Below are 60,948 nucleotides of genomic sequence, written 5' to 3'. Positions count from 1 at the left end.
TTTGTAAATGGGTGAAAACTCTGCCGCTACCGCTGCTGTTGCTGCCCTTACCTCTGCCTGCACTTGTTTAAGTCAATTTCTTTTACCAATTCGTTTGTTATTTGTGTAATGGTGTTTAATCCACCTTGTTTATGACAAATCACTCACACACACCCGTACGCGTAGTATACCATATAAATATGTTTGTAGAGAACAGTAAAAGGAGGTGGAATTAAAACACACAATTCTACATACATGCATATGTACAGTTGTTTGTACATACATACATATACAAACACACATCAGGCAATAGCACGTACAAGTAGTTAGAGCTCTTCCCTCCCCCTCCGCCAATCATTATATTCACCTTATAGGTAAAGCCGCAAATGGAAAATGTTAAAGAAAAAGTAACACAAAAAAAAAAAATAGTTAAAGAAATACATTTTATATGGAAAACAGGTTTTCTCTCCATAATTAAACTTTGACTTTGGTGGTGGTTTGCATTGAAGTTGCTGTTGTTGTTTTTGTTGTTGGGTAATTAAACCTTTAGTAGGTTGCACAACTACAACTCCAGCTCCATAGATCTACATATCTATCTTTCTCTCGCTCTTTCTATCTATCTATGTATGTATGTTTGTCTGTTTGTGTGGGGGAGGGGTGCGTACTCAGTCCCACACTCATTAATTGAGTGATGAACTCACTTTGTTATTAACGAAGAAGATCGCCTCATATATAAAAACATAATTAACACAGGCTCAAAGCGAGAGCGAGTTAGGCGACAGAGACGGAAAGAGAGTGCAGGCTTCGAAGAGAGAGTTATGCATTTAAAAGAAAACCTACCCCATGTACAAGTGTTGCTTGCTTATACCACCACCCCCCAAAAACCCCTGCCACCCACCCACCATTAATATGATGACTCTCCAGATACACATACTCTCCAACTTCTACTCTCTATTTTTCTCGCTTGTTTTTTTTTCTCTCTGTGTTTCTTCTTTTCTTTTCTCTGGCAATGATGCGTGAGTGTGGCGGGCGGCATTTGTTTTGTTGTTGCTTTTATTAGTGTTGTTATATTTCGTTTCTCATATACACTCTCCCGTTCATTCGTTCAAGTTTTAAGCTTCGTTTTAATAAAAATATTACGTAATACATAGATAGAAACTACACATAATTTTAGTATCTGTGTGAGTGTCGGTGTATGTTTTTTTTTTGTAAATAATTGTGTATGTGTGTGTGTATGTGTGTTACGTGTATGTAAATGAGATTTATATTGTTTGTTTTAACAATTGTGGTGGGTTTTTGTTGTTGCTGTCGCAAAAATTAGTACAAATGAAATCAGCAACAGTGACAAGGGAGGGGGAGGGGAGGAATTGAATAGGTAGGCCGACTATATGATAACGCATAATGTGTGCGGAAAGGGGGCGTGGGGAGGAGATTGGAGGAGGCGGTGGCGACTATATGAGAACTTTTTCGAGTGCAGATTGCGGAAATGTAGAACAGCAGAAGCACAAGAGCACAATTGTGGAGAGTAAAAGGAAATGTTAGAAAAGGGAATGACCTGTATCTGTTCCACACACACACACACACACACACACATACACACACACTTACACAGACAGAAAGAGAATGGCGCAATGTTGGGGCTTTATAAAGGTCAAAGGACATTTAAGCAAACACGCACACATACATTCCTTTATATGGAGGTACATATGTATGTGTGTTGGCATATTGATATAGATACCGTTTTTCTTAATTGAATTTCGCTTTTAAATTTACTACAAATTTAAACTAGGTTTTAACTTTATTAAATTTTGGCACTGGCTGATTCTTAAAAGGCAAAACTGAGAAATTTTTATACAAAAACTAAAACTAAAACTCGATATCCAAAACTGTTTTCCCCTCCAAAAATTCAAACCCAGCTGAATTTTTGTCCCTCATTTAGATGAAGAGGAAACAATATTCATATATCGTTCTAGATATAGAAAGTTTTCTTAAATCCAAAGTGAAAGTACACGTTATTCAATTTAGGATGTAAGATTTACGATCAGGTCTAGTACCTTTCAAACGTATCTTTTAGAAGAATTCGAGAGTATAAATATTTGGGAAAATTCTATAAATAAATACAGCAAATTAGTCCATTCTTGGAAAATTGTGCATTCTTTTTCTGTTTTGAAAGAGTTTTCTATGACAATGATATATATGTAGGTGTGTGTGTATATATATATGTATATATATATATATATATATATATATATATATATATAAATATAATTATGAAAGTATCTTTATACTTAAGACCTTAAAATGTTGTTGTATTATATAATCTGATAAATGAAATGCTCTTGCTTATCACTCAGTCAAGTGTGTGAAATCATCAATAAAACCCCATGTATATCTATATATGTATGTATGTACTTATATATAAAGTATATAGTATATCAATGTTTTTTTTTTGTGTGTGTGTGTGTGAATGTGAATATGTGTTTCAGATGAATTTTTGTGAATTGAATTTCCTGCAATTTCATGGTGTGCGATTTAAATCAGTGTATGGAATACTATTTTGGGGCTTGGGGCGTGATGTAATAGCGTTAACTAGGTCCCTCCCCAACCACCATTCCTCTTCTCTCACACACACAGACAGACAGACAGACAATGACCAAAAAGCAATTGCGATCGGACTTGAGGTTGACCCAGGCGACCCTGCAGAATGACGCCATTTAAGAACATACATACATATGTACATATATATGTGCTCTATATATATGTATGTACATATATAATAGGAATGACTAAATGAATCATCGTCATTCACCCAATCTTTCATTCATTCATTTAGTTAACTAATTTTTCCAACCCCAATATTCATTTGCTTTCACTTGATATTCTAATAATGTGTTGTGTTTTTGTTTTTTGTCATTTTCTTTCTAGTAATAATTCATTGAGGGAAAACACTTTCGGTTTGGATACAATAATAACAACAACAATATTAACATAGAAAGACGAAAAAAAAATATTATTCGAAATATTTGATTTTTGACAATTTTTTTTATGAATTTGTGAAAACTGGACGACGACGACGAAGAAGAAGTGGAAATTTTTGACATAATAACGTAACCAAAATAAAAGAATTATGACGACGGACATTTCAATTGTTCGATGGGATCCTAGTCAGGGTCCTGGCAACGAATATATCGATGAATACGAATACGATGGCGGCAATTCAAGTTCCCGCCTCTTTGAACGATCCCGCATCAAGGCATTGGCCGAGGAGCGTGAGAGTGTCCAGAAGAAGACATTCACCAAATGGGTTAATTCGCATCTTTGTCGTGTAAATTGCCGTATTGCCGATCTTTATATTGATATGCGTGATGGCAAGCATTTGATAAAGCTATTGGAGGTTCTATCCGGTGAAAGATTACCCAAACCGACAAAGGGTAAAATGCGTATCCATTGCCTGGAGAATGTGGACAAGGCATTGCAATTTTTACGTGAACAACGTGTTCATTTGGAGAATATTGGCTCCCATGATATTGTCGATGGCAATGCATCGCTTAATCTGGGTCTCATTTGGACCATCATTTTGCGTTTCCAGGTGAGTTTTCAGCCCTTTCCTCTCTCTCTTCATTCATTTCAGTATGTGTGTGTGTGTAAGAATCAATCAAATCAAATTCATTGTTTCAATATAGATTCAAGATATTACCATCGAGGAAGTGGACAATAAGGAAACCAAATCGGCCAAGGATGCCCTATTGCTTTGGTGCCAGATGAAAACAGCCGGCTATCATAACGTGAATGTACGCAATTTCACAACATCGTGGCGTGATGGCCTCGCCTTTAATGCCATTATCCACAAACACCGTCCAGATTTAGTGCAATTTGAGAAGCTATCGAAAACGAATGCCATACACAATCTGAACAATGCCTTTGATGTGGCTGAAGATAAATTGGGTTTGGCCAAATTGCTTGACGCCGAGGATGTCTGTGTCGATCATCCGGATGAGAAATCGATTATCACCTATGTGGTCACATACTATCATTACTTTAGCAAACTAAAGCAGGAAACAGTCCAGGGTAAACGTATTGGCAAAGTGGTTGGCATTGCCATGGAGAATGATAAGATGATCCATGACTATGAGCATTTTACAAGCGACCTACTGAAATGGATTGAGACTACAATTCAATCGTTGGGCGAACGTGAATTTGAGAATTCACTTGCCGGTGTCCAAGGGCAATTGGCGCAATTCTCCAATTATCGTACAATCGAGAAGCCACCAAAATTCGTTGAGAAGGGCAATCTGGAGGTATTGTTGTTCACCCTGCAATCGAAGATGCGGGCCAACAATCAGAAGCCATACACACCCAAAGAGGGTAAAATGATATCGGACATTAACAAGGCCTGGGAGCGTCTGGAGAAAGCCGAACACGAGAGAGAGTTGGCCCTGCGCGAAGAGTTGATACGCCAGGAGAAGCTCGAGCAATTGGCTGCACGTTTCGATCGCAAGGCATCGATGCGTGAGACCTGGTTGTCGGAGAATCAACGTCTCGTTAGCCAGGATAATTTCGGTTTCGATCTGGCGGCCGTTGAGGCGGCAGCCAAGAAGCATGAAGCCATCGAAACTGATATCTTTGCCTACGAGGAGCGTGTCCAGGCCGTTGTGGCCGTTTGCGATGAGCTCGAATCGGAACGCTATCACGATGTGAAGCGTATCCTTTTGCGCAAGGATAATGTGATGCGCCTGTGGACCTATTTGCTGGAGCTTCTGCGTGCTCGTCGCATGCGTTTGGAGATCTCGTTGCAGTTGCAACAAAACTTCCAGGAAATGCTCTACATTCTGGACAACATGGAGGAGATCAAGCAGCTCCTAATGACAGATGACTATGGCAAGCATTTGATGGGTGTAGAGGATCTCCTGCAGAAGCATTCTCTTGTCGAGGCCGACATCAATATTCTGGGCGAGCGGGTCAAGGTTGTTGTCCAAAACTCGCAGAAGTTCCTCAGCGACGATCCCGAATCGTATAAGCCTTGCGATCCCGAGATTATTGTCAGTCGGGTTCAGCAATTGGAAGATGCCTACGCGGAGCTGGTGCGTCTTGCTGTCGAGCGTCGCAGCCGTCTGGAGGAGAGCCGTAAACTCTGGCAATTCTATTGGGACACCGCCGACGAAGAGAACTGGATTAAGGAGAAGGAGCAGATTGTCTCCACCGATGAAATCGGTCACGATTTGACCACAGTTAATCTTCTGTTGAGCAAGCACAAGGCTCTGGAATCGGAGATCACCTCACACGATCCACAATTGCAGAATGTTGCCAAGGTGGGAGCCGAGCTCATTACCGAGGGACACTTTGGTGCCGATCGCATCAAGGATCGCTTGAAGGAGATTCTATCAAAGTGGGATCATCTGTTGGATCTCACCAAGTATCGTCGCCAACGTCTGGAGAATGCTGTCGAGTATTTCCAATTGTTTGCCGATGCCGACGATGTGGATAACTGGATGCTCGATACTCTGCGTATTGTTTCCAGCGAGGATGTCGGTCGCGATGAGGCCAATGTACAGTCGCTGCTTAAGAAGCACAAGGATGTGGCCGATGAGTTGAAGAACTATGCCGAGGTGATCGATGCCCTTCACAAGCAGGCCGAAACCCTCAAACTCAATGAGGCGGAGAAGGCTAATGTGGACAAGCGATTGGAAGACATCGATAGTCGTTACAAGGAGCTAACCGAACTGGCCAAGTTGCGTAAGCAGCGTCTCCTCGATGCCCTCAGTCTGTATAAGCTGATGTCTGAGGCTGATGGCGTGGAGCAATGGATTAAGGAGAAGACCAAAATGTTGGACACCATGGTGCCGGGTAAGGACATCGAGGATGTTGAGATTATGAAGCATCGCTTCGAGGGCTTCGACAAAGAGATGAATGCGAATGCCTCGCGTGTGGCTGTGGTTAATCAATTGGCCCGCCAGCTCCTCCATGTCGAGCATCCCAATTCCGATGAGATTCTCGAACGTCAGAATCACCTTAACCAGGAGTGGTCAACGCTGCGCGAGAAGGCCGAAGCCAAGATGGATGACCTCAAGTCGGCCCATGGCGTTCAGACCTTCTACATTGAATGCCGCGAAACTATCTCGTGGATTGAGGACAAGAAGCGCATTCTCACCGAGACAGACAGCCTGGAGATGGATCTAACTGGTGTCATGACCCTGCAGCGTCGTCTCAGTGGCATGGATCGCGATTTAGCTGCCATTCAGGCCAAATTGTCCAGCTTGGGACGCGAGGCCGATAGCATTGAGGCTGAACATCCCGAGGAGGCGGCTCTCATTCGTGAACGTATTGCACAGATTGAGCTCATTTGGGAGCAATTGACCCAGATGCTGAAGGAGCGTGATTCCAAATTGGAGGAGGCTGGTGATTTGCATCGCTTCTTGCGCGATCTGGATCACTTCCAGACCTGGTTGACCAAGACCCAAACAGATGTGGCTTCCGAGGATACGCCCACATCGCTGCCAGAGGCCGAGAAGCTGCTCAATCAGCATCAATCCATACGCGAGGAGATCGACAACTATACCGAGGACTACAAGAACATGATGGAATACGGCGAACGTTTGACATCCGAGGGTAGCACCTCAGATGATCCACAATATATGTTCTTGCGCGAGCGTCTCAATGCCCTTAAGGACGGTTGGGAGGAGCTCCATCAGATGTGGGAGAATCGTCAGGTGTTGCTGTCCCAGAGCTTGGATCAGCAGCTCTTCAATCGCGATGCCCGCCAGACAGAGGTGCTGCTTAGCCAGCAGGAACATTTCCTCAGCAAGGATGATACGCCCGTTAATCTGGAGCAGGCCGAGAATCAATTGAAACGTCACGAGGCCTTCCTTACCACCATGGAGGCGAATGATGATAAGATTAATACCCTGCTGCAGGTTGCCGATACTTTGGTCGAGAAGGATCATTTCGATGCCGATAAGATTGGCAAGCGGGCCGAGAATATCACCGGGCGGCGTGATGACAATCGTCAGCGCGCTTTGGATCAGCACGAGAAGCTGAAGAACCAGGTGAAGTTGCACGAATTCTTGCAGGATCTGGAGGAACTCGCCGAATGGGTGCAGGAGAAATATGTCACTTCGCAGGATGAGACATACAGGAGCGCCAAGACAATTCACTCCAAGTGGACCCGTCACCAGGCCTTTGAGGCTGAAATTGCCGCCAATAAGGAGCGTTTGTTTGAGGCTGAGAAATCCGCCCAGGAGCTGTCCAAGGAGAAGCCCGAATTCAAGGATGTTATCGAGCCCAAACTGAAGGAGTTGGCCAAACAATTTGATGACCTGGAAGTCCATACCAAGGAGAAGGGCGCCATGCTGTTCGATGCTAATCGCGAGGTTCTCGTCCAACAGACATGCGATGACATTGACTCGTACATTACGGATCTGGAGAAGCAGATCGTGAGCGGCGATACGGCCAATGATCTGACCTCGGTCAACATTCTGATGCAGAAACAACAAGTCATTCAGACCCAGATGGCGGTAAAGGCCCGCCAAGTGGAGGAGATAGACAAGCAGACCGAATATCTACAGAAGACCGTGCCCGAGGAGAAGATCGAACCGATTGTGGTGAAGAAGACAGCCGTGCTGGAGCGTTTCGAGAAGATCAAGGCTCCGCTGCTGGAGCGCCAGAAGGCGCTCGAAAAGAAGAAGGAAGCCTTCCAGTTCTGTCGCGATGTCGAGGATGAGAAGCTGTGGATCGATGAGAAGCTGCCCGTGGCTAATTCCAATGACTATGGCAACTCGCTGTTCAATGTTCATGTCCTGAAGAAGAAGAACCAGTCCCTGGCCACAGAGATCGATAACCATGAGCCGCGCATCAATGCCATTTGCAATAATGGCCGCAAATTGATCGATGAGGGTCACGAGGACGCCAAGAAATTCGAAGCATTGATTAGTGATCTAACCCAGAAATGGCAGGAACTCAAGGATGCCATTGAGAACCGTAAGAAGCATCTATTGGAGTCCGAGAAGGTGCAACAGTATTTCTTCGATGCCCAGGAGGCCGAATCGTGGATGAGCGAACAGGAGTTGTACATGATGGTCGAGGATCGCGGCAAGGATGAGATTAGTGCCCAGAATCTGATGAAGAAGCACGAGAATCTAGAGCAATCCGTTGAGGACTATGCCAATACCATACGCCAACTGGGCGAGGTGGCCCGGCAATTCAGTGGCGATGACGTTTCTAGCGGTGATGCTGTCGCCGTCAAGCAATCCCAGTTGGACAAACTCTATGCTGGCTTGAAGGATTTGGCTGGCGAGCGTCGGGCACGCCTCAACGAGGCCCTCCAATTGTTCATGCTGAGCCGCGAGGTAGATGATCTCGAGCAATGGATAACCGATCGCGAGGTGGTTGCCGGTTCTCAGGAATTGGGACAAGATTTCGATCATGTTACATTGTTGTCGGAGCGATTCAATGAATTTGCCCGCGACACCGAGGCGGTGGGTGGCGAGCGTGTGGCCAAGGTTAATGGCATTGCCGATAATCTCATTTTGGCCGGACACTCGGATTCCGCAACAATTGCCGAATGGAAGGACAATCTGAATGAATCGTGGCAGGATCTGCTCGAATTGATTGAAACACGCACCCAAATGTTGGCCGCATCGCGGGAATTGCACAAATTCTTCCACGACTGCAAGGATGTGCTGGGCCGCATCCTGGAGAAGCAGCACGGCGTGTCCGATGAGCTGGGCCGCGATGCTGGCTCCGTTTCAACACTGCAGCGCAAACACTACAATTTCCTGCAGGATTTGACCACCCTGTACTCGCAGGTGCAACAAATTCAAGAGGAGTCGGCCAAACTCCAAGACGCCTATGCCGGCGACAAGGCCAAGGAGATAACCAATCGCGAACAGGAAGTCCTCCATGCCTGGGATAATCTGCAGGCGATGTGCGATGCCCGCAAACAGAAACTGGCCGATACCGGCGATCTCTTCCGCTTCTTTAACATGGTGCGCATTCTCATGATCTGGATGGAGGATCTGGTGCGTCAAATGAACACATCCGAGAAGCCACGCGATGTCTCCGGTGTCGAATTATTGATGAACAATCACCAGAGCCTGAAGGCAGAGATCGATACACGTGAGGATAACTTCGGTGCCTGCATATCTCTGGGCAAGGAGCTGCTCACACGTAATCATTATGCCTCTGCGGATATTAAGGATCGCCTGCTCCAGCTAAGCAATAGTCGCAATGCCCTGCTCCGACGCTGGGAAGAGCGCTGGGAGAATCTACAGCTGAGTAAGTAAAAACTAAACCGCGTTACCAAATGTGGAAGTGACTAATGTTGTCTAATCTATTGTCCTTTTGCAGTCCTGGAGGTCTATCAATTCGCCCGAGATGCTGCCGTTGCCGAAGCTTGGCTGATTGCCCAAGAACCTTATCTGTTATCTTCGGAATTGGGACACACGATCGATGAAGTTGAGAATCTGATAAAGAAACACGAGGCATTCGAAAAATCTGCAGCCGCCCAAGAGGAGCGCTTCAGTGCCCTTGAGCGTTTGACAACGGTAAGTGGTTACTCCCCTCTGCCTCCCCTATGAATTGATTCAAATTTCTCTTCTCTCTCTTAGTTTGAGCTTAAGGAAATGAAGAGGCGACAGGAGCTGGCGGAAGAGGCTGAAAGACAACGCATCAAGGAGGAGCAAGAAGCTAAGGCTGCATCAGAGGCGGCGGAACAGGCCAAACGTGAGGCTGAGAGACGAGATGATGTCGATGTGGGCATTTCCCATGATGATGCAGGTATGACCAAAAAAAAAAGAAACAAAAAAACAAAACAATTCCTATAACTCCCCTAACTCCTCCTAACCTGCATTTCCACACCCCCCCAAAAAACACCCACCCCCCCATCCACCATATGTGATCAAGTCCAGTCCAATTGATAATCAAATTTCAATCTGAACGTTTCTATGTCCATTCACATTCTTCATGCTTACTAAAAACAAACAAAAAAACCAAAACAAAACAAAAAATAAAACCAAATCAAAATCAAAATTCTTCGTCGGATTAACCAACTAACCCAACTCACAAAATGAAGCTGCCAAAGACATGGCTGTCGAATTAGAGCGCGTTGTCGAGACTCAAACAGGTATAACAAGATGTTCATAATATTAAACACATAAACTAAATGTAATCAATAGTTGGTAGTAGTTATTAGAAGATTAATGTAAACAATTTCTCAGTGAAAATTAACTAATTTTTCCCCTGTGTGTGTGTGTGTGTGTGTGTCTGGTATTTTAGAGCGAGGCGCCACACCAGGTGCTGCTGGTGAGGGTCAAGAGGGCTATGTGACACGAAAACATGAATGGGATTCCACCACCAAGAAGGCCTCCAACAGATCTTGGGACAAGGTAAGTAAAAACCTACATAAAGTAAAAGTTAATTACTCAACTTAAATGTTAAATATCTTTACTTCTTAGGTTTACATGGCTGCCAAAAGTGGACGCATTTCATTCTTTAAAGATCAGAAGGGTTACAAGAGTAATCCCGAATTGACCTTCCGCAGCGAGCCCAGCTATGATCTGCAAGGAGCTGCCATCGAAATTGCCAGTGATTATACCAAGAAGAAGCATGTGCTGAGAGTAAAGTAAGTAAAACAAAAAAAAGCAAACTTCATTTCCCACATCTTACTTTAACTCTTCATTTCTCTTTAGGCTCGCCAATGGTGCTGAGTTCTTGCTGCAGGCCCACGATGACACTGAGATGTCCCAATGGGTTTCATCCCTGAAAGCCCAAAGCGATTCAGCGGCTGTGGCAGCCAGCAGATCCCAGACTCTGCCAGCCACTTCACAGAAGGATGAACCAAAGCGCCGATCATTCTTTACTTTGAAGAAAAAGTAAAAAACTTCAACCATAAGAGGGTTAAATAATAAAATGAAAAAAGAGAGCAGCTAATTAAAAACAAAAAACTGAGAGAGGATAACAAACAACAACAACAACAAAAAACAAATACAAAAGAAAACAAAAATAAAAAAAATCTATATATATTTTTTTTCATATATTTAAAAGAAAACAAAAAAAAACAAAAAAAAACCAAACAAATCTTATTTCGTAAAACAAAAAACTTGCAAGAGAAACGAGCAAAACGTAAACAATTATTATGCTTATTAAATTTGCACGATAAACAAAATACTGCTATTATTGATTAAAAAAAAAACGTATGTATCTTATTTATTTAAAACAAATACAAAGTAATATAAAGATAGAACAAAAAATACAACTACAAAAATATACAAAAAAAAAAAAAACAAAAAAACAAAGAAAAACAAAAATCCCAAACAATTTGAGGAAGCAAACTCGTGTATGCATTTCAATGTATTCGATAAATAAACGAAATATTCCTTTAAAGTACACCAAAAAAAACAAAACATATATAAATATATATATACATATATACATATATACATATATATCTTTGTATATATGAACAATTAACCGATTTCTTTATCGGGCCAAGCCTAGAGGTGTTTAAGCATCAAGTCAGCATCAATATTTTTAGGTCGTTTATCTTACAATTTTCTTAAATTTTCAAAGGGTTTTGATTTGCTTCACTTCACTTGAATCTTTTTTTGCCTTTTATTCCTTGAAGAGGCAGAAATCTTGGTGTTTTTTTTAGGTAAAAAGTTAGTTTATATTTTGGACATAATTTTCAGATGGCTCACATTTAATATAAATATACGATATTGCTTAGCTTTCTTACAATATTGGTGAATATATTGAAATTGCTATTACAAGCCTTAATCCGAATCCTTAGTTTAGGCCCGTTTCCGAGATTTAGCTTATCTTCTCGTTTCCGATTCGGAATATTTTTGGATTTGAGACCTGTTTTGGCTTCCGATTCCGAGTCACCTTATTTGGTTTCAAATCGTTTGATTTTGAGTCGGTGGAATGATAAGTATTTGCAAATTTTCTTATAAATTCAATTTCAATATGAAATATAAATTTCAATTTCCATATAATTTGCAAAATGTTAAGAACAGTTCTAATTATTAATGGATTATTTCGTTTCAATCATTAATTTACAATAATTATTCTTAGCAGGCCACCCAAAATGATCTTAATCCTTTGATGATGTTGGTTTTTAATCGAAATGGATTGAGTGTAAAATATATTTTAAAAATTGTGTAACAATTAAGTGCATTTGTCAGGACTAGACTTTACTTGAATGAATTATCCGCGATTATCAGGGACAATCGAGACCAAAGCCATCACGGGAAATCGAAAAACCCGGTAAACCGAGAGGAAAATTTCCACGTATGTATTTCGTACTTCAAATTTATCTATACATATCTATAAATCACGCACACCGTTTCATTATTTAAGAAAAAATGTTCGTTTGAAATCACGGATATTCGGTACAAACTCAACTTCATCCCGGATAATAGGGGTGTCCGGGTAATGGGAGCCCGGAAAATCGGGGTTCAACTGTAGTTTAAAAAACTTTTACAAATGAAACGTGAGTTATTTTTGTCAGGATTTGCACTTAGAAAGGAATTTATTCCTTAATAGTTATAAGCTGATATAAGAGGCAAATCAAAAATGTTTCAAACTTAACTTCGAAAACGATTGACATTTCACCTGGAACAACAAGTTGGAAGACGGAGAGCAATTGCTCTCGATTTACTTTTGAAATTGATTCAGAAATGGGAGCAGGCTTGTATTATATTAAAATTTTTGAATATGAAATAAATGAACGAAAAAACCCTTAACAATTACTTTGCTCATCCATCTTATCTTGAAAATCACTCCCAATCAGTTTATCCCTATTTTTTTTACTATCTCTTCGGCTCTAAAGGCTTTCTTCTCTTGGAATTCTCGATCATATGGTCGCCTCCCTTTCTGAAACTCAAAAGTAATTTAACAATCATCTGTTTTTTGTTTTTGTAATTGTTCCAAAACCTTGTTGATCATTCAATTTATTAATTATTCATTGATTTAGTGTTTTTCCCCCCTAATAAAGTAACAAAATGCTGGCTAAGTGCTTTTAGTCTTTGTAGAAGGATTTAGCAACATATTGCAGACTCCATTATAAGGATATTCGATGAACACAGTGAATAATATAGCCAAAAGATAAATAATTAACGAATGGGCCGCAACTAAAAGGATCTGCAAGAAGAGAGAGAGAGAGTGAGGAAAACTTCATGAAATTTAAAATTATTAATTACCAATGTAATATTATCCGGCTCCAGGGTTTGACTCTGCAGATAAAAACAACTTATAATTACAGTGGGATTAAGCAAATAGATGGCATATGTCACTCGGCTGGTTTTCTGTACCCAATCGGTTCTAAACAAGTTAAGAACCCATTGCCAGTATTTGGCCAAATCCTCTTTGGAATTGCTCAACATAATCTCAGCAGCTATTGCGGCTATTACCAAGCGTAGTAGGAAAATTGCCAAAATTACGAGGCCTATCGATGGCAAATCCCCGTATTGAAAACGCGCTACCAGGAGAAGACAAACGCCAGCTAGGGCCAGCTTTTGCCAGAGTTGACCGAAGACATAGTGAAAGGGTGACATGGGCAGCTTCTTGGCATCCCAATAGCCATAGACAACACCCACCGCGTAGGTGTAGAAACGTGTCATCGGGCTGACATAGAATATATCGCCTTTCACATAGAAGCTCTCAAAATGTGGTGTAGCATGCCGCAATATCCACAAGGAGAAGAGTACATTTCCCGCAAATAGGCAGCCAACAGTGGTGCGTATCAATTTGGGATGTCGTGTGTGGATAAAGAGTAAAGTCAGAGCCACCAAATAGATTTGCATGTCACATGCCAGCGACCAGGTCCAATTGCAGCACATGTCTTTGTGCCAAAATAGATTCTGTATGAACAAGACATTGCGCCACCAGAATTTCGAGCATAGCTCATCCACTGGCTCAACCAGATGATAGATCGACACTTGTCGCAAATATGAAAAGATCATGGCTGATGTCAACAGGACAACAAATTCCAATGGAACCAAACGTAGGTAACGATGCAAAACTTGACGCAAATACCGCACGATATTTCCACTTAGATGATCTTCGGCTATTGTTTGTTGCTTCTTTGTATTGCTCAGGAAATTCGACACAGTTAGAAAGCCACTAAAAAAAAAGAAGATATATGAAATCAATCTGTTGGGATAATGCTTTCAATAACTTACCTAATGACAAAGAAGATTTCCATCACAAAGGGCCAATAACTGTTTCTTATTAACATGCTGGCCACCTTCTCCATCATCATATAGGACGAGTCGGCGGCGAAAAATTTATACCAAACCACATGGAAAGCGAGCAGTAGAAAAGCACAAGTCACACGAATACCATTGATGGCACTATTCTCCTTATCCGGTTCTGGATCCTTGAAGAGACGTTGCCAATTCGTTCTAACGTTAAAGCATCCTAGGAAACGGTATTTCGCACCGAAACTTGTGTTACCCAATAATGTCAGCAGGACATTGAGAGACAAACACAATAGAAAGAGTTTCCATAAGGCACTTTGAAAGAAACTCGAACCTAATTCAGGTCTCTTGGTGTACACCAATTTGGGTTTCATTTGCCAACGCTGCCAGATTTCGCCATGGGCGAAAGAATTGTTAAGCAGCTTCTCCACTTCCTCAGTCTGGCAAGTTTGGGGCAAACAGAGACCTACATGCAACATGGGTATATCTATCATGTCGGTCCTCAGTTGCCATGGAGAATTCGCTTCTATATAGGCCATCTGATACTTAAACTCAAATGGGGCAGTCTCTCTTAAAAGTTCAGGTTGATGATCCGTGAAATCCTTGAGAATGGGCTCATTCACAGCTCGACAAGTGGCCGCATTGCCCAGAAAATGACTTTGACCCAACATGAAATTTGACAGATCTCCAGGCGAGGCATCAAGGGCTGAAAGAATATCAAAAATGATTAAAAAAAAACTAAAGAAACGAAGGAGTCCAACTCACCCTTTAGAGCCCATGATTGTTGTTGGTCAGCAGCCTTAATAAGTTCGATTAGCTGCTCCTCACATGGCGTTAATGGCACCGTTAGATTGCTCCTATCTCTAGGAATCTCAGCCATTAGTTCGTCCATTAGGGTACAGGAACAGGAACCCAATGTCGCCAATAGGAACAAAATCTGTTGGAAATTCATCTTCATTTTCTGTGCGATCACTTTGAGGTGTGTGAGAAAACTGTTTCGACAACAGTTTAACTACACAAAGTGAAATCTTTAAGTTCTAGTTGATCCCCCCCAAAAAAATATCAACTTAAATAATTGTTACTAAGTATAAGTATTCGTACACTAAAATTGACTAACCATATGGACAATGCAATTGGATTACACAGATTCATTCATAAACATAATTATATGTATGTGTAGAAACAGTCATAGATTGAGATATAGTTTAATCAATTTAAGCATTTTAAATTTCATAGAAATTCATTTACCTAATTATGTCTGTTGTTACACTTAAAGTGTATACAAACTTCGTCTTGGACTCATTTTATTTTTTTGTTGTGATGAGAATGAGTCTCATTACTTTTACTACCAAGCTTAATCCGTGCCAAATGTGATTTAACAACTTTTCGCGTTTCCCAAATTAACCAATAAATGAAAACTATATGCATGTAAGTCTCTACTGAACTTTGGATTCCTTTAAGCGTTAATTAAATCTATTGCAAATGATTTAAGTATGAAAAGGTCAAAATGTTCATCCGTCAACATATTCTACATATTTTGAATTTCACTCATTGAACGTCTACAAATTTGTTGTCTCTATTTACTTCTGTTGGACCAAGGCATGATTTAGCGATGTGGTAGATCTAATTTATAATTTTGGATATCGAAATCCAACTTGGATATCGAAATTAAATTTTTGTTGAATTGCCCCTCCGCGGGTCGTTACTGGATCAAGAATGTACATATGTGCTTTACGGGTTGGTAAAGGCTTTCTTCTGTCTCTTCTTTAGTAAGATTTTGTGCGACTTTAATGTACCATTCCATACTCTGGGTGCATGGTATTCAAAACGTCGAAAAATTGGCAGTATTACAGATTAGCAAAATTTCAGGTTTTTTTCTTTTTGATAATTTTACTTATTTACCTTCTTTATTAAGGAATTTCTAACCAATTTTAAAAACTTATTTCTAAGTTTCAAGGCATATCAAACAGTTGGAAACTAAAAAAAAGAATCAATTTCCAAAAGGTTTTTGAAAAATTTATAATGTCAGGCTACAACGCTAACAGCCTAAACCCATCTGCCTAAAAGTATGCAATACATATTTCTTGCCTAACTAATATGAGTGAAAAACTCACAAGGTGCTTTTACATTCTTTCCTTTATTGTGGCCAATATGATTAAAAAAAAGGCACCAAGAAATGGTTTATACTAACTGAGAAGGTTTAGCCAGTGGCGAATTTATGTTTATAACTTTCAGGAGAGAAATTTTTGGGGGAAAAGCGGAGCAGCTTAAGAGGTTAAATATCATTTTTGTGGAAGGATATTTCCCTCATTTCCTCTCCCGTAGTTTCTTGCAAAAAAAGGAATCCTGTTTGTATGGCTCCTTTGGCCTAATCTCCCCTAAGTTCCCACCTGTTAATTAGTTGCTCTTTTTTACTTGATTTTCTTGTCTTCATTCACTGAATTTGGCACTTTATTATTACTTTTTTAATTGGAATTTGTTTATTAATCAAAAATTGTACAATCGTATAAGTATTTATGTATTTATATATAGTAAGTATATATTAAAAAATTAATATTAGTTATTAAGTTTAGTTAGTTTATCCATTTAACTTGATATCTATACAACAAGAGTTAAGATTATTACTCACAAAAAAAAAAATAATAATAATACAAAGCATAAAGTTAAAAAATAAAACGAGGGGGCAAAAAAATAGTATTGCATTACTTCAGAAATAATCGGAAGGATGGTGGATAGGATTAAATGTGGGTGGATTCAATTGAATTTTAAGGGTTTTACGGCATCCATTTGGAAGACATATCCATTCCGTTTGGCCTTTCATTTTTATTTGCTGCTTGTCAAATGAAATTAAAGCCGGGCCCGAGAGCAAAACAAAAAAACAAAATGGTAGAAGAAACAATAAAAAGCAAAAGTAGTAGAAGACCAAGACGAGAAGACGAAGAATCACTTGCGATTACGCAACTCAATAATAGTGGCTCCCGAGCCACGACGCAAATGTTGATGATGTGGAAGATGTTGCTGCTGCTGCTGGTGCTGGTGCTGGGAATGCTGTAAATGATGCTGTACATGCGGATGATGATGATGATGTTGTTGTTGCTGATGATGATGATGATGGACTACTGGCTCATCAGCATAGATAAGCCGTTTGGAATCCACTTCACTGCTGCGTCGCACAATGCTGGCCGTATCCTTGTTCAGTTCCACGGTTGGTGCTGCAGAACGGGAATCAAGCGAATACTTCGGCTGTAATGGATATTTAGTGGGTGGACCAGGAGCAGGCGATCTGCCATACTGTTGATGATGTTGATCCTCCTCATGGCCATGCAAGACGCGATACAGATCCGGTGCTTGTTGATGCAACCCCCTTAAATACAATTGCTTTTTGCTCTCTGTTTCATGCGGATGATGATAGCTCAGCGAGAGATCATCCTGTTCATCATCGTTGCCAGATATTTTGGTCAAATCCTTTTGACTGCGACTAATCAGATTGACAATCGATGGACTCTTCAGGCCACTCTTCAACGAGTTATCCTTGCCGCTGGAAAATAGATGCGGCTGCGACTTGTAGGCCGACGATTGGGCCAGACCCGGTGCTGGTTCGGGTCTACTACTACCACCACTGATCTGATAGCCATTACTTGGATAATTGTTCCGCGTTAGCTTCTCAATGTAAATGGGACTAGGATCATTGCCGCCATTCATGCCATGGACATTGAAGCTTTTGCTACGATTCAAGACCTTGGCATAAGTGCGTGCTGGTTTGGCCGGACCCGGTGGTATAGATGGCACAACCCCCGATCCGATTGAGCGTGGTCCTGTCTGTATTGAGACTGGACCTGCAGCCGAACCCGGATTACCTGACGACTGGACATAGTTGGTAGTGTTCATCCCATTCATTACTCTATTAGTTGGTGGTGCTGCAAGCGGTTGCTTACGCTGTTCGTGCAACTTACGTGGCAAGGTCTGAGCTGAGCGATAGTCCTGATGCAGGTTGAGATTGGGCGTGGAGCCACTGAAACGTTGGCCATGCTTCTGATAGCGTCCAAGCGTATGGCTGCTGGTCACGGGCGGCGGTGGCGGCGGAGCAGGTCCTCGCGATGTCTCGTAATAGTCATCGTCACGTTGTTCTCCATGCTCCCGGTTCTGGTCGTAGCGTTGACGGGGACGACGCTCATAGATATTCTCTTTGCCGTACAATGAACTAGAATACGGATCTTCGCCCAGATAATAACGTTGACGTGGACTCAACTGCAATTGCGGATCAGCTGATTCGGCTCTCTTGAAATTAAGACGACCCGAACTTTGAGATTCTGGCTTAAGTGGCTGACGCTCAACTCTATCTGCCCGCTCCCTTTCCCCGCGACGCCGTTGATTGTCACTTGTCGAGTCTTCAGAGTCATTGCTACTGTGGTGTCGGGTCCCACCACCACCGATATGGCCATCAATGACATTATATTGCTGATATGTGGTCATTCCGTTGCCGTCGACGCCAATCGGATTGCCTGCTGTTCCTGGACTAGGCGATTGTTCGCGGGACTTATTCGAAGCGGATTTCATGCGAAATTTCCTCTCGGCACTGGCTGAACGTATTTTGCTGACCAGTTTGCGCAGTGAGTTGCCAATCACCTGACCCATGCGACTGGGCTTACTGCCACTCAGGGCCGACAGATTTGAGGTGGAGGCGGATGTGGTACCATTTCCAGGACGTAGAGTACCTGTGCTGGAGACTGGCGGATAACTTGAGGTTGGAGCAAATCGAGTTCGCTGCTGCTGCTTGCGACTAAGCGTCATGGTAGAGCTGGGTGGCATTTCCCTTGAGGAAGATGGCGGTGGCGGAGGTCGTGTCATCAGATAATCCACCTGTGGCGAAGATGAACGACTGCGGCTACGTGGTGGCGGCGAATAATCCGGCGGTGGCTCCAATTGACTTACTGAAGAAGAGGGCACCAGGCCACTTGCACTCCTCGAGGGCGCATGAGCGTGGATAAGATTGGAGCTTTGCTCGCCCAATTTCTTTTCGATGGCACGTCGACGCTGTGGAACTGTAGGTCTATTATTGCTGCCATTAACCGAGTACTCCATGGCAGCGGGACCAGCGGAAGATGGCGCAGGTGGCGGGGGTGAGGGCTCGTAGCTCTTACCTCTAAGGCCATTCGTTGAATTACTTCCAACCCCATTGATTGAGGGCTGTCCATTACCATTCATGTGAGTGTTATTGCTATTGACGATATTCTGACGATAGGCCGACCTCTTGTACGAAGCTTCTTCACTCTGATTTGAGCGCAGTTGGTTCGGTCCCGGACCGGGTCCTGGTATGGCCTCTAGGTCATCGAGAGCATCGCGTGAACCACGCATTGATCGTGCCAGAAACTGTGAGGAGAGACTCTGCCGCTTCTGCTGCAGAATATCCTCACGGCTGACATAACTGTCCTTGGCCAGGACTTCGTGATTGTTGTTCACCGATCCGCCTACAGGTTTTATCGAGCCAGAACTACCCGGGCCACCACTTGGCTTGGTGTTCTTGTTGCTGTTCTTGAGGCCATTGCGACGGACTGTCTCCTGGAGGTCCTCACGAAAGGCTTGTGACGAGAAGTGATTGGCTGTCGATGCTCCGATCTCCTTGCGGTCCGACCAATTCGATATACCCTGAAAATACTTGGAACGCCCCGCTGGTGTTCCAGCTCCTGCTGCACCCCCCGAGGACGGAGCTTTGCGCTCCAATGTGGCAGCTGTGGTCAGGGGGGTAACTCTTTCACGTTCTCGCTCCCGATCTCTCTCTCTTTCAGCACTACGTGGCAAGGTCTGAGGATGATGATGATGATGATGATGTGGCTGCTGTTGATTGGCGGACACATAATTGGGTTGACTTTGCGATTTGATGGTCACATTGAAATAGCTCTTCTTTGTTGGCTCCACATCGGCTTCGGCGTCGACATCGTCACGGGAATCATTCGATGCAGTGGACTCACTACCAAAATGGGATTCTAACCATTTCATGGTCTCACCCTTGCGTGTCTCTTCCTCGCGATCAAAGTCCAGGGGTCTCTTGGTTAAGGCATCTTTTCGATCGGCCAGCAGGGCCACCTCTAAAAAATGCAAAACAAAAGGGATTAGATCAAAATGGAGTGTGTATGTGTGTGTGTGTGTGGACTAACCCTTCTGCTGTTGTTGTTGAGAGCGTCGCAGTTTGCGCATCCGTGCCGACAGGCTATCCCAATCACCAGGCCGCTCCAGATCACCACCGTCCTTTTCCATTTGCGTTGTCTCGGCAGCGTAACGCATTTCGGTGGATACCAGCTTGCCGTTGGCTACCACATCCACATGCTGCTCGTCACGCTGTTTGAAATAACGTTGATTCGATGCCGTTGTTGTCACCTGTTCACCCAACAATGCATTCCCCTTATCGGCTTCCTCCTCTGGCAGTTCGTCGTCAACAATGAGCTCGTGTTCGGTTGTCTGTTTACTTTCGGTTACCAATGTCCCATCCTCTTGGGCCAGACAACGTTTCTGTGTGTCCTCCGAATCGATGGTTTTTCGCGATTTACTTCGATTGGCTATCACCTTTGGGCCCAGTGGTACCAAAGCCCGTTGGCTCTCCGGTGAACAGAGTGCGGCCTCTAGATCTTCAACACCGTCGCGTACAGCGTTCACGTAGGTCTGCAATAGAAGAAGTTAGATTTGGTAATTGTACTCTGACTTCCCTAAAGAAGATAATGAAATGGTGCTGAAGCGGGTGGGGCATGGGGGGCTCTTGCATCACAGAGTTTTGATGCAATGACTGCACTTTGTTTGCTATCCCGTTTCTACTCCCTTTTACTCTCCTAGCACTATTCGTATTCAGAGCAAGACCAGTAACCACACACTCACACTCACTCACACACACACACACACACATGAATTCAAAATTCCAGTTACTTGAAGGGGAACGTCATTGAGTTAACGGTAACAGAATGCAAAAAGGAAAAGAAGAGAGACAACAAAAAAAAAAAAACGAAACACTAAAGAAGAATAGACATCTCAAGGTCGCATTGCAGTTGCGCAGGCATAAGCATGCCTGGCTGACCACTCGACAACGAAAGAAACGACTCATCTTCTCCTGAAGATTTTGAGCTGCAAACAAAACAAAACAAAACACGTCCACAATTTACGTCTACGTCTACGTCGACTTCGGCATCGCTGTCAACATTGCCGACGCGTAGTCATCATCATCTTAGTCGCTGCTGCTGCTGTTGTCGACCTTGTTTAACGGTATCGCGCGTAGAAAGTGTTTTTTTTTCTTCTTTTTGTTGTTGCTGTTGCTTGAAACTTGAATGCCGAGAGCAACAACAACAATAACAATGTTGATAACCCCCATCCCATGCCATCCCATCCCATCTATCCCCCCATACACACACACACACACACTTTGTCTCTAAGTTTATCACTTTTTTTGTTGGCTCTCCTCTAGGCAATTGGCAAAAGATTTGTTGATCATTTTCATTGAACGATCCAATCTGATCGATGGACATGAATTCGTTAACGATATTTACATATGTATGTATGTATGTGTGATGCCGATTTCTGTTTTCTGTCTTTAGTCTCTGCTGATTAATCACTGGATCCAACGGCAACGGCGGGGCATATTCGAGTTGGCGCCATATGAAGATCAATGATTAATATTGTGATGACGTTGACGATGACGCAGAGTTGAAGGTTTTTATAATGAGTTGACAATGAGCAAGAGAGAGAAGGGCGAGAAAGACTTGAGAGAAGAGAATTGACATTGGTCAAAATATTATTTGGTTTGCCATCACTTTGATCATATGAAGAAGAATTTGATAGACCATAGGGCATTATGGCCCTGTAACGTCTCATTGATGGTGAGGTCACCAGTCACCAATTTACCAATATATATAACGAATACGCAGGGTGTAACAGCTAGATAATAAATATTTGGATAATCATTCTGGTTTGTAAAAACATCCGAAAATCCATAATATTTACCATAATAAACCATTTTATTCTACGACATCATTTAAATTTGTAATTTTTTAACGCCGAGTAGGGATCACTTTTGAAACGTATACGCAGTGTGTGACAGCTAGATAATATGTAAATATTTGGGCAAAGTTGACCATTTAAGATTGGGTGAAGATAAAAAAACTATGCTTAATTTTTTAACTTTTTCTCAGCTTGATAGCAAATTTTTTTGGTCATTGTTTAAACGTATACGCAGTGTGTGCCGTCTAGATAATCTGTAACCATTTAGGCAAAAGATAGGAGAATGAAAATTCATTAAAAATGCATATAAACCATAAACCATGCTAAACCGATTGATCCTAAGTTATCATATAGTTCTACAATTTTTCACGGTTTTCACAACACTTTTGATGGGTCTTTGTTAACAAAAATCCAAATTTAATCCCACCAAGTTTCTGTTTGGTAAGAGAAAAAAAAGTAATAATATAATAACTAGTAGAGAATAAAATGAAAGGCAACTAGTTAGTTTGACTGTTTGAGCCCAAAGTTTAGAAGTTACTTTCATAACATTAATTTTAATTTGATATAAAAAGTTGTATAATGAACAACAAAACAAAAATATATAAACAAACATAATTTAGAAAAAAAAAAACAAAAGAACAATTAAAATTTGTTATAAACTCAATAGAAGTTTTATGCTCTTTGTTATTAGCCAAAGCAACCGTCATAAGTCCAACTGATTTATTGACTAAACTAAAACGGATACCTTTTTAGGTAATTAAACACTCTCTAACTGCAATTCTAATTTGTGTATAGTCTAAAATGCTTTCGCCGTGACCTTTAACAAATGTGGAAGGAAAAAAAAGGGTACCAAAATGTTGATGAAAGAGAGAAAAGCAAAGAGAAAAATAAAAATCAAATCAACATTTTGATGTCATGTTTTGATTTATCTGCTCGCATGATTCGCTTATTGCCCCCTTGCCTTGGTAGCACACAGACACTTACACATATTCAAACATATGTATGTATGTATGCATGTCTACTTATGTATATGAAATACCAAAGTGAAGTATGTGTGTAGGTACTTTTCGTGTAGGTACTTCTCCACTGGCCTGGCCAACAGCCAACAGCCAAACAGCCAGCCAACATGGCCAACGGACATCGCTTGGTAAATCGCATTCAAGTATTCAAATGTTGCCTACTGTTGGCTTGGCTGCTTGGCATGCCAAGTGGCCAAAAACAGAAAAACCAAAATAAAAAGAAACCATAATAAAATCGCAAACAAAAAGAGAAATGAGCGAATGTTGCTGTCCAACAGCAACAGCAACAACAACAACAACAACAACATCAACAGCAGCAGCGGGTGGTTAGGTGGTGGTGGTGGTGGTGCTGGTGGTTAGGATCGCATCGGTTTGGATCGAGTCGTCGGTTAGTGGTTAAGGGGTTTTTCTGGTGTACCAGTTTGCCTTGGTTTAGCTCTCTAGCCAAATCTCGATCGATTATGATTATAATTATAATTTGGTAAAAGGGAACGCCAACGCCATCAGAAAATTGAGATGAGATTGCAATGAGATGAGATGACGAATGGAGTTGCTATCTCTGAGGGTATGGAGATTTGTCTTTTTTCCTTTTTTCTTTCTTGTGGGGAGGTAGACAACTCATACAACCAACGCCCCGTTGTGAGTCCAGATCTTGTTGGTGGTTTGGTTTTTAGTCATTTTCATTTTTTTGCTTCCTTCTTTCATATTGGTTTCCGTTGCGTGGAGCCAACATTGGGGGCCCAGTTAGACTCCAAGTAACTGATTGGCATTTGCTGATTAGACTTAAGCATGTGGCTTTATTTAAACCATGTGGGCACCTCAGCCCATACTTCTCTATCTCTACCTGTACCTAGACAACGACGACAAAGACTCTAAACAAGTTTCCCACTCACACACACACACACACACATAGAAAGACGCTTACATATGCAGTAGGCAAAAGCGAGAAGTACCAAAATTTAAATTCGAATTCCAAACACTTTTTTTTGTTGTCTTCTGGTCGTTCTCTTGTCTTTCTACAAGTAAGAAAAAAACAACAAAATTTTCTTCGAATGTGGCATAGACAAAATTAATGTGCCCCTTAGCCTAACCTTACTTCACCTCATCTTAACTTGGTTCACCTCACTTTATATTTTACCTCCCCCCGGTAGGTAAGCACTTCTTTCTTTACGAATGTGTGTGTGTGTCTCAGTGTGTGTGTTTAGCTAGGTTCATGGACCTGCCTCAGACACGCCTAGAATCCAAAACCAAGGAGCAAGTCAGGCAGCAGCTCAAGCAGCAGCAGCAACAGGCAGCAAAAGCAGCAGTTGGCTATTGATTAAACTGGGCTCAGAACAGGTCTTTGGGGGCCAGCAGCTGCCTATATACAACAACCACAAAGACAGACAGTAGGTACATTAACTGGGAGAGTGCCCTCTCTCTGTCTCTCTCTTTCTCTCTACATCTCTCTCTCTCTCTCTCTCTCTCTCTCTCTTCCTATATGTGTGGGTAATCTGTGTATGTATGCTTTGTTAACCCTAAAGGAATTAAAAATTTGCCCATAACTTTTAATTAAGAAAAAAACTATAATCTTAAATCTTTTGATCTCAAAACCTAATAACTACAAGGAAATTTTTTATAAAGTTTATAAAATCTGAACAGACATAGATGGTTGAAAAAAATTAGAAAAATAAATAAATTATATTTACACTCACTTGCTAGGAATCACGACGATATAAAGCTGAAGGAACTTGGCCAATTTTCAAATCTTTCAAATAATTTCAAAGACCGTTTACACCGAATACCGAAAAAAGTGTGCGAACCACAGAGAATGAAACTAAATCACAGCTTAAAGCGCGAAATCGAATTAACACACGAACAAAAATTAAAGATAGACAAAAAGAAAAAAAAAACGGAACGAACGAATGAACCAAGTTAAGAAACACACAGAAAAGCAGCCAATAAATCAAGGCTTTTCCTATCCATAATCATATCGTAAGTACATATATATGTATATTTGTATGTATTGTATATACGATAACCGTGATTCGATTACGATTGGTTTTTATTTTATTTTTAAATATGTGTGTTTTTTCTTTTTGCCAATGATTATGCGATAATAACAATAATAACAACAACAACAGCAACAACAAGAAGAACAACTCCAACAACAGCTACAACAATATCGGCAGCAATAGTTATAACAACAACAACAACAAGAAGTAGCAGCAGCAGCAGCAGCGGCAAACGGCAAAAGCGGCACTAGCGAACGAACGAAACGGTAACGCGTATGCAAAAAACAAAAAAAAAAAAAATTAAATAGGAAAAAATTAAAAACAACAACAACGGCGGCAGCAGCAACCGAACGAAATAACTAAACCAACAACAACAACAACAAACGAAACGCAAAGTCTGTGAGAAACGAATTGAGTTTGTAGTTGTCTTCTCGGCGCTCGCTCAGCGGCGACTGATCTTGGCTTCAGCTTGGGATGGATGCAGCCAGAGCCAAGTCAGAGCTCCAATAACTTTCGAATGAGCTTAAAAAAGACACAGTAACAACAACAACAACAACAACAATTATATGGTGGTCTTTTGTTGTTGCTGCTGCTGCTGCTGCTGTTGTGCGTCCAGTGGCGGCGGGTTGGTGCTGCTGCTGCTGCTTTTCACGCCGAATTGATTTTCAGTTATTTATAACAATTTATTTCTCACTAACAAAACTCCTTTCTCATATTACATATTACTTTGGTTAAAAAGATGGCCATGGTTAAGTATCCCCCCTCACCATTAGCCCCTCTGGTTCATGAAGCATTCATTTTGTTTTAGCATGAACCGGCCCTGTGTTTGGTTGGTCTCTCTCTTGCAACCGGTCCGGCTTGGTCTTAAGTCTTTCTTGTATTGTGTGTGGTGGGCGCTCTTCTCGCTCTTCTGCTTTTTCTTTAGAGGATAGTCCACAGCGAGAGGAGAGAGAAGAGCCAAAGCAAAGTGTTAAGAATTACTTTTGGAGAGATAGGGACATACAATGTAAATGTGTATGTATGTATGTATGGGTGTGTGTGTGTGTGTAAGCAAGGGCGCCATCAGGATTTTATCAAGTAAGAGAAGAGAAGCTGCTTAACTGCATTAAGTATACATATAAATGTATGTATGCAAAGCATGGAATTAGCATGATGTGGTGGAAGGGGCGATTGTTAGTGATGACAATTCGTCCCCCTTGCTACACCCTTGTGTCTGTGCATGTAGATGATACTTGTTTATCCTCTAACACTTCACCTCAGATAACTTCGCACACTTTGATATTAAAGATTTCAATGGAATATTCTCATTAAGGACCATCACTTACCTCATCGGTAAAGTCACCCAAATGCTTAACATCCTCGGTTTCATGATAGTCCTTGATTTCCTCATGCGAAATAACACGTTTATCATCCACCTGACGCACTAGACCATCGACAGGTCGTGGTACCATGCGTTTAACCAATTTACCCAAGCCACCAGCAGCAGGACCACCAGCAGGACCAACAGGACCACTGGGCGGACCAAAAGTCTCTTGCAATTGGGCCAACTGTTGCTCATTAACGGCGCCAGCCTCTAAAGCCGCAACATCAATAAGCTGAGCATTCCCATTTAAATCATCGGGCAGACCCAAATCACGTTTCTAAAAGCAAATCACAAAAAAAAAAAAAAAAACAACACCTTAGAATTTGAATTGAAAGTGAAGAAGATTTCGTATAATTTACCTCTGTTGTTTCCGTCTCCTGTTTATCAGTGTCCTCGGTTGTATTTGTCGACACTATGGGACCCGAATCCTCAATGACCTTGCCATCTTGTAGCTTCACTTGTCGCTTTACTCGTGTCTCAATCTGTCTTGTTGTTGTAAGCTCTGTTTTTCGTTTCGTGATCCATTCCTCTGCAAAAGAAAAAACAAATTTAAACATGACTTAAAAGCTCATTCGAAAGCACATATAACTTTTAAGCCTCGCCTAAAAGTTGACTATAAAAAAAAACAATAGTTTACCAAACTCGTTGAAAATGACTTGACTTCAATTCAGTACAAACTCATTAAGCTATGCAGTCATACGAAATTGAAAGTGAATCGAATGGAAAAGGATATATATATATATATATACAAGTGGATATATCACTCACAACCACAAAGATTCCTTTTATTTTACTTTGCCGTTAAGTTATTTGAACTTTTCTCACTTGGCCAGAGATAAGATCTCTTGGGCAAAACACTCATTTGCATGCAGTTTCAGTACAAAAATGGAAAAAGAAGCAGGAAAAAGATATAAGAAACGAACCGCTTCAGCGATCGCCCAATTACGTAACTAAAGTCCAACTTGGTCTTAGTCTCTCTCCTAATCTAACTGTATGCAGTTGTTGTCTGTGTGTGTGTGTGTGTTTGTTGGGCAACCTGCAAGCACACGGACATCCGACAACTGGCTAAGCGTTTTGCAGAGATTTTCTTTTTGCAGCAGCAGCAGCAGCAGCTCTAACTGTATGAAAAACGAACCAGACCAGACTTCACTCTAGTCTCTGAGATAGATACAGCCATGGAGTCTGACTCTAAGTCTGGGTGCTTTAACTCCGACTGCACTAAAATCGCTGGACCATTAAAGGTCGCTTACATAATCTATCTGCATTAGCAGTTCGCGATACGAGAGACGCAGACGTAGACGTCGCCGTCGCCGTCATCGTCATCGTCTGGCATCCGACGCCACTTTGCTCTACCTACAAATATTGAGGCTGCAGTAGCAACAATCGTCCATTGGGCAGTTTGCAATTGAACTAAACTACTACTAGCTACAGTACTACCTCAAGTTAATCAACAAAAGTGACTACAAGAAATCTAAGGGAATCAATGCAATTACTTTATTATTAAACGAAAGTAACTTAAGATTAAAAACAAACTTCGAAGGGAACTTTCATGGGATCTTTTTTCGTATCATATTCTCAGGGAAAGTAATGAATAAAGAAGGAATCTTTGTCTCTTAAAACGGAGGACTGCCGATATCTAGAACCGATTTTTTTCCTCAAAATCTAAGCCCAGATCGATATCTGTGTGAAAAACAATTTGTTATTCATTGAAAAGTAAGGGAAGTATCTTTAAAATGTCTAGATCTATTTGCCTTTGATCAGATCATTCTATATACATACGTATATACCTAATAAGCCCTTTATTTACATAAATAAATTAAGATAAAACTTGCCATCAATAGTTTTTTCGAGAAAAGAGAACTTCCATCTACAAGTTGCTGCACTGTAGCCCTAAAGAAAGCTTCCCTCCTCCCCTGCACCATAACGAAACATTGATCTATTGTTGTACATGTGAGTAGTATTAGCCTGGCCAAGAGACTGACAGACTGTTTATCATTTGTGCAATATTTATGTATATATGTATGTATCTATCTATCTGTATGTACATATATCCGCATTGTTGCAATGGCAATTGCCCAGATCACTCAAGCACTTCATAAATAACAACAATAATAGCGGCAGTAATAATTAAATAAACAAACAACGGCACAAGACGCAGAGGCAAAGATCGATATGGAAATGGAAATGAAGATGGAGAGGATCAATGCAGATCGGTTGCAAATTTAAGCATTCTCGTTGTATATAGTTATACTCTAGACGAAAGGTATAGCCCCATTTTAGTTATAAGGCTTGTCCCTGAAGAAGAATTTCTATCTATAAGAAAATCTTAGCTTAATTTTCATAAACCTTAAAGACCCAGTTAAACTTGGTAATTCTGCGAAATTGACGACATTTATGAGAACTACATATGTATATGTACACCCAAAAAAGTAGTTGTGAAAAGTGCATTAGCTTTAGCATTCTTAGCAGTACCAGATTAACACACAGCGCGGTGACTTAAGTAATCAGTAAACTAAGTTATTACTTAATATACAGATTACAGACAGAAATCAATCCATCTGTTTTCTTTATCGACTGTATTTTTGTCAATTTCCAACCGATTATAAATCAAACCAAAATAAAGTATATTTTAAAAGGTCAAAAAATTTACTTAATTACAGATCCTTAAAAGTTTTAAGAATTTTTAAGCATTTTTCAACATAAATTTTAAGTCAATCTGCCTATTTTCCTCAACTTAAATTTGGTCAATTTCTAATCGATTTAAAAATGTTATATATCAATTAAATCGAAATTTAGTATATTTTAAAATTGCATCGATAATTGCATAAAATTTCTGTCGATCCGACTTTTGAAAACAACACTTATGATTTTTTGCGAAATTTTAGAAAAAAATTTAGTTATAAAGTTTTTAAAGCAGATTAGAACACACGATTCTAACTTTCAAATGGAAACATGAATTTGTCAAATACTCAAAAAAATAGGCTAAATTAGGTAATCATGAAATTTAGGCTTAAATATTTTTTTTGTCTCGCTGGAAAAGTTAAATTGATTGTTTTCAATTTGAAATTGAAAGCATTAAAAAGAGAGATATATCACTTTCGAAAATCGGTTAAAATTTGGCAGTTTCGCAAAGGTGTGAGTTTTTAAGAGTTTTTTTCAGAATTTTTCAAATGAAATTTTTTTTTAGTTTTCCCTATTTTCCCCAGACTGCAATTTAGGTAAATGAATGAACAATGAGTGAACCTTTCAGTAACAGTTCATAATCATTTTACAGCGTTTTTTAAAAAGCTGAAATCGTAGGTCCCTTAAACCGCGAGATTCGTAGCATTAGCTGATCCTACAAATATGCTATATGTCTAATCCGACACTAATTCTTAGAAATGGCTTAAAAATTTTATTCATATCAGGGAATTTGTTTCAAATATTTAAGATTTTATTGAATAAAACTTTAAGTAATCAAAATATTTAGCAGGCAAAACGATTTCACTGATTTTTTAACCCTTAAAAAACTGTTTGAAAAAAGAACACTTGCGTTAAAATTTTCAAAATTCTTTTTGAACTAAAAAGCTGTCTATGATTAAAACATAAAGTCGTCAAGTCCATATGAAATCCCTTCTTTTCATTAATGAAATTAAAAACTTGAAACTTTTTAAAGGGTATAGAGACGAGATCTTCTTAACTAGGCCCTATGATGATGGTGTGTGTGTGTATGTGTGTGTGTCTTTGCTGTTGTTGTTTTGAACTCGGTTTGGTTTTCATTTTCATTTTTCATTGTTTGCTTCGATCGATTGCACATTGGCCTGGTCTGAGGTGACTTGACTTGGCTTGTTTCGGGTCTGGCTTGTCTTGTTGTCTTGGCCCTGCTTAGATGATGTTAATGGTAATTTATGTACGAGCCACGCCCACCACCATCAGCATTGCCACTTGAATGTTCGATTTACTCAATCGATATGCAAAGAGATTGCATTACATCACACACACACACAACACACACACAAATAAGCTAATTGTGGCATCAATTATGGCCATGTTAACAGATTCTGTCAACTTTGCATTGCACTTGTTGCCGACATTTCCTTTCTGGCCAGAGGGAGAGCGGGAAGGTCCAAAAGGATAGAAAAGTTGTGGGGCGTTTTTTATTGTAAGTGGCAAAAAACAAAACAAAAAAAAAAAATGGAAAAATAAAAAAACACTTTTGCAAATCTCTCGTCGTTGTCTCGAGGCTCTGGAAGTTGATTTTTAATGATTTGCTAACGTGGGAAATTTTTGAGCTTGAAACATTTTCTCAGTTCCCTCCACCCATCATCATATTTTTCGTGTTTTGTTATTTTGTTTTTTTTTCTCTCCCTCTATGCATTTGCATTTTGTTTGCCTCTCTCCCCCGCCCCTCGCCTTGTGCTTTTGAATGAATGCCTTGTAGCTGCTTGTTATTTCTAATTTTTTTCTTTTTTTTTTTGTTTTTGTTATTTTTTACACTTATTTCTTTTGTAAGTACATTTTTGTAGCTGCAGCATTTGGGGGGCAGCTTTATGCCATGTTAATCACATAATTAAATCAAAAACTTTCTATGATTTCCTACTCCAACTACACATATACTAGAGAGGTTTTTCTTTTTTCAATTGGCGGGAAAGTCTACAAGGAATTTTCATATGATGAATTGTGTAAAAGAAAAGAAATATATTTTCAAAAGCAATTTGCAAGTAATTCATATTCATAACATATAACGAAAACCACAGTCAACCATCCCAACCTATTCCCATTCCCATTCCCATTCCACATCATATCCATACAATTCCATTCACTTTCCCCCAATTTCAGGAAGAATCCTCACATTCCATTCGAGTGACAAATCCATGCCAATTGTCCATATAACAATTGATAATTGAGCATATTGAGTAGGTAATGCAATTATGCAACCATTTAATGATTTTTCTATGAGCAATCGAACGTGGCAGCAATGACGACCTCTCGAGATGCTAATATGTATCTAGAAAGAGGTCTCCAAAACCTGTTCTATTGTTGTCACTACACGTGAGAAAATGAAACAAATGCAATGTGCTGATACTCCGTATTATACTGAAACTGCTTAGTAGAATTGAAATTCAATAACACGAAATACTCGTTGATTTTTGCAAAGGTCTCAATTGGAAACAGAGAACTCTGAATCGTATTTATAAGTTTTTAGATCTTTACACTTTCATAGTGAGCTCTTTTGAACGAGTAGCTCTCGTTGCAATACTTGCTTTTTATTGGGCAAGGAAATGCTTGACAAGACTCATTCTTAACCGTGCAGCGAGTAGCAGTCGTTACAACTCGTTCAATATTTGGCAGCTCTCGTTACAACTCGTTGGATCTTTAGCAAGCAACTCTGAAAAATTCTTGCATCTTTGGCAAGTAAACAATTTCAAGTCGAAAACTAACTGACTAACGAGTAGCACTCGTTGCAATCTTTGCAGTTTTTGGGGAACTCGTTCAATGTTTGGCAGGTTTCGTTACAACTCGTTGGATCTTTAGCAAGGAACTCTGCAAAATTCTTGCATCTTTGGCAAGTAAACAATTCCAAGTCGAAAACTCTAACTGACTAACGAGTAGCACTCGCAGCAACAAGCTCTCGTTGGCAAGGGAACATTTAACGAATTGGAGTTAACTTCTTTTGGTAGATTTTCTCTCAGTGTCTGTCTCTATGATTTCATTGTTGCAATCTTTGAATCTATCTAATTGTCGGCAAACTAATAGCCAAAGACAGGTTCTCTGATCTCACTTCTGTCTATATTTTTACACTTTGACTATATTATTAGCCCCTAAAAGTTCTATAGATTATTAATAGCATATGAAAATGATTATATTACCAACAACAATTAAAAAAAACAACATTTAATAAAGTAATGGAAAATGAAAATGAAAATTAAAGATACAAACTACATTCTAGCTTAATACTCAATAATCTACTTTTTCTATAAACCTCACCTGAGCTTGGCAAACTAATCGAGGTCAAGTTAGAATCAAGAAGAATAACTAAAATAACAGTTTCATCTATCTTTCTTGAATTGCCAACCAAGTGTATACACCCATGGAGAAATTACTAGGTATGAGGCCTAGGATTTGGAACTCTTAAGTTTTAGGATCAGAAAATTGGGTTTGACTTGCTTTAAACACTTTTGACTTAAACTTCCTAAGCCCTTTTTGAAAAGGCTATAAAAGGGATTTTGAGGATTAGGGCCCACTTAGGCATCAGTTGATAATGGATCACTCACCTTCTTTGGTAATAGCTTCTGTATCGCAATTGGTTGATGTTGCCTCGTTGCTCTCCTCATCATCTTTGGGCTCGAATTCGACCTGCGAAGTATCAATGTCGTAGAAATTAACGCGGGTCACGTGACGCACATAGTCAGTGGTGGTGGTGTTGGTGGTGTTGGTGGTATTGATATTGTTATTATTAGTATTATTATAATTGGCGGGTGGCAGTGGCAGAGATTGTGTATAGATGCGAAAGATGCGCGGAGATGGAGCGGCAGCAAAGGTTGTTGCATGAATGCGAGGTGGCTTGGGAACAGCGTTCGCTGTTGTTGTTGTTGTTGCTCCAGCTGGTGGTGCTGGTCCTGTGGCAGATGCTCGTGGCGGCAGTGCTGTATAATAGCTATGACTATGACTAGGTCGTCCGGATTGGGTATGGTTATATTGTTGTTGTTGTCGTTGTCGTTGGTATTGCAATTGTTGTTGTCGTAGATAACTGGCCGGAATGGCCGTATCACCCGTGGAAGCCGAAGAGGACACATTACTGTTGACGGAGGAGGAGGAAGAGCAGCCATGTTCTTGTTGTTGTTGTTGTAAATTGGTGATTGAATCTAATGCTGAATCTGTTTCTGGTGCTGGTTGGTGGTGTGATAGTTGTTGTTGTTGTTGTTGGATGTGACTGCTGATGCTGCTGCGGCTGCTGCATGTGCATGGCGACAGTAGGAGGATCACCACCATTCGATCATCTGGCTATCGGCGGCGTCGACTACATCTGCCTCTGTTTCTGCCTCTGCCTCTGCGTCTGCCCCTGCCTCTGCCACACGCCCAGTTTCAGCTCCTTTGGCTTCAGTCTAATTAGTTGATTTGATTTTTTTGCACTTTCACTGCAACGAATCGGATAATGCATTTCCAAGCGACACGCGATCAACCAAACGATCTCGTACTCAACTCCACCAAGGGGCATTCCCTTGGATATGGTAATTTTTCGAACAAAAAACAAAAAAAACAAAAAACTTTTATTTCAAGCGCGCGCTTTTATATAAAATTTTGCATTTCAAGTCTTGTTTCGGGAAACCGTTTGCTGAGACAAAACTACAAACAAAAAAATTGTGGGTGAGATGAAGAACCAAAACCCCTTGAAGCGTACGAAATAACAGTTTCTCCTTCTCCAGCCAAAAAGAAAACCCTCTCGACTAGCCCAGTTTTTCAATTGAGTGAACGAGTGGTAGTAACCCCATTAAATGTGGAAATTGGCCCATAAATGTATGACGATTCTCTAGAATTATGCCCTAAGCCCCTTCGCACTTGGCCATTACTTTATATGGATTACACAATTTGGTCCGAACACAAAACAAAAAAGGCAAATGCACTTCTCGAACAAAAAAAAACGCTAAAAGGGCAACGTGCATAGTTCAAGGCATACCTCATTATCATCATCATCATCATCGTCATCTTGGCTCAGTGAAATGGAAAACAAACTGAAAACTGCCGCCAAGTCAAAATGCGGCCAAAGGTCAGCAGTTTAGGCAAACGACCAAACCACCAAGCAAACAAACAAACAACAAAAACCTAAAAAAAACCCCAAAAAAATAATAATAAGGTTTCCCTATTTTTCTTTCGTTTTTGTTTCTATTTCTGTTTGCATGTTTGGCCTGTGACCAAAAAGAAAACTTAGTTACATATAACAACAACAACAACAACAGCCTCAAAAATGGGTGTAAAGTTGTTCCTTTTGTTTTTTTTTTTTGGGAAAGTGAAATAACTTGAATTAAATCCAAACCAAATGAAAAACCCTTCAAACACGCAACTGGGAAAATTGTAAATCCAAACCAAATGAAAAACCCTTCAAACAGGCAACTGGGAAAATTGTAAATCCAAACCAAATGAAAAACCCTTCAAACAGGCAACTGGGAAAATTGTAAATTTTACTTTTCCCTATTTTTAGGACTTTCCCCTTATAGTTTTTGGAACTTTTGAATATCATCTTAAAGGATTGTGGAGTTCTACAAGTATTTGGCCATAAATATATTTTTATCTAACACAAAATGAGGAATATTTCCAGGAAAAACGATATTTTATTTCTGAAGCTCTCCAAATTTGAATAAGTCCAGAGCGATTTGCCCTTCAAAATTTTGAGCTAGATTCACCACTGTTAGAATATGATTTGTTTTGAAATCAAAGCTTATTATATCTCATGGATCTCCTTTTTTATCCATGTCCAGTTTATATTTATTTAGATGAAATTCCTATATCTTCTGGTTCAAATGGGAATAAACTAAATTAAATACTGATAACAATTTGTACCTAAATGAAGTAACTAAATCAACTTTTATATGTACATACATAATATCTAAATACTATTCTTTAAATATGATTGATTGAGTCGGAATTACAATAGAAATGGAGAAGTTGGAGTTGTAAGTTCTTTCCTCTCTATCTTCTCTCTCTTTCTCTCTCTCTCGCTCTGTCTCTACATTTCTCTCTCCTATAAAGTCTTATCCGTATGACTATATACTCAAATGTTACCGGAACACCAAATAGATGGATCTCCACACTAATTTGTGGTTGTTTTCTTCTTCTTTTTTTTTTTAAAACGATTCTTGAATTGATAATGTTTTTAATTGTTGTTGTTGTTGTTGTAATTGTATAATAAATTTTTCAAACTGTCGCCATTGTTACTGTTGTTGTTGTTGTTGTTGCTATTTGCCGGTTTGTTTTTTGTTATTTTTTTTGCCGGCTGTGGTTGATCGATTTGGTTGTTCAATTTGTACGCTAAACTCGGATTCAGACTGAAAACTCACAGACTTGGTCACTGACAATTGGAAATGACGTCAGCGACGATGTATTGACCATTGGACATAATCATTAATTGTGTGTGAGTTGTTGTTGCTGCTGTTGTCGTTGCAGCAATTTGGCCATTTTTGTAATTGTTTCCGGTTTAATTATTTAAACATGGCTAAAATGGCTAATGATCGTTTGATATGATGGTCATCATCATCATCATCGGCCAAATGGAAATGCTATGTAAGTGGGGACATATTTATGTCTGTATGTATTGATTCAAGTCAATGAAGAAGCAGCAGGAGAAGGAGATGCAGAAGAAGAAGCAACATACTACTTACTACCAATTATGGCATATATGCAAAAATATTCCATAAAATGAATTATGGTGAAAGGCAAACAAGAGAGACATTGGTGAGGTGGTTAAGTCTACTGACTGGGAGGGGGCTGGGGCTGGGGCTGGGGCTGAGAGACTGTCATGAGTCATCCACCCTATTGAACAAAATCTTATTCTCAATCAAATTGGCAAACTTTGACAATTCCCAGAAAGCAAAAAAAAAAAAAAACTAAATAAACAACATCCAAAAGCAACTCCAAAAAAAAAAAAACAAAATAAATACAATTGCATTGCCTTTTACTTGACCCAAAAGTAGCAACAACAGCAACCAGAAGGCGTTTAAATTTAACGACGGGGGCCGTGCCCACAAGTCACGCACTTGGTCAACGACGACGACGACGACGACGGCGGCGACTACGAGACATATACGTATCTATATAATCCCCTCCTGATTCATGACAACCGCCCTCTCTCACCCAACCACGTCTCTCTGCACCTTACCCTTTTAGCCAACTCGCAACACGTTAACTCGACGAGATACTGACGGTTGTTGTTGTTGTTGTTGGAGCTAATTCACGCCTTTTGGCCATACAAAGACATTGAATTGTTGCTACGACCAAAAAACTTAAGTTTTTCTTTCAATTTGTGGAAAAACTATTTTTGCTCGTTCATAGTGGGAAAAGAGGGGCACGAAGTGTGGGGGCAAAATCAATATACAACCAGAATTTTAAATAGCCCAACTTTTGCTATGTCTGCTGGCCACTTTAAGTTGGGCCTAACTCGATTAATTAGCAGGAATCAACAAATGACAATAACTTGAAAAGTTGAAGCAATACTGAAAAGTTAGTTCCATTGGGTATAATGGAAAGGTTTGTGCTTGGACAAAGTAGTTTTTCACATACATATATCGAATAGAGTTTTGGTTCAAAATGTAATGCCATGTTTCGCTTTTTGGAATCTTTTTATACCATACACCCATGAGGTGAAATGATATATTAAAGTTGCCAAAATGTATGTGACAGGCAGAAGGAAGCTTTTCCGACCCCATAAAGTATATATATTCTTGATCAGGATCAACAGCCGAGTCGATCTAGCCATGTCCGTCTGTCCCTCCGTCCATCCGGAGACTGTAAAAGCTAGAGCCACCTAATTTGGTATGTAGACTCGTGTAGTATGTAGAGTGATCAAGTTTATTTCAAATTTTTGAAACGCCCTTTTCGCCGCCGTAATTTAAAAAAAGCGTTTATCTCAAAAACTATTCTATCTAAAGACACAATATTTGGTATGTATATTTGCTTAGTAAATGCGCTCATTTTGTTTGGGTAAAGATTTTACAACGACCCTTTCCGCCCCCGTAATTTTAAAAAACTCGATTAACTCCCGTAATTGTCTACCTTGCGCATTCAAATTTGGCACACTTAAATATAATACTGATATCCAACAAAATACCAAATTTGATCAAAATCGGGAAAAAAGTAGTCGAGTTATGCATATAAATGTTTTTCCATAAGGCCAGAGTTGGCCGTTTTCTGGTGGGGGCGCTAGGGTGCTCGTATGCTTGAGTGAGCGAGATACTAAGCTATGATGGAAAAAAAAAGGCATTTGTTTAAAAAATTTGAAATATTTGCTTTACTGGTGTATGGTATACCCAAGTCGCCGAGACGACTTACTTACTTCATTTCGTTTGCAATCTGTCTTAGACTATAACCAAATCGATAAATAAGTATTTTTTAACTGAATGGTTCAAACTATTTTCATTTATCTATTTGGCAAGTCAAGGGAGAAAGACGATCAGTCTATAAAAAATTCCTTTATGTGTTTCGATGGACATAGGAATCAAATATGAATGGTAATGTTAATGAAGGTATATTCCCATTGTATGTTGTATAGCTAGGCGCTAGATGGCGCTAAGTTGTTGGATTTGACACTTGCTTTGTATATATACATATATAGAAGCCTACTTCATTCATCTTTTTACCCATTTAGGGGATATTACAAACTTAGATGTTTGTAATGCAGAAAAGGATCAACATCAAAAGCCGAGGATATTTTTGGAAGAAATTAAAGGCTTTGCAAGAGCATATACAAATTCGGCGTAGGCAAAGTTGGCTACCTAAATTCGTATTATTTTTCATTTTAGGAAAAATCTTTTTAACAATATATGTTTATGGTAAACGTGAACGTGTGTGTGTGTGTGTATGTGTACCCTTGTGTGTTTGTATGGCAGACCATCATGGGAATGTATATAAGTTGGATAATAAGTAGATTAACCTGCCAATTGCCCAAGTTTATCGATCGTTTTCTTCATCCACACGTCTGAGTCACCATGCACAATTTACACTCAATTGTTTACATATTCACAGAAAATTGATATCAAATTTTAAGAATCTAAGTAGGCCTTGACTTCAATTTGGGCATGCCCATAACCATATACCTAACCAGCACGATATCGAGCATTCAAAACTTCATAGAAATTCGTATAGAGAATATAAAAAATACGTAGCTTATTGTATTCTTTACAACAAAATTTATTCAACTTTCTACAGTTTTTAATTGTATAGAAAATTATTGTATGATTCGTGGCAGTCACTCGAAAAATCTGCGAATGGGTTACAAAGAGAAGGAGAAGCTCGAGTCGGCTAGCACTCAACAAATAGCCCCACCAAAATGCACGGTGCCCAAAGCCAAGATCAGTTCGATAAAAGATGATTTGCACGAGCCGGATAACCTGACTACTGCAGAGAAGGTTGTCTTATTGAAGGCCAAGGCGCAAAAGGCACGTGAAGAGTTGAAAAGGAAGGAAGCAACTCGTGACTATTATATCCGTAAGCTGAAGTACGTTGAGCAGCTATGCAATTTATTTGAATCGCCATCGCAGCAGCGCCAATTAATCGATGCTGTGACCAAAACTCTTGCCGAAATTGTCATGGCTGCCAACCGCGACGAAGAGCAATAACTACAATTTGTAGTGCCATCCATTCACTTTATATGGATGCAAAAAGTAAAAAAAAAAAATTATATATTTCTGTTAATCGTTAAAGCAATGAACATTACAAAAACCCTTTACTACTTTGGTGGTAAGGGACCAAAAACACTTTTTTTATTGAATTGGAGAGATATCCTTTAAATGGCACATCGGCCTGACCTTTTGGTATACCTCACAGCAGTTCGTGACAAAAGGTAAACCAATTTCCATAGTTACATATTTTCCGAGCTTGAGTTTTTATGAAATTTTACAGATTTATATGAGTCTATATCATAAATCGCCGTGCCCACTTAGATCACTTTACGTTGAATAAGTTGATAGATGTTTTTATACCATACACCCATAGGGTGAAATGGTATATTAAAGTCGCCAAAATGTATGTAACAGGCAGAAGGAAGCATCTCCGACCCCACAAAGTATATATATTCTTGATCAGGATCAACAACCGAGTCGATCTAGCCATGTCTGTCTGTCCGTCCGTCCGTCCGTCTGTCCGTCTGTCCGTATGAACACCTAGATCTCGGAGACTGTAAGAGCTAGAGCCACCAAATTTGGTATGTAGACTCGTGTAGTATGTAAAGTGATCAAGTGTATTTCAAATTTTTGCCACGCCCTTTTCGCCCCCGTAATTTAAAAAAATCGTTTATCTCAAAAAGTATTCTAGCTAGAGACACAATATTTGGTATGTATATTTGCTTAGTAAATGCGCTCATTTTGTTTGGGTAAAGATTTTACAACGACCCTTTCCGCCCCCGTAATTTGAAAAAACTCGATTAACTCCCGTAATTGTCTACCTTGTGCATTCAAATTTGATACTAATATCCAGCAAAATACCAAATTTGATTAAAATCGGACAAAAAATAGTCGAGTTATGCATATAAATGTTTTTCCATAAGGCCAGAGTTGGCCGTTTTCTGGCGGGGGCGCTAGGGTGCTCGTATGCTTGAGTGAGCGAGATACTTGAAATATTTGCTTTACTGGTGTATGGTATACCCAAGTCGGCGAGACGCCTTACTTACTTCATTATACCTACATATATATAGGATTAAAACTAAAGCATGCAAAAATTCAGTTTTTTTAGATAAGAGAAACTGTTGCAAAGTATATTTTGACTTAATTCGATTCTGACTAAAAATATTATTGTAATTTCAGAATGTAGCCCATTGGAACTTCTTTTTCGCTTTCCTCATTGATGTTTCATATCCCAATTTAATAATTGTCCTAGTAAGGATAGATTTTAAATAAAGAATTCAAACCAAAAAATGTTATCTATTCATTCTAACATACAGTAGCGGCCACAAATCTATGACGTTTAGGTTTATTGGACTTTAATTCTGATTTGGTCGATTGCCAAGTTGCTCATTGAAGTAATTTGTTGGTTATTATATTCAAATGACAAACTAAAAACGTGGACATCTCAAAAACACAACAAAAAATCCTTAGATTTCGACTGGGCAAATATTGAAAATGTTTTTGCCTAAAGTTTTTAATATATGTAAGTTTAAAGTCTTGGAAGTTTAAAGAAGTTATAGAAATGGTAAAACTAATCATAGTTAGTTGGAAGAAAGAAGTTGTAGATCTAGCAAAACTATTCTTAGTTGGTTAAACAGTTTATTTTAATTGTATAAATAAATAAAATAAAATAAAATAAAATATTAATACTAAAGTACTTTTAAAATAAAACGTGTGCCTTCTTCAATGAAATAATTTTCATCAAAATTAAATAATAGTAAATTTAGTTTATTTACTTTTAAATTAAAGTAAATTTTCATGATAATATTATCCGCTAGTTTCCTCTGATCCTAAAGACAGCTCTTTTTTATATAGCTTTTGTTAAGCATGTCGTAAAATATGTGACATGGGAAAACTTTTACACTTTATTTAATTATTTAGAGTCACTTTCTATTCCATTTAAATTTCCCATATTTCTACTCTTTTTACTTTAACTTTCTTTCGCATAGGAAGAAGCAATCAACAAACAGAAGAAAAAAAAACTAAAAGAGGAAGTTGATCGACAAATCAATTAACTTTACTAGAATCTGTAACAACAAGTTTTTATATGTGCGATCAAAGATAAGAGAACGTCAAGTGATTTGGGCAGATGAGAAATAAATAAAGAAAAATTTGGGTCATCAAAGTTTATTATAAAATTTTAATTAAGGCATTTTAAACATTTTCAAATGTATCAAATGGGAATTAGAATTTGAGCAAATATTTCTTTACAAATATTTTCAAATTCAAATAATTATTTAAATAATTATTTTTATTATAACACAAAATTTTTACTTTTTTTAGCTTTCTTTGAATTTTGAAGGAATTGAAATCTTTAAAAAGTTTTTTAATTGGCTATAAAAGATTTTAAGGCCTAATACTTATGGCATTGGATGAAAATCTGGCTTTTTGGAATAAAAATTGATTAGTTTTAGTGGTAAAATCTCCATTTTCTGGAGTGGGAAAATGTCCTTGTTTTCCTCCCTAACGATTCGCCACTTGGTCAATGAAATTCTAGAGTTCCTTAGCCTTGTTTGCTGATCATAGACCTGGTAACTTGGTTGTTCCATAAATTTATATTATCCTTTTGGCTTGATTTGTTTGCGGTTAGAGTTATTAGTATATGTAAATATTCTTATTGTTAAACTAAAGCCAAAAAAAAAGGTTCCCTACGACCTCCAAGCTTCTCTCTTTAAGGATCTCTTATAGTTGACATGAACCCTGAAACATAAGTTCAAAGAACTCTCCAACTTTTGAAAAATAGCCTGATATTATATAGAATTTGTCGAATTTTCTTTGTAGTGAGAAAAACTTTAATACAGACATTTCATATTTTTTGTTTGCTGATTAATATTTTTTGTACTTATTTGAAGAATTTTCAGCCCACAGGGTTCAATTTCTGAGCAATTCTTCATGGATTGAATGAATATTTCAACTATCTTGAGGGTCTTTTTCTTCGTTTTTATATTTGGGTTCGAGATGTTGGTTATGGTCAGCATAAAGATAACTTTTTTGTTACCATTATAACAATGAGTGCAACAACAACAGCAACAAAAAGGCAACAGCAGCAATATGAAGCTAAACAACAAAATAAACAACTCAAAAAAGCAAAACTCTTTTTCATTTTTTTTTTTTGCCACACATATAGAAACAGCAACGACAACAACAGCCAGTGCCTTTGTAGTGGGTGCTGCCACCTAACCCCACTTCTCTCCTTCTCATTCCCCTCCCTCCACCCACCAAGCACCACCAGCACCACTTGCCTTCAGTGCACCGGCTGGCAGCGTGTCCACTTTGTATGTGCAGTCTATGATTTGTTATATGAATGTATTTCTTTTTTTTCTCATGGCTTTTGGATTTGGATTTTTGTATTTTTTTTTTTATTTTGCTATTGGTGGGAAAATATTTAATTCGGTGGTGGAGGAGAAGCAGAAGAAGAAGCAAGAGTGCACTGAGAGAAATATCACTTTTTGTTTTGGTATATGCTCAATTGATCCTTGAGATTTGTTTACATTTTTACTTTATTAGTTTAGTAATTGTATTTTATCCACAATTTCCTAACAATAGACTTAAGTAAAAATCGACTAAGAACAAGTAAAAATTGATATACTTAGCTTTAGGCGGGTTAATGAAACATTGTGTCTGAGTAGAAAATGAAACAAAAGTGGAAAAGAATTGATATGACGGGGCTCTTTATAAGTCAATATAAGGAATTCCCCATTAGGTTCCTTTACAAAAACTAATAAGGTATTTGACGAAAAGAAACGAAATTTGTGGGTCCCTCCTTTTAGATTCGTCATATAGAGGTTTTACAGTATTGCCAAATAAAGCTTTATCTTAATTTTACTAAACCTACGTTAAAATAAAATTGAGATCATTTGTTCTCTTATTCACAGTCATCGCTAATGACTCTAGAACTGTAATGTCTTACCAAAGCGCTACGTTAAGGCTAAAACTAGTTGCGAATTATAGCTCACTTAGCTATGAAAAACGAGAAATAGCTTACCAACTTACAATTTACTGTATGCTTTCATTTATTTGACGATTTTTACAACATTAAGATCCAGATATTGTGAAGGTTTAGCTTAGATTCTCTAGAGATAAGCAGAGAATTAAACCGTTTATTTATTTGGTGATTGAAAATAAGCCTTCTTGCAACATTAATCACCTATGTATCTAACGAGAAAGTGAGATACTGAGGTTCAACTTAGATTCCCCATTGATAATTCAAGATTTAAACCTTTACTTCGATCTTTTCTTGAATGCAAAAGTTTTTTAAATTACTCATTTGACTTCTTGATGCATTGCCAGTGACTGATCTCTGACTAACCTCTGAAAGTTGAATTCCCTCATCCTCAAAAAAGGCGTTTCCCTTTGAATGTTTTTGACTCGTATAATAAGTAGTTTAGTTGGTAGAGCAAAAAGATATTGAAGCCGATTTTCTATGCCAAAATGATCGTTTTATTTCCCATAATACAAAAAGGGTTAAGGTAAAAGTATCTGTATACAGTGCAGGCCACAAATCCAGAATCCATTTATCATTCTACTATAGCAAAGAGGTTTTTTAGTGATTACGAAAAAGATGACACTTGAAAATTGTTTTCCAATTGCTATTGTGGAAAGTGTAAGTGGCCTAATTGTTAAAAACGGGTCAAAAAAATGGTTTATTTTATACTTTCCCAAACAGAACAATATTTTAGAATATCTGAATAATAGTTTATAATTTCACCGAATCCTTCATTCATCACACATTCAGGGCAAAAAGGATTGACGTTCTCTGCACTTTAGTATGGACATTTTCAAGCTATTTGCACTTTTTTTTTCTCACTGTGTATATTTCAGGTCAAAAAGGAGTTTGAGTGATGTATGTATTTTAGGGTTGTGGCGGGGGGGTAATTGATATTTTCAAAGTTTGATTCGAAATCCTATATTCATGTTGGCAATTTAAAATATTAATATTACGTCATACAAAATAGCATAACTTTCAAACCAACAGCAACAACAACAAAAACAAGCAAATGTCAAGACAACAACAAAACGTTAAGCTAATGATTAATTTTTTTGCACGTACAAAAGACACTTGAAGCTAGAGCAAATGTTGCACATGCAACAACAAAAACAGACCTACATACACACACATACACACACACACACACACACAATATGGTAACTGTGTGCGTGTTCTCGTTGTCACACAATTTAGACAATCAACATTTGCAAACAACAAAATGCAATAGTTTAAATAATATTTAATTAAGCGCCACCGCAACAACAACAAAAACTAAGCACACACTAAAAAAATAAAAAAAAAAAAAAAAAAAAAATAAAAATAAATTTAACTGGAGAAGAAGAAGAAGTTGAAGTCGAGAGGGTTGGGAGGGAAAAACAGGAAAACAACAACAACAACGAAAAAATAGAAAAACAATTAAAGCGAACTACCGACGATCGCGGACTCGGGCTCAAGCGGCGTGGTCGATGGCGCGACGACGACTGACTGCGACGTTTGGCGGTATTCCGAGCTGAAGCTTCAAGCTGCTGCTGGCTGGCTTTGGCTGACGCCGCTGCACCGTTAGATTGTTACACCTGAAGTTTATATATTCGGTCCCCCCCATCAATCCACCGCCAGCAGCAGCAGCACCACCACTAAGCCCTCCCCCCTTCACCATTTGTTATACATTGTACATACGAACATACATACATGTTCGTTCACGTAGTAGTTGAGTGTTGAATGAATGGTTATGGGTTGATGATGTGTATGAGGTGAGGAAGGGGTTGGTTATACATGAGGATGATAAGGGGCTGGAATGTGTGTACTTACCAGTTCGTTTTGCTCGTCTTTGGCACCAGCTTTTGATTTGGATTTGATTGTTGCTTTGCTTAAAGCCATGACCGGCCTCTCCTCCTGGGCCTCCTACAAGGCTGTGCTGCACTTTACTTTTATTAATTTTTCTTATTAATGAGTTATTGTTTGTTTTTTTTTTTTCGTTTTCTTGAGTTATTTTTGTTTCTGTTACTTTAATTGTTGCTGCAAAAATTTCAAAAATTATTTTCATAATTTTTCCACATTGATCCTAGGTTACAAATAGAAATCTGTTGCCTACTTTTTGGCTGGGCAAGCCAAAAGCTTACACAGGTGGCGCCAGCGTGCTTTGTAACGGCCTTTTCGTTTTAGATATGTATGCAAACTCGCCTTGTTATTCACATTTAATTTACGATCACTTTTCGCAAAGTTATGGAATTTTCAAGTTTATTGAGTTTTTTTCCAAACTGACTCCTACAATGCACATATAATTAAGAAAGATTAAAAGCTGTTAGCTAATAAAAGCTGTTATTAAGAATGTAAAGATTACGATATTTTTACATCACAAAAAAAAAAATTTTTTTTGAAATTTGATCCAACTCTAAGAATGCAGCAAATTCTCTACAGAGACTTCGAGGACGAGAACATAAATTCAATAAATTGAGTTATTTATTTACTTTAAGACTTGATCTCAAAGGACATCCAAATTTTACCACATTCCTTAACTAAATTGAGTTAAAAAAAGGAAAACACACAGAAATTAAAACATTTCAGATGATGTAAAGTTAGATTTATCTAACAAACAGACTGAAAATATTTCCCTATGAAATGAACAGCTTCATTCAAAACTAATTTGCAAATCGATGGGTTATAAATTTCCTCCAAATGATTTGTCTTTTACTTGAAATTTAACGACAAGGATTAATATGGCATTCAATAATATTTGTCCAAACACACATAAACAACTTTTATTTCAATGATCTAAGCCATGACAAGTTTTAGAACTGGATGATCTAGAATTTCGTATATACTATATAGGAAATTATTGCAACTGTGAGTGTAGAATATTATAATGTTGGATGTCATTTGTTAAGTTAAGAATCTTTCGATCTCTCTCTCTCTCTCTCTCTCTCTGTGAACTGGATCTATTAAGATACTAATTACTCTTTGGCTTTGACTCTTTTTTTTTTTTGTCTTTGAAGCACTTTGCTTGATGGTTAGTTGCTCGATACCGTACTAACTGCCCACTCGAAAATATTTTCACAATACACATTTGGTCAAAATGAGTTTACGTTACGTTTTTGGTTGCTTTTTAAAAACCTGATGGCCAAGCATTGGATGTGTTTTTATTTGATTTTCAATTTTTGGTTTCTCTCTTGAAAATTTGTGTTGTGTTTTGTTTTTGTTGTTTTCTTCTATTTTGAATGAAGTCTAAACGATGGGGACGCCTTCTGTGATTTAAGTTTAAAGCCGCCCCCGGGTTTTTTGTGAAATGTGAAGCCAAAATCAGAATCAAGCAAAATTGTCATATATAAAATGTACAAAATGTTACTCGATTCTTAAAGATCAATAAAAAATAATCAAATCGGAGGATTTTTCTACACTCTCTGTTGTGTGTGTGTGTGTGTGATCTAAGCAAACATCACAACAACGTCAAGGCGATCCATGTATGTATATTTGGATTTCGATTTACATATATGTATGTATATATCAAATATTGATGGCTGTTTGAGAAATGACGAAATGAGCCAGTTATTTGCGCGACTTTACTTAGTTTTTTTTTTTTATTTATTTTTTTGTACAACCCACACAATGGCCATACATATTTCTATGCATATATATCCATATATTATAGAATTGTGATCTTTCTGCTTTGCATATGTATGTGAATGGTGCATATACATATGTATGTATCTATGAGATCAAACTTTCAGTCTATAACAACTATTAAACTTTAGTTAATTGACATTAGCTTAGTTCGATTTGATTTTAGCTTCTTTGTAGAAAATTATAGTTCATTTGGTATTGGATTTCACTCAATGCTAATAATATACAATCGCCATATTGTAGTCCAATGATTCTTCAATTTTTGAAATGATTGACTTATCCTTCTGCTTGGAGTCCTACGAAAACTTTGATTCACACACAAGACTCAAAAAAAAAAAAAACAAAACACTTTGCAGAGTATTTTTCATCTGAAAACTGAAGATCGGCCCATTGGCAAGGTCATCAACACTTGATCACTCAAACACACACACAAACACAGTAAAAAAAAATAAAGACAAACAAAAAAAAAAAAAAAAAACCGATCGAACTTCAATCAGTAAGCGTTAACGTTAAGTCAATCCATCAAATAATGGGCAGCTGGTCAAACAGATGTTGCCAATATCACAAATGGAACTTATGAACGTGATCACAAATTGGCTAAAACACGCGGCAAATGATCAGGAATTGTGCAAATTATTGATTACAAGTGATCACTTTGATGGAATTTGATCCTCACAGATGATGCGATCCTTAAGGCATGTGTTAACTTGTTTATTGATCAATGATTGTTGTTTTTTTCGTTTGTTGATTTTTTTTTAGTTAGTTAGCCGTTTTATGTGTGTGTGTGTGTGTGTGCAGGGCGTGTTGTGAGTAATTTCTCCACTTGATTCATATTCACAAGATCGATTCGCACACACACGCAGACATATGCAGGCAAACACATGAATACACACCGATACGATCAACGAGTAGAAGAAAGGAAGAAGAAGAGCAAGGAGAGAAACAGAAGGAGGCAGCAGGAGGCAGCAAGCCAACGTTATTTTTTTTGTTTTTTCGATTTTTCTCTTTTTTGTTTTAGGTTTTTTTCTTTTTCGTTGTTTTTGTATTATTCGTTGTTCGATCGTCGCGATCAAGCCCAAGCTTAAATGGTTTGTTGTCGTCCGTCTGTGCCAGATTCACAACTGATCTACCTGCTGGCTGTTGTTGCTGCTGCTGCTGTCGCGCGCGCAACTTGCTCCACTCCACCCCGCCAGCCACCCGCCTTCCCCGTCATACGCGCTCCTCCCATCCACATACATATTACAGCGTATTTCTATTTGCAAGTTGGAGTCAAGCTTTTTGTTGTTGTTGCCTTTTTGCGGTCCATCTGCTAGCCACTTGGGCATTCATTCAAGCGCCGATCAAGCGAAAGAGAGTGAATGCGAGAGAGGGAGAGTGAGTGCGAGAGAGAGGTCTCTGTCCGAACCTGGCCAGCAGTTTAAAAGGTGAGGTCTAAAAAAACACATCAACAAACTGAGAGCGGGCCAATAACTCTCTCTTTCTCGTTCTCTCTCGCTCGCTCTTTCTCTCTCTCTTTTGTGGTCTGGTCTCTCCTCGTTTATTGTTGGTTTGGCCAAAAACATTCTTAGCCATTATTTTGTGGCCTATAAGCTTAGATTGTCATTTTGAAAACGATTTCTTAAGAACTCAAATAGAAATTTTTTTATTTCCAATAGACAGTTGAGGTTATATCATACATAACGTCAAGGATATTATTTTCAAACAATGACAAATTGAGTCAATCTACAAAAGTAGAGTATTTGAGATTCTTCTATTGCCATAACAAAAATACCAATCACAAATTGCCAACTTATAGACTGACTCTGAGCTGCGACAATATTACGTTTAGAGTCACAAGTCGCATTGAAGGTTAGGTTAGCCGCTTCGGAATGTTGGCCGGGCTCAGAAAGCGTTGGCGGCTACAAGTGAGAGCGAGAAATAGAGAGAGAGAAGCATTCGGCCCACACCTATTCAACTTCCCTTTGCTTTAGTGTGTGTGTTTGTGTTTGAGTTTCTGTCTCATGACATTTTCGTAGAATAGAATCAAAACTTTCAATTGATATACTCTTCCGGCTTGTAAACCAAAATCAAATCAACTCGGAAATGCCTTTTGTTTTGGACACACGTTACGTGTCAGGGCATACAGATTGTATCATAGATATATATGTACATATATAATACTATGCTGACCATATCGGGAGATGTGAATTGAAGTTTCCGTTTCAGTCCCCTTAATCTCTTTTTGTCTCTTATTTCAGACAACTTAAACTTGAAGATACATATATGTGTGTATATACCTGATATATATACGTGATCAGCATGATCAGGTGCAAACTTATTTGTATTCTAGAATCAATTTCCCATCACTCCCTACAAGAGCTTCTTACATTTCTATTTTCTATGAAAATATTTCATTTTCGAATGATGAATTGAAATTTCATTCCTTCACACAGATATCTGTAAAGTTCAAGAATATATAAGTTGGATATCTAATATCTATAGTGAAACGTTTTTAAAATTTGCTTGGTTTTTTTAAATGGCTGAATTTTATTTCAATATTTCCATTCAGGATGTATTGTTTTGGGTTTGTGTTTGGCTGATGTACGTGTGTGTGTTTATTGTGTCTCTCTGTGTGTGTGTGTGTGTGTGACCAATCTACATTATAATAATTGAATTGAATTTAAGTGAGATTTATAGATGAAATTGTCCAAACCAAAATCGGCGATTCGCCTTACACGCTTGCTTATTATTATTATCATCATTCATCTTCATCATTATTATCCTCATCATTATTATCTCTCAGTACTTATCAGCATTTTTTGGCTGTCTCTTTTTTGCATTTTACACATAAGTACATCAACTTAAGCTCTACAAGAATGTGCAGACAAAAAAACAAACCGAACAAATACGAAATAATAATAATAATAGTTTCACATTCAATACTAATGAATATTATTATTATTCAAAATTGGATTTGGAGGTGCGAGAAGGTATTTATCTCTGTATAAATTCCTCCAAGTTTTCTTCCTTTCTCTTTTTTTGGTTCTTAATTCTAGGCGGGATTCAATATTAAAGACCAATTTCTTTGTTTTGTTTTCTTTTTTGTTTGTAGAATCGAAGAAGGAAAAATAAGACACAAATTCTATAACTATATAGTTATATATATATATATATAATATAAGTTTGTATGTATATGCATGTATATTGTATGTATTTCTCTGTGTGTGTGTGTGTGTGTGTGTGTGTGTGTGTGCGTGTTGTGTGTGTAGGTGTCGAATGCAAAAATCTAATTGTTTGAGTGATGTTTCTTACATTGTTAATAAAACAAATGTGATAAAATGTAGAGAGGAGTGTAAAGAAAACAATAGTCAGGATACGATAATCTGGTTCTGTAGAGAGAACAGGGGGATTTTGTTTTCTTTTTTTTCTTTGTTTTTAACTTATTACATAAATTATGCTAAGATAGCTCATAAGTGTTACAATTAAAAAAAAGGGGAAAACTACATAAATTAATTAGGAGATGATTTCTCAATGTTTCCTCTTTTTTCCTCAATTTATCCAGTATTTTGTTTCCTTTTTTTTCGTTATTTTTATACTAATACTCGGCTCACAGACTCTGGACTCTGGTTAACCGATGTGTTGCATTTGTTATGTGGTTGTTGTTGTTATTATTGATGTTAAATTCTTCGTTTTTTTTTTTTTTTATTGATAACTGGATGCACATTTCTTTGGAGTGGTTCATCGTCTACAACTTTTCATCTTGGGTTTTGCTTTTTGTATTTCTTTCTTTTTTTCGATTTTTATTTTTTTTTTTGTAGTTTTTTATTTATTATCAGATCAGTGTAAATTTTCATAGCGCGCTCGCTCCTTGCTCCGCTGTTCTTCTGCTAAATATGTAATCCTCTATATCCTTAAGTCTCCGACCTCTAACTTACAACTCGCTTCATATCATATCTTTGTCCATCTGTCCCGTCTGCTGACTGCTGGTATTGGTACTCTGGTACTTCCGCCCTGGTGGTGCTTCTCCTGCTGATACTGCTGCTTATGCCTCTCATAATCTCTTTAGCATACGTTTCTTCTCTTTGAGCAATTTCTCTTTTTTCTTGTCTTGCAGCTTCTTATCTAATCCCGCATGCTTCTTTGTTGAGGGTCCATCATCATCTTTGGCATCGCTGGTGGTGCTGGCACATTTGGCCGGCTGCAAACAAAAAATACAAAAAAAAAAACAAAACCAATTAAAGTTTTTGTCTTTGACTTTTCCTCCATCTAATAAAACTAACTTTAAACAAAAAATAGAACCTATGATCGATCTTGATTGCAAGTGCTTAGAGAATAAGTTATAGATCTAAAAAAAAGTATCTTCGACCTTATTGATAGCGAACTGTGGATATAGTGGTTTGATCTGACAGTATTCGAGACATGTAATACAATGCGAACGCTTCTTTAGCCTTTTACGAAGCAAATCGAATAAATATCATAGGGTTAACTTTTTATAGTCCTTGATTAATTGGATATTACTCTCTTCTCATACAATATATAGTTAAAAAAGGACATATGTTCGGTAGTTACCGAACCAGTTAGCAGTTCGTTTAGCAGTTAATTTCTGAAGTATATCCTCACCTGGGCATGTATTTCCGTCATCATGCGCGCTCTCTGGGAGTAATCATCATAGCGTTCGAGTAACATTTTGCCAGCTTCTTCATTGAGAGCAGATTCGGGATTTGGAACAATTAACAGGCATTTGATGGTAAGCAATATATGTTTAATGCCCAAATCTGGTTTCCAATCCTTTTTCAATGTGTTTACACAAATTTCACCATTTGCCGCGACATTTGGATGGAATATTTTTGTTAGGAAATATGCCTTTGGCGGCGTTTGTGGAAAATCTTTGCTTAATGTCAATTTGACACGAAATACTCCAATGGCATATGGTGTACCGGCTGGTCCATCGATAAGGGCTTGTATATCGGTGACATCGCTCTCATTGATTAGAACTTTAATGCCCTCCGGTGGTGTATTCTCCATTTCCTGTAGCTCCCTCATCACCTGCCTAATGGTCTGAGGCGAAAGATTCTCCACATTGGAATACTGCTAAAGATTTTAAACAAAGTTTTTAAAATGAGCATTTCAATATTTTGAAACACATAAAACAAACAAAATACATTACCGAACTCATGGTGGATGCTGCTGCTGCTGCTGCTGCTGTTTCCTTTTAGACGCGCGTCTATGAGTATATATATATATATGTGTGTGTGTTTGTGTGCCTGCAAGTGCGTTGTGGCTTGTGTGCGTGAGCGTGGGTGTTTTTATGACGCTGTCTGTGTATGTATGTATGTATGTGTGTGTTTCAAGGTTTCCTGTCAGCAGGATCTCTTTTAAAGGTCGATGCTGCTCCTGCTTCCAGTGGACTGGAGTCCAAATTTAATAAACGTTTATCCTCTTGTGTTTTGTTTTTTCTTTTTGGTGGCTTCACCCCAACCTCGGGAAGACTCCGCTTAAGAACACACACATACACCACTCCAAAATCCTAGAAATCTGATGATGCTTTCGTACATGTATGTATATATATTTTTCTTTATTTTTGTTGTTGTTGTTGTTGTTGTGCGCGCTGTTCCGTGTAGTAAACTATGAATTTTGTTTGATGGAATCGATTCCGCTGTCTTTTTCGTAGTTGCTGTTGTTGTTGTTGTTACTTTTCTTCTCTTAATGTGTGTGTTTTGGTTTTTGGTTCGTATATTGCTATTTTGTTGTCACATTTAAACAAATTTTTGTTTTTTTTTTTGCTCAATTGCACACTTCACGCTCAAACAACAACAACAATTACATATATATTAAATAAAAAAAAAAAACAGAAATACTGCCTTCCATTTACAGAAACCCTCGTTGTACACGGTATACACTAGATGGGTAGAGGTTTATTGGTTTTATTGCCGATTATGCAACACACATATTGCAAATTTATGAAAATAAATATGATTGTATAATTATATGAAAAATATATATTATACATTTAAAGAAAAAGTCTCTAACTATATTGACACTGAACGATTTGACATTTGAAACATTTTGAATTAATTGACATACATATATTGTATACGTGTGCGGCCAGACAAAGGGCATACAATAGTCACATTGTTTGAGACAAGTGGGCAGCTCTCTATACTTTTTCCATGCGCATGCCATATAGTTGTCTCGCTCTGGCTCATGAAAATTTACAGAAATGCAGTGCAGAAAATGCATGATAATACAAAATGTAATTTGTTTTTTTTTTAATTACTAATTTATTGTTTGCAAATAAAAATATAAAATTAAATATACATATAGATTAGGATTATTTAAAATTAGAAATTTTTCGGATGCATTTGCTGTACAATTGTTAAATAGTTGTGTTTTCTCGTTTACCAACACTAACGCATAGTGGCATTCCGCAAAAACTTTGACGTTTTCAAACACTCTCCAGCTTTGGACGAGATTTAATACAAAATCCATCCATCCATTTCTTCGTTTTAATTAATTTAGTTTTAATTTATATTTTGTAATTCTAATTTATTGAAACGGTTGTTTTGTTTGTTTTTTTTTTGTACATTTTAATTCTGTGCCCTCACGGTTTGTTTTGGTGTTAATGTGTGCGTGTGTATGACACTGACCTGACCAAAAATAAAAAAAAAAACGAAGGAAGAGAGCAGTGAGAAAAACCTTCCCCTCGGGTTGTTGTTGTGCTTGTGTATGTGTGTGTTTGTTGAGTGTTTGTGTGTGTGTGTTGGATAAAAAAAAAAAAATGTCGAAAAATAAGATATTTACAACGGCAGGAACAGCAGGCAATGCTGAAACAAATCTAATTGAAGTCAAATCAAAGGTAAATAATAAAAATATCCTTCCTAATCATTAATAGGCGTGGCCCTAATCGCAAGGCAACTTTGTTGCCCATAAATACATAAGTTGAGGAATGCGGCCAGGTCGACGACAAACGCGGCGGTTGCGGCACTGTTGGCTGTTGTTGCTGCTGCTTGTGCTGATTCATATGTTAGATTCAAAGCGAGTGTAGGAAAAGTATGCGTATGTATGTATATAAGTATGTACATACACACACACACACAGTATGCAAACGGAACGGGTTCCCACCCGTAAAGATTAGGTGAGGTGGTGGTGGGCATCCATCAGTGGGCCGTAACCAAAAAGTCAACAATATCAACAGGCCAAGCATGCAACAGGCCGAGGGCGGGCGGGACAAGTTTCAATAACAATTTCTCTCTCACTTAGAAGTAAAAAACCAAAAACCTTTTCATTGGGAATTGGCGACTGATTCATTGCCATCTCTAAATAAATCCTGATTCAAAACAACGAATTGCAATAAAATCATCTGTTTCATATATGAGTTGACATATTTTCTTGGAATGTGTGTAGCAATAAATTCCAAGCAAGAAACTTGCGTATCATAACTTTTGGCGATAATTTTGTTTTTATCCTTTCTTCTGCTTCTTCAGTTCGATGCAGAATTCCGACGATGGAGTTTCAAACGCAATGAAACGGAACAGAGCTTCGAGAAGTTTGCAGCGCTCATTGAGCAGTTGCATAAATTGGCTAAAATACAGTTTTTAATACTCTACATTGATCCAAGGGACAATGATCTATTGCCAATCAACAATGATGATAACTTTGGATGGGCCCTCAAGACGGCACGTCCATTGTTGCGGATTATAGTGCAGCGGAAAGGTAAGTTGATAAAGTTATAGATCTCATCCTGATTGTTCGATCGTTCAATATTCCATTTCTATGTATGTGTAGATCATCACACTGAGTGCTCTGGATTTGGTACCATGAAATCGCGTCATTTATTTGGTAGCATATTGTTGGGACACACACCCGTTAAAACCAAAGCACCATCGATATCCATACCACACGATTTCCGTCAGGTATCGGCCATTATCGATGTAGACATTGTGCCGGAGACACATCGGCGAGTCCGTCTCTTGAAGCATGGCAGTGATAAGCCGCTCGGGTTCTATATACGAGATGGCACCTCTGTACGTGTGACGGCCAGCGGATTGGAGAAACAGCCGGGCATATTTATATCACGTCTGGTGCCGGGTGGCCTGGCCGAAAGCACTGGCCTGCTGGCCGTCAACGATGAAGTCATTGAGGTGAATGGCATTGAGGTGGCCGGCAAGACATTGGATCAGGTCACCGATATGATGGTGGCCAATAGTTCCAATTTAATTATTACTGTCAAACCGGCAAATCAACGCACTCTAACGTCTACACATCGTGGCTCCTTTTCGCGCAACAGTCAATTATCGAGTGGATCACATCATACGAATCACACAAACACCTCCGATGAGATTGAGCACGATGATCAGGATGATATTGTTGATCTGACTGGTGTAACGCTCGATGATAGTCCTACGGGCACAACAGCATCAACAACAACGACGGCAATGACCGGATCAGTGACAGCAACAGCAACTGGGACGGGCAATCATCATCATCAGCATCAACAGCAACAGTCATCATCATCATCATCGCCCAATTCACATTCGCAGCATCATCACCAGCAAGCAGCCTCCAATGCATCAACTATTATGGCCAGCGATGTCAAGGATGGAGTTTTACATTTGTAATTAAATGCAAAAGTATTGGAATAGATCGTAAAGTTTGCGACTTACGACCAATGCATAATACAATATATAATATATATAGAAATGGAAATTGTTCACGAGCTTGTTTCGCTTATAAACACAGCATTAAGATTTTCTTAACGATCCAATGGAATGCTATTAGAAATGTGAAGATAACAAATACCTAACCTGATTGATCACTCCTAATTTGATTAATCATGATTTTAGTATTTCAGATAATCTGAACCATAAGCGAAACAGGCTCGCATCTGATTATACTTACATATATACATAATTATGTATAATTTTCATAAGAATACCTACAAACACACACTACCACACTACCCAGTCCCGCCCCCCTTCCCTTTATTATTATTATTATTATTTTACACATTCCAACTATCAAGTTTTTAAACAAAGCATAGTCCCAGAGTTTCATACATATACATTATACCTATATACATAATTTTTGTTTCATATTATTACAATTTCTTCTATTTTTTTTTAATTTGATTATTTTATATGCTTATAACTTTTTCCATTTGTACTTTATTTTTATATACCTATATATATATATATTTTTTTTAAATGTTATAGTAAAAGTGTTACAAAAATTTGATGTTGCTTTAGCGAGACAGAAAGAGAGAGAGAGAGATAGAGAGAGAGAGAACAACAAGAGGAAAATGTTAATAAGAGAAAGATATTCTGAACGATCCAAATTGAGAGAAAGTTATTACATTTAAAAGATGAAAAGGTAGCAAAAACACTAAAAGAAAGCAAAGTAAAGACAGGAAGCAAATGAAAAAGAGAAAATATGAGAGTAAAACTCAAAAAAATAGGATTAAAAGACAGAATATAGACAGAAAGAGAGAGAGAGCGCGTTAAAGAAGTGAGAGAGACTGAGAGAGGAGAGTAGCATCAAATGCAATAAATATAACCATCCTATATACAACCTCAAGTTTATTTATACCAAGCATTCCAACAATTATTTTATGTACTTTGCGGCACAAAAACTTTAAACAACTTCCCTTCATACAAAAAACCTCATGTCCTTCCCAAAGGCTTTACACATATAATTATTTTTTTTTGTCCAACTTTCAAGAATTGTAAATGTTTTTCTATTTTGTTCTGGTTTTTTATCTTTAATACTCGTTGATTTTTAATTGTAAATTGTGGGTACTAAATGAAAGATAAAAAGATGAAAGAAACTAACACAAAATCAAGAACAAATGAGAAAAAGTATGAGCAAAATGTTTAATTATACTAGAATAACAAAGTAAAAAACACACAAAAAAAAAAAAATTTAAAAAAACACCAACAGCGCCTTCGCCTTTAAGTAAGCAATGCGAACTTTTTATACACACTTATATATCTATATATGTATATATATATATAGAAATGTATGTATATATATTAATATTTATCTATTTACAATATGTTATACACTTATCTACAAGTATGTAAAAAAAGAAAACAAACATAAATCTTTAGAGTTTAGAGACAAGAAAAGAAGACATTACAAAAGCATCAGAATTTTTGCTCGGCAACATAAAAGTTAACAAATTTGCATATTTTGAAATGAGAGAGAGAAAAATATATACAAAAAAACAAAAAAAAAAAAAAAACCCCAACAAGACCTTATTATATCGTAGTCGTAGATCAGCAGTGAATCTGTATCATTCAAATTAACCGCATTCCTCTATCCTTAAGCTTCCTCTCCTCCTTCCCGTTCAGCAGACACATTTCTCCCCTTGCTTCCAAGTCCAACCAATCACTAAATCCATTGTTACAGTCGAAGAGAAAAGAAACACAACATAAAAAACAATCGTAACCTATTTATATGCTCGCGTCCATCATTTTAGTTTCTATTATAGAAGAATATCAAAACGATCCATAAAAGAATTACACATAATACGTTTAGATAGATTCTTGGGATATACATTCATATATATTTGTGTGCTCTTCTGGATACTACAAGCTGAAACCCGAACAGAAACTAATATTTCGATGTATGTATTATTATTTTTTAATAAATGTAAGTGAAATTGTATACAAAAAAAAAAAAATGTCAATGATCAATGGGAGGGCTAACAAAAAAGGGGATTTTGACTTCAGAATTGAAAGGCTTGATTATACAATTGATCTAGGTTATCAGCGAAAGGACTCAGTTCAAAACTAAACAAAGTTTCCTTGAAACGAGTTAATATCGTGCCTTTGTGAGTTCTAAAACTTAAACTAGTTTTACTGAAAGATGCGAATTTTCAGAGGAACTTATCATATGAATTGAGCATTGAAAACTCTTATCAATGAATTACAATATTTATTGAAATAGAAGAAAAAAAAAGTAAGTATTATTAAGTTTTAAAATTTAACATAATTTGTTTTCTTTTTATTATAATTATTTATTTAATCTACTAGTAAATTGTCGTTCAGAATTGGCGAGTTGGTTGTTTTTTTTGTTTTTAATACAGATAGTGCATGAATTATACATAGATTAATTGTTATTAGGGCAAAACTTTTGCTGGGGTATTAATGAATGAACGTCTCATTTTTTGTTTTTATGTGTTTTTATCGATTGAAGATTGTGATTGATTTAATGCTTGTTTTTGTTTCGTTTAGTTTACTTGAGCATCTTATTACATATTTATATAATACAATTACATACACAGTAGCTACATGGTGCGCTTGACGTGTTCATAGCAGATTTTGTGTGATGTGATTCGATATAATTCAGTTATCAAGTGTCTTTTAGTAGCTTAGATATACACAGATTCACACAAAACCCAACATACATACAAACACACACACCCACACCCACACATACACACAAATATATATATATATATATATATATATATATAGATGCATTAAATGCAAGCATATATTGACTTTTCAGAATATATATATATATATATGATATATTTATGATTTCTGTTGCTGCGCCTATTCAAGCGATGTGGTTATATTGGCAGCATTATTCTCACAGCATTGCCAAATGGTACGAGCCGATGGACGATCCTCACTGAGAGCATTGGTGCACAGATAAAACAATTCAACAATACAATTGTAATCATCGCTGAGCTGAAAAGCCACAGGCAATGGTGGTCGAGTGCCATAGGCACTTTCCAGATCAGCAAGAGAGAATTCATCATCATTCTCCTTTGTGTCATCCAATTCGGTGTCTTCTTCGTCGTCGGCGGTGGCGGCGACGTCGTCGTCGTCCATTGTTGGATCCTGTTCGATATTCTCTTTTGAAACTTCATCGTCATCGATTTCAGTTTCATCTGCAAGTTCGGCAACAGTTCCAAAATGTGGTGGCACCAGAGCCAACGTTTCGTAGATAACTAATCCAAAACTAAAGATATCCGCCTTGCTGTCAATGATCTCGGCTTCATCAACGATTTCTGGTGGTGACCAGAGACCCGTACCTGGCCAAAAAATTGATTAGCCATTAACAAGGAACTCCCAGGTTGATGCTCTTTTACTTACCAACATAGTTGAGTTGAGGATTCTTTTGAAAATTAATCTCACCCTTGTCATCCAGAGGCAGACTAACACCGAAATCACACAATTTGCATATCTCGAATTCACCCTTGACCAGGACATTAAAGGACTTGAGATCTCCATGCAGCAATTTGGCCTCCGTGTGCAAAAAGTCCAGGGCATGGGCAATGTCCATGATCATTTTAAAGGTATGCCTCGCTGGCAATGGTCCAAGATGCTCATCATGACGCTCTTCCAGTATGGAGCCCAACGATGTTGTGCACATCTCCAGGGCCAAGTTATTCGTACCATCAGTGGATTTGACTATGCCCCGATAGCCCACAATATTGGGATGCTTCAGTTTGCTGCGGGGGGAGAAACAAAACGGCAAAGCATATGCATTTACATGGGATGTCTACACTAAATGTACGCATACACACGCAGGCTCAACACCAACATACAACACTTACTCCTCTACCTACATACATACATTGACACATACGCAGCACACAGGGACACTGACACACATCCCTGCGTGGTCGTGGTGTACATACATAGCAAATACATAGAGAGAGAGCTATATGTGTGTGCAGCAGTCGCAGCCGCTACTCACACTTACCGCAATATATCAGCCTCATAGACAATACGCTCATCGAACAATTTATCCTTTTTGGCCAGCGTATTCTTTAATATTTTCTTAACAGCCCATGGCGAACGGATTTGTCCCAATCGCGGTGAACGATCCAGGCGATAGACACTTACTCCTGTTCCCATGCCGAGGGTTTTTAGCATTGGTGATGGCGGTATGCGTATGGGTGTACTCAAATTCTGTACGTTCTCCAAATGGGAATTGCGCAGCTGGCGCCGCGGCGTTTCGCTTGTATCCATATTTTGTAAATGTTAATTTCCACAAATTTATTCAAATTTCACTGAATCAAATTACAAATTACAATTTGAAAGCGTTCTCCAAGCCGTTTGTTTTAAACTGCAGAATGGCGTTGGGTTGGAATTTGGCGAAATATCGATGGAAACAACGATGTTATCGAGTGGGCCACTATCGATTATTTCTTTGCTCGGTGCCGCCATTCTCAAGTTGTGTTTCCTTTCAAAATGTGTAGCATACATTTCAGGTCAGACGTTTAGCGATTTCTGTTGATTTTTAAAATTTTTCATACCAAATTTATTGAAAAATATTAAAAAGGAATTTAAAGTCAAGCGAAAACTGTTCCTTGAGTTAAAGTGATAAAAAATATTATGAAAAATTTATGAAAAACATATTTTCAATGTAAAGTAACGTAGATTTCTTATTTGAAATTTATAAATGTAACTGAACTTTATTTTTGGTCATCTGTCTTTCGTCCTTTTGTGGAAAGAATAAAAATTGTAATATGTAAATAAAGATTGTTCTAAAATAATATATTCCTAGTTTTTCGCCCTGTAAAAGAAAACAAATTGAAATGAAACACATATGTTTATATTTTCTTTAGTGATTTTGTTGTTTTTTTTATCTTGTTTCGTTTTTCTTTTGTTTGTTTTTTTTTTTCATTTAATATATAGGTACACAAGTTTATTGACTAATACATTAGTTTAATAGTAATTTAGATTTAAAAAAAAACAAATGCATAACAAACATTCAACAGAGTTTTCTCTTTTACATCGATTCAATTAGTTTTTTTATGTAATATAGCACTATATAAGTATATATATATGTATATATGTATGTAGGTAGGTATATATACCAATTTCTATGTATGTATCTGCAGTTGTACATACATATATATATATATCTTTATGTAAATTGTACTTGGCGCCCACAACTCGTTGGTAGTATTTGCGCCTTAAAAAAAGCATACAAAGAGTAATATATATTTCCGTTCTCATTTTGTTTTGTTTTTTTTTTTGTTTTATCTTGCATTTTTCCTGATTTGCTTACTTTTTAGGACAATTAACATTTATGCAAATGTGTGTGGTTTTTGTATGTGTGTGTGTGTACTGGTAAAATTGATTTAACTATTCCATTTTTAAACATTTATAATATATATGTATGTATATACTTTTATATCAAATTAAGTTTAGATTTTGTTTTTTTTTTCATTTGTTTGTTTTGTTTTTTTGTTATATTTCTTTTATTCATGTATGTATAGTAGTTGGTAACAGTCTTTTATCACTTTTAGTTTTGGGTTTTTTCCTTTCTTTTCCTTTTGAAGAGCATATGATTATATGCCCGATCTAAATTGCCAGGCATATAGTCATATGCTCTCTCTCTATATATATATATATATATATATGGTACATAGTAAGTTAAGCTAATAATTGTTTATATCATTCAGCCATTCATTCCTTCATCGTTTCATCTATTCATTCATTCATCGTTTCATCTGTTCATTC

The 60,948-nt window shown here is 38.0% G+C and overlaps 6 protein-coding genes across 11 annotated transcripts; 2 read left to right on the top strand and 4 right to left on the bottom strand.

Moving 5' to 3' along the window:
- Positions 1-3,073: 3,073 nt before the first annotated feature.
- LOC6644487 (spectrin beta chain) lies at positions 3,074-11,167 on the top strand. 4 transcript variants are annotated; one of them, XM_015177933.3, is made up of 8 exons: positions 3,075-3,568; positions 3,663-9,249; positions 9,322-9,518; positions 9,582-9,750; positions 10,046-10,096; positions 10,249-10,358; positions 10,428-10,594; positions 10,662-11,167. In XM_015177933.3, the coding sequence occupies exons 1-8, from the start codon at positions 3,107-3,109 to the stop codon at positions 10,846-10,848; spliced, it is 6,930 nt and encodes a 2,309-aa protein (XP_015033419.1). In that variant the 5' UTR covers positions 3,075-3,106; the 3' UTR covers positions 10,849-11,167. The 4 variants fall into 4 exon arrangements, with proteins under 4 accessions (XP_046867463.1, XP_015033419.1, XP_046867464.1 ...); XM_002067371.4 differs by lacking the exon at positions 10,046-10,096 and having other exon boundaries at positions 3,076-3,568; XM_047011507.1 differs by lacking the exons at positions 10,046-10,096; positions 10,249-10,358; positions 10,428-10,594; positions 10,662-11,167 and adding an exon at positions 9,882-10,039 and having other exon boundaries at positions 3,074-3,568.
- A 1,739-nt stretch (positions 11,168-12,906) lies between these two features.
- LOC6644488 (O-acyltransferase like protein) lies at positions 12,907-15,131 on the bottom strand. The gene is made up of 4 exons (XM_002067372.4): positions 14,937-15,131; positions 14,154-14,877; positions 13,173-14,094; positions 12,907-13,113 (listed from the first exon to the last, which is right to left on the bottom strand). The coding sequence occupies exons 1-4, from the start codon at positions 15,127-15,129 to the stop codon at positions 12,982-12,984; spliced, it is 1,971 nt and encodes a 656-aa protein (XP_002067408.3). The 5' UTR covers positions 15,130-15,131; the 3' UTR covers positions 12,907-12,981.
- Positions 15,132-17,049: 1,918 nt separating this feature from the next.
- On the bottom strand, positions 17,050-44,827 carry LOC6644489. Of its 2 annotated transcripts, XM_002067373.4 has the most exons (6): positions 44,675-44,827; positions 32,782-32,863; positions 26,887-27,056; positions 26,490-26,804; positions 20,327-20,828; positions 17,050-20,257 (listed from the first exon to the last, which is right to left on the bottom strand). In XM_002067373.4, exons 1-6 carry the CDS (start codon positions 44,741-44,743, stop codon positions 17,115-17,117), a joined length of 4,281 nt encoding a protein of 1,426 aa, XP_002067409.1. In that variant the 5' UTR covers positions 44,744-44,827; the 3' UTR covers positions 17,050-17,114. The 2 variants fall into 2 exon arrangements, with proteins under 2 accessions (XP_002067409.1, XP_023032646.1); XM_023176878.2 differs by lacking the exon at positions 44,675-44,827 and having other exon boundaries at positions 32,782-33,753.
- Positions 44,828-49,785: 4,958 nt separating this feature from the next.
- Positions 49,786-52,281, bottom strand: LOC6644491 (ubiquitin-conjugating enzyme E2 S). 2 transcript variants are annotated; one of them, XM_002067375.4, is made up of 3 exons: positions 51,630-52,281; positions 51,083-51,553; positions 49,786-50,660 (listed from the first exon to the last, which is right to left on the bottom strand). In XM_002067375.4, exons 1-3 carry the CDS (start codon positions 51,636-51,638, stop codon positions 50,514-50,516), a joined length of 627 nt encoding a protein of 208 aa, XP_002067411.1. In that variant the 5' UTR covers positions 51,639-52,281; the 3' UTR covers positions 49,786-50,513. The 2 variants fall into 2 exon arrangements, with proteins under 2 accessions (XP_002067411.1, XP_023032678.1); XM_023176910.2 differs by having other exon boundaries at positions 51,083-51,550; positions 51,630-52,261.
- A 732-nt stretch (positions 52,282-53,013) lies between these two features.
- Positions 53,014-55,559, top strand: LOC6644492 (partitioning defective protein 6). The gene is made up of 3 exons (XM_023176946.2): positions 53,014-53,318; positions 53,947-54,175; positions 54,248-55,559. Exons 1-3 carry the CDS (start codon positions 53,241-53,243, stop codon positions 55,078-55,080), a joined length of 1,140 nt encoding a protein of 379 aa, XP_023032714.1. The 5' UTR covers positions 53,014-53,240; the 3' UTR covers positions 55,081-55,559.
- A 1,463-nt stretch (positions 55,560-57,022) lies between these two features.
- LOC6644493 (lymphokine-activated killer T-cell-originated protein kinase) lies at positions 57,023-59,574 on the bottom strand. The gene is made up of 3 exons (XM_002067377.4): positions 59,180-59,574; positions 58,567-58,925; positions 57,023-58,505 (listed from the first exon to the last, which is right to left on the bottom strand). The coding sequence occupies exons 1-3, from the start codon at positions 59,446-59,448 to the stop codon at positions 58,021-58,023; spliced, it is 1,113 nt and encodes a 370-aa protein (XP_002067413.1). The 5' UTR covers positions 59,449-59,574; the 3' UTR covers positions 57,023-58,020.
- Between the last annotated feature and the right edge of the window lie 1,374 nt (positions 59,575-60,948).

The sequence above is a fragment of the Drosophila willistoni genome (assembly GCF_018902025.1).
Source record: "Drosophila willistoni isolate 14030-0811.24 chromosome XL unlocalized genomic scaffold, UCI_dwil_1.1 Seg142, whole genome shotgun sequence".
NCBI classification, from domain to species: domain Eukaryota; kingdom Metazoa; phylum Arthropoda; class Insecta; order Diptera; family Drosophilidae; genus Drosophila; species Drosophila willistoni.
Note: the sequence above shows the minus strand (reverse complement) of the source record. Positions and strands in the feature narration are given on the sequence as shown.

Coding starts and splice junctions, on each gene's coding strand:
- LOC6644487 (XM_015177933.3), top strand. CDS start 3,107: ATGACGACGGACATTTCAATTGTTCGATGGGATCCTAGTCAGGGTCCT. Junction 9,250..9,321: donor CTGGGAGAATCTACAGCTGA/GTAAGTAAAAAC, acceptor GTCCTTTTGCAG/TCCTGGAGGTCTATCAATTC. Junction 9,519..9,581: donor CCCTTGAGCGTTTGACAACG/GTAAGTGGTTAC, acceptor TCTCTCTCTTAG/TTTGAGCTTAAGGAAATGAA.
- LOC6644488 (XM_002067372.4), bottom strand. CDS start 15,129: ATGAAGATGAATTTCCAACAGATTTTGTTCCTATTGGCGACATTGGGT. Junction 14,878..14,936: donor ACAATCATGGGCTCTAAAGG/GTGAGTTGGACT, acceptor ATATTCTTTCAG/CCCTTGATGCCTCGCCTGGA. Junction 13,114..13,172: donor AGCCGGATAATATTACATTG/GTAATTAATAAT, acceptor CTCTTCTTGCAG/ATCCTTTTAGTTGCGGCCCA.
- LOC6644489 (XM_023176878.2), bottom strand. CDS start 33,499: ATGGTGGTGATCCTCCTACTGTCGCCATGCACATGCAGCAGCCGCAGC. Junction 27,057..32,781: donor AGAAGCTATTACCAAAGAAG/GTGAGTGATCCA, acceptor TTTCTTTTGCAG/AGGAATGGATCACGAAACGA. Junction 20,258..20,326: donor TCAACAACAACAGCAGAAGG/GTTAGTCCACAC, acceptor TGCATTTTTTAG/AGGTGGCCCTGCTGGCCGAT.
- LOC6644491 (XM_002067375.4), bottom strand. Junction 50,661..51,082: donor TGACGGAAATACATGCCCAG/GTGAGGATATAC, acceptor TTTTGTTTGCAG/CCGGCCAAATGTGCCAGCAC.
- LOC6644492 (XM_023176946.2), top strand. CDS start 53,241: ATGTCGAAAAATAAGATATTTACAACGGCAGGAACAGCAGGCAATGCT. Junction 53,319..53,946: donor TAATTGAAGTCAAATCAAAG/GTAAATAATAAA, acceptor CTGCTTCTTCAG/TTCGATGCAGAATTCCGACG. Junction 54,176..54,247: donor GATTATAGTGCAGCGGAAAG/GTAAGTTGATAA, acceptor ATGTATGTGTAG/ATCATCACACTGAGTGCTCT.
- LOC6644493 (XM_002067377.4), bottom strand. CDS start 59,448: ATGGATACAAGCGAAACGCCGCGGCGCCAGCTGCGCAATTCCCATTTG. Junction 58,926..59,179: donor TATGAGGCTGATATATTGCG/GTAAGTGTGAGT, acceptor CTCCCCCCGCAG/CAAACTGAAGCATCCCAATA. Junction 58,506..58,566: donor TCCTCAACTCAACTATGTTG/GTAAGTAAAAGA, acceptor TTTTTTGGCCAG/GTACGGGTCTCTGGTCACCA.